Source organism: Triticum aestivum, chromosome 5B (assembly GCF_018294505.1).
Source record: "Triticum aestivum cultivar Chinese Spring chromosome 5B, IWGSC CS RefSeq v2.1, whole genome shotgun sequence".
Taxonomy (NCBI): domain Eukaryota; kingdom Viridiplantae; phylum Streptophyta; class Magnoliopsida; order Poales; family Poaceae; genus Triticum; species Triticum aestivum.
This window is the reverse complement of record NC_057807.1, coordinates 323,422,201-323,493,239: the sequence shown is the minus strand read 5'-3', so window position 1 is coordinate 323,493,239 and position 71,039 is coordinate 323,422,201. Positions and strand designations below refer to the sequence as shown.

Below are 71,039 nucleotides of genomic sequence, written 5' to 3'. Positions count from 1 at the left end.
TGCTCGGTGGGTCCTCCTCCTCCTCCTCTTCCCGTTCCTCCTCCCGCTCCTCCGGGTCACCGGCGCTCGTCAGCCTCAAGGCCGAGCCCGTGGAAACATCGCTCGACCGGCGCACCCGCGGTGCCGCCCTCATCATCAACAAGGGCGGCCATGCCCCCTCGGCTCCTACCTCCCGCCTCGTCAAGCCGAAGATGGAGCTGGGGATCGCCCCCGTGAAGAGCGAGCATGATGACATGGCTGCACTCGGCGACGAGGCCACCATGACGTGGGCGCGGGAGGACTGGGCCTGGCTAGAGATGGAGCGCCAGTGCCGCGCCCTAGAGGCGACCCCGGGCAGGGGTCCAGCAGGGACGGCTGCGGTGTGAAGAAGGAGAAGAAGGACGACGACGGCAGCGACTACGATGCCTTCAGCAAGTTCTTTGACCTGTAGGCGCGGCAGCAATAGTTTTTTTCCTTCCTTTTAGTAGATTATGTTTTCAATATGCAAAAATTCCGTGAAACACCTAAATATCGCCGAATCTATGTCATGTTTGTTGAATTTTGGCTGAGTATATTTTTAAATATTTATAGAAGAGCGTCTGGGGGTGACCTGGGGCGGCGGCTGGGAACCCGATCGCCCGCACGCTGAAATTATCTTTGATTCGCCCAAGCTGCACTTTTTTCTAGCCCCTGAGGGGCAAACGGCTGGAGATGCTCTTATGAACAAAATTTCCTGCCACTGTCGCCTGTTATATAAGTTCCAAAGGGAACAAAATCTTCCCAAGTGGAGTATATTTTTTTAAGGATGCCGATAACTTCCACACGTCTGGTGTGTGTGTGGGGGGGTTGTGCCGCACGCCTCGTGCGGCCTGGAGAAGAACCCGCCCGCACGACCGTGCCCGGGCGCGCGCACCCACAACTCGCACGTCCGGTATGTGGAAACACAGCCCACACGTCCGGGCCAGATGCTCGCGCTGCCCGCACGACCCAGCCGTCCCGGCCTCCTTTCGATCCCAAGTCCAAACTACCGCCACCTTCTCCCACCTCTTGATCCCGTACCTCCATCGCCGCGCTTCTCTGGTTGCCATGGCAACCAGAGCAGATCCGTAGGGACTTCCCACTGCTAACAACGCCCCCCACCCCCCCACCCCCTCCCCTCCCAACTCCAACCAAGCCTTCCAGAGATGACCAGCTAAAAAGCAGGTGAGTCTCTGATCTACCACTGCTTCTCACCCTTCTTCTGCCAGAATTTAGAAGTCCAAATTGCAAATTTACCAATGAGGATGGCGACTAGATCTCCTCGAAAAACATACACTAGATCTATCGGGGCAAAAAACACTACATGTTTTTTGTGTGTGTTCGTGTTTGCCAGGTAGCAAACATCAGATCTGCCATGTAGTACGCCAGAGTTAAGCTTAGGCTCTAGATTCGTTTGGTGTAGGTAGTGTTGGAAATATGCCCTAGAGGCAATAATAAAATGGTTATTATTGTATTTCCTTGTTCATGATAATTGTCTATTATTCATGCTATAATTGTATTGACCGGAAACCGCAATACATGTGTGAATACATAGACCACAACATGGCCCTAGTGAGCCTCTAGTTGACTAGCTCGTTGATCAATAGATGGTTATGGTTTCCTAACCATGGACATTGGATGTCATTGATAACGGGATCACATCATTAGGAGAATGATGTGATGGACAAGACCCAATCCTAGGCATAGCAAAAGATCGTGTAGTTCGTATGCTAAAGCTTTTCTAAATGTCAAGTATCTTTTCCTTAGACCATGAGATTGTGCAACTCCCGGATACCGTAGGAATGCTTTGGGTGTACCAATAGTCACAACGTAACTGGGTGTCTATAAAGGTGCACTACGGGTATCTCCGAAAGTGTCTGTTGGGTTGGCACGAATCGAGACTGGGATTTGTCACTCCGTGTGACGGAGAGGTATCTCTGGGCCCACTCGGTAGGACATCATCATAATGTGCACAATGTGATCAAGGAGTTTATCACGGGATGATGTGTTATGGAACGAGTAAAGAGACTTGCCGGTAACGAGATTGAACAAGGTATCGGGATACCGACAATCGAATCTCAGGCAAGCACTATACCGGTAGACAAAGGGAATTGTATACGGGATTGATTGAATCCTTGACATCGTGGTTCATCCGATGAGATCATCATGGAACATGTGGGAGCCAACATGGGTATCCAGATCCCGCTGTTGGTTATTGGCCGGAGAGTTGTCTCGGTCATGTCTGCATGGTTCCCGAACCCATAGTGTCTACACACTTAAGGTTCGATGACGCTAGGGTTATAGGGAATAGATATACGTGGTTACCGAATGTTGTTTGGAGTCCCGGATGAGATCCAGGACGTCACGAGGAGTTCCGGAATGGTCCGGAGGTAAAGATTTATATATGGGAAGTCCTGTTTTGGTCGCCGAAAAAGTTTCGGGTGCTATCGGTAATGTACCGGGACCACCGGGAGGGTCCCGGGGGTCCACCAGGTGGGGCCACCGGCCCCAGAGGGCTGCATGGGCCAAGTGTGGGAGGGGACCAGCCCCAGGTGGGCTGGTGCGCCCCCCTACCAGGGCCCAAGGCGCCTAGGGTTGAAAACCCTAGGGGAGGGGGCGCCTCCACCTTGCTTGGGGGGCAAGTCTCCCCCTCCTGGCCGCCGCCCCTCCCCTCTAGATGGGATCTGGAGGGGGCCGGCCCCCTCTCCCCTTCCCCTATATATAGTGGGTTTTTTGGGGCTGTCCATACACATGAGAACCTCTCCCTCTTGGCGCAGCCCTACCCCTCTCCCTCCTCGTCTCTTGCGGAGCTTGGCGAAGCCCTGCTGGAGTGCCACGCTCCTCCATCACCACCACGCCATTGTGCTGCTGCTGGACGGAGTCTTCCCCAACCTCTCCCTCTCTCCTTGCTGGATCAAGGCACGGGAGACGTCACCAGGCTGCACATGTGTTGAACGCGGAGGTGCCGTCCATTCGACACTAGGATCTTCGGTGATTTGGATCACGACGAGTACGACTCCCTCAACCCCGTTCTCTTGAATGCTTCCGCTCGCGATCTACAAGAGTATGTAGATGCACTCCCCTTCCCCTAGTTTCTAGATTACTCCATAGATTGATCTTGGTGATGCATAGAAAATTTTGAATTTCTGCTACGTTCCCCAACAGTGGCATCATGTGCTAGGTCTATTGCGTAGATTCTATGCACGAGTAGAACACAAGTTGTTGTGGGCGTTGATCTTGTTCAATATGCTTACCATTACTAGTCCTATCTTGTTTCGACGGTATTGTGGGATGAAGCGGCCCGGACCGACCCTTACACGTACACTTACGTGAGACAGGTTCCACCGACTGACATGCACTTGTTGCATAAGGTGGCTAGCGGGTGCCAGTCTCTCCCACTTTAGTCGGATCAGATTTGATGAAAAGGGTCCTTATGAAGGGTAAATAGCAATTGGCATATCACGTTGTGACTTTTGCGTAGGTAAGAAACGTTCTTGCTAGAAACCTATAGCAGCCACGTAAAAACTTGCAACAACAATTAGAGGATGTCTAACTTGTTTTTGCAGCATATGCCGTGTGATGTGATATGGCCAAGAAGGATGTGATGAATGAAATATATGTGATGTATGAGATTGATCATATTCTTGTAATAGGAATCACGACTTGCATGTCAATGAGTATGACAACCGGCAGGAGCCATAGGAGTTGTCTTTATTTATTGTATGACATGCATGTCACTGAATAACGCCATGTAATTACTTTACTTCATTGCTAAACTGTTAGCCATAGTAGTAGACGTAATAGTTCGCGAGACAACTTCATGGATACACGATGATGGAGATCATGATGATGGAGATCATGGTGTCATGCCGGTGATGATGATGATCATGGAGCCCCGAAGATGGAGATCAGAAGGAGCAAAATGATATTGGCCATATCATGTCATTTTTTGATTACATGTCATGTTTATCATGTTTATGCATCTTATTTGCTTAGAACGACGGTAGTAAATAAGATGATCCCTCATAATAATTTCAAGAAAGTGTTCCCCCTAACTGTGCACCTTGCAAAAGTTCGTTGTTTCGAAGCACCACGTGATGATCGGGTGTGATAGATTCTAACGTTCAAATACAACGGGTGTAAGCCAGATTTACACACGCGAAACACTTAGGTTGACTTGACGAGCCTAGCATGTACAGACATGGCCTCGAAACACAAGAGACCGAAAGGTCGAACATGAGTCGTATAGTGGATACGATCAACATGGAGATGTTCACCAATGATTACTAATCCGTCTCACGTGATGATCGGACAGGGACTAGTTGACTCGGATCATGTATCACTTAGATTACTAGAGGGATGTCTATCTGAGTGGGAGTTCATTAGATGAACTTAATTATCATGAACATAGTCAAAAGGACTTTGCAAATTATGTCGTAGCTTACGCTTTAGTTCTACTGTTTAGATATGTTCCTAGAGAAAATATAGTTGAAAGTTGATAGTAGCAATTATGCGGACTCGGTCCGTAAACTGAGTTGTCCTCATTGCTGTGTAGAAGGCTTATGTCCTTAATGCACCGCTCGGTGTGCTGAACCTCGAACGTTGTTTGTGGATGTTGCGAACATCTGACATACACGTTTTCATGACTACGTGATAGTTCAGTGGGTAATGTTAAATGGTTTAGAATTGAGGCACCGAAGACATTTTTGAAATGTCGCAGAACATATGAGATGTTCCAAGAGCTGAAATTGGGATTTCAGGCTCATGCCCACGTCAAGAGGTATAAGACCTCCGACGAGCTTCTTGGCCTACAAACTAAGGGAAAAAAGCTCAATCGTTGAACTTGTACTCAGATTGTCTGGGTACAACAATCACTTGAATCGAGTGGGAGTTAATCTTCCAGATGAGATAGTGATGTTTCTCCAAAGACATTACCACCAAGCTACTAGAGCTTCGTGATGAACTATAACATATCACGGATAGATATGATGATCCTTGAAATATTCACGATGTTTGACACCGCGAAAGTAGAAATCAAGAAGGAGCATCAATTGTTGATGGTTAGTGAAACCACTAGTTTCAAGAAGGGCAAGAAGGAATACTTCATGAAACAGCAAATCAATTGCTGCTCCAGTGAAGAAACCCAGGGTTGAACCCAAGCCCGAGACTAAGTGCTTCTGTAATGAGGGAACAGACACTAAAGCAGAACTACCCTAGATACTTGGTAGATGAGAAGGCTGGCAAGGTTGACAGAAGTATATTGGATATACATTGAATTAAATGTGTACTTTACTAGTACTCGTAGTAACACTAGGGTATTAAGATACCGGTTTGGTTGCTAAGTGTTAGTAACTCGAAATAAAAGGCTACGGAATAAACGGAGACTAGATAAAGGTGAGATGACGATATGTGTTGGAATTGTTTCCAAGCTTGATGTGATCAAGCATCGCATACTCCCTCTACCATCGAGATTGGTGTTAAACCTAAATAATTGTTATTTGGTGTTTGCGTTGAGCATAGACATGATTGGATTATGTCTATCGCAATACAGTTATTCATTTAAGGAGAATAATGGTTACTCTGTTTATTTGAATAATACCTTCAATGGTCTTGCACCTAAAATGAATGGTTTATTGAATCTCGATCGTAGTGATACACATGTTCATGCCAAAAGATATAAGATAGTAATGATAGTACCACCTACTTGTGGCACTGCCATGTAAGTCATGTTGGTATAAAACGCATGAAGAAGCTCCATGTTGATGGATCTTTGGACTCACTCATTTTTGAAAAGTTTGAGACATGCGAACCATGTCTATTGGTATGTACGCATGAAGAAACTTCATGCAGATGGATCGTTTGGACTCACTTGATTTTGAATCGCTTGAGACATGCAAATCATACCACATGGGCAAGATGACTGAAAAGCCTCGTTTTCAATAAGATGGAACAAGAAAGCAACTTGTTGGAAGTAACACATTTTGATGTGTGCAGTCCAATGAGTGCTGAGGCACGCCGTGGATATCATTATGTTTTTACTTCATAGATGATTTGAGTAGATGTTGTATATTTACTTGATGAAACACAAGTCTAAATTATTGAAAGGTTCAAGTAATTTCAGAGTGAAGTTGAAGATCTTCGTGACAAGAGGATAAAATGTCTATGATATGATCATAGAGATGAATATCTGAGTTGTGAGTTTGGTACACAATTGAGACATTGTGGAAATCGTTTCACAACTAACACCGCCTGGAACACCATAGTGTGATGGTGTGTCCGAACATCATAGCTGCACCCTATTGGATATGGTGCATACCATGATGTCTCTTATCAAATTACCACTATCGTTCATGGGTTAGGCATTAGAGACAACCGCATTCACTTTAAATAGGGCACCACGTAATTCCGTTGAGATGACACCACATGAACTATGGTTTAGAGAAACCTAAGCTGTCGTTTCTTGAAAGTTTGGGGCTGCGATGCTTATGTGAAAAAGTTTCATCGTGATAAGCTCGAACCCAAAACGGATAAATGCATCTTCAAAGGATACCCAAAATGGTTGGGTATACCTCCTATCTCAGATCCGGAAGCAAAAGTAATTGTTTCTAGAAACAGGTCCTTTCTCGAGGAAAGGTTTCTCTCGAAAGAATTGAGTGGGAGGATGGTGGAGACTTGATGAGGTTATTGAACCATCACTTCATCTAGTGTGTAGCAGGGCACAGGAAGTTGTTCCTATGGCACCTACACCAATTGAAGTGGAAGTTGATGATAGTGATCATGAAACTTCGGATCAAGTCACTACCGAACCTCGTAGGGTGACAAGGATGCGTACTACTTCAGAATGGTACATTAATCATGTCTTGAAGGCCATGTTGCTAGACAACAATGAACCTACGAGCTATGGAGAAGCGATGGTGGGCCCAGATTCCGACAAATGGCTAGAGGCCATAAAATCCGAGAGAGGATCCATGTATGAAAACAAAGTGTGGACTTTGGAAGAACTACTTGATGGTCGTAAGGCTGTTGGGTACAGATGGATTTTAAAAGGAAGACGGACAATGATGGTAAGTATCACCATTAAGAAAGCTCGACTTGTCATTAAGATGTTTTCCGACAAGTTCAAGGAGTTGACTACGATGAGACTTTCTCACTCGTAGTGATGATAAGAGTCTGTTGGAATTATATTAGCAATTACTGCATGATTTATGAAATCTTGCATATAGGATGTCAAAAACCATTGTTTCCTCGATGTTATTCTTGAGGAAAGGTTGTATGTGATACAACCAGAAGGTTTTGTCAATCCTGAAAGATGCTAACAAGTGTGCAAAGCTCCATCAATCCTTCTAAGGACTGGAGTAAGAATCTCAGAGTTGGAATATATGCTTTGATGAGATGATCAAAGATTTTGGGTTTATACAAAGTTTATGAGAAACTTGTATTTCCAAAGAAGTGAGTGGGAGCACTATAGCATTTCTGATGAGTATATGTTGTTGACATATTGTTGATCAAAAATGATGTAGAATTTCTGGAAAGCATATAGGGTTATTTGAAAAGTGTTTTTCAATGGAAAACCTGGATTAAGCTACTTGAACATTGAGCATCAAGATCTATAAGGATAGACCAAAACGTTTAATAGTACTTTCAAATGAATACATACCGTGTCAAGATTTTGAAGGAGTTCAAAATAGATCGGCAAAGAAGGAGTTCTTGGCTGTGTTGTAAGGTGTGAATATTGAGTAAGACTCAAGACATGACCACGACAGAAGAGAGAGAAAGGACGAAGGTCGTCCCCTATGCTTCAGACGTAGGCTCTATAGTATGCTATGCTGTGTACCGCACCTGAAGTGTGCCTTGCCATGAGTCAGTCAAGGGGTACAAGAGTGATCCAGGAATGGATCACAGGACAACGGGCAAACTTATCCTTAGTAACTAGTGGACTAAGGAATTTTCTCGATTATGGAGGTGGTAAAAGAGTTCGTCGTAAAGGGTTACGCCGATGCAAACTTTGACACTAATCCGGATTATTCTGGGTAGTAAACCGGATTCGTATAGTAGAATAGTTATCTGGAATAGCTCCAAATAGAGCATGGTAGCTACATCTAGGAGATGGCATAGAGATTTGTAAAACACACACGGATCTGAAAGGTTCAGACCCGCTAAATAATAACCTCTCTCACAAGCGAGATTTGATCAAACCACATGGGTGTTGAATTCATTACAATCACATAGTGATGTGAACTAGATTATTGACTCTAGTGCAAGTGGGAGACTGTTGGAAATATGCCCTAGAGGCAATAATAAAATGGTTATTATTGTATTTCCTTGTTCATGATAATTGTCTATTATTCATGCTATAATTGTATTGACCGGAAACCGCAATACATGTGTGAATACATAGAGCACAACATGTCCCTAGTGAGCCTCTAGTTGACTAACTCGTTGATCAATAGATGGTTATGGTTTCCTGACCATGGACATTGGATGTCATTGATAACGGGATCACATCATTAGGAGAATGATGTGATGGACAAGACCCAATCCTAAGCATAGCAAAAGATCGTGTAGTTCGTATGCTAAATCTTTTCTAAATGTCAAGTATCTTTTCCTTAGACCATGAGATTGTGTAACTCCTGGATACCGTAGGAATGCTTTGGGTGTACCAAACGTCACAACGTAATTGGGTGGCTATAAAGGTGCACTATGGGTATCTCCGAAAGTGTCTGTTGGGTTGGCACGAATCGAGACTGGGATTTGTCACTCCGTGTGACAGAGAGGTATCTCTGGGCCCACTCGGTAGGACATCATCATAATGTGCACAATGTGATCAAGGAGTTGATCACGGGATGATGTGTTATGGAACGAGTAAAGAGACTTGCCGGTAACGAGATTGAACAAGGTATCGAGAAACCAACGATCGAATCTCGGGCAAGCACTATACCGGTAGACAAAGGGAATTGTATACGGGATTTATTGAATCCTTGACATTATGGTCCATCCGATGGGATCATCATGGAACATGTGGGAGACAACATGGGTATCCAGATCCCGCTATTGGTTATTGGCCGGAGAGTTGTCTCGGTCATGTTTGCATGGTTCCCGAACCCGTAGGGTCTACACACTTAAGGTTCGATGACGCTAGGGTTATAGGGAATAGATATACGTGGTTACCGAATGTTGTTCGGAGTCCCGGATGAGATCCCGGACGTCACGAGGAGTTCCGGAATGGTCCGGAGGTAAAGATTTATATATGGGAAGTCCTGTTTTGGTCACCGGAAAAGTTTCGGGTGCTATGGTAACATACCAGGACCACCGGGAGGGTCCCGGGGGTCCACCAGGTGGGGCCACCGGCCCCAGAGGGCTGCATGGGCCAAGTGTGGGAGGGGACCAGCCCCAAGTGGGCTGGTGCACCCCCCCCCCCCAGCGCCCAAGGCGCCTAGGGCTGAAAACCCTAGGGGAGGGGGCGCCTCCACCTTGCTTGGGGGGCAAGTCTCCCCCTCCTAGCCGCCGCCCCTCCCCTCTAGATGGGATCTGGAGTGGGCCGGCCCCCTCTCCCCTTCCCCTATATATAGTGGGGTTTGGGGGGCTGTCCATACACATGAGAACCTCTCCCTCTTGGCGCAGCCCTACCCCTCTCCCTTCTCATCTCTTGCGGTGCTTGGTGAAGCCCTGCTGGAGTGCCACGCTCCTCCATCACCACCACGTCGTTGTGCTGCTGCTAGACGGAGTCTTCCCCAACCTCTCCCTCTCTCCTTGCTGGATCAAGGCACGGGAGACGTCACTGGGCTGCACGTGTGTTGAACGTAGAGGTGTCGTCCGTTCGGCACTAGGATCTTCAGTGATTTGGATCACGACGAGTACGACTCCCTCAACCCCGTTCTCTTGAACGCTTCCGCTCGCGATCTACAAGGGTATGTAGATGCACTCCCCTTCCCCTCGTTGCTAGATTACTCCATAGATTGATCTTGGTGATGCGTAGAATTTTTTTAATTTCTGCTACGTTCCCCAATAGGTAGTTGGTAATGAAGGATGCATAGGAATCCCTAAAAAAGGGAGAGAAAAGGAGAAATTTGGCATAAGGGGGGTAGGAAAAAATAGTTGCCACTCGTGTCTAACATTAGTTGCCGCCTATCGTTGCCGCTAGCTGCCACCATGTTACAATGTTGCTTGCCATCCTGTTGAAGTAGCTGTCGCCATCAGTTCAAAATAATAGCTGGCACCCAGATTTCAGAGAAGATAGTGGATGTGCATGTCCTATTTTCCATGATGTGTTGGTTGCCTACGCAGAAAAATGTGATAAGATTGTCGTGTTATCTTCTACATGCAAACAACAGAAAATGCATTTTTTGCGGACTATTGATGCGTTCTTGTTCATGCAGTGATTGAGAGCACATTGGCAGAATCAAAACGCGGGAAAAGAATGAATCACAAAGATGGCACTGATTCTTCGGTTTCTCAAAGGCCAGAAACGCCCCCTTGGGATGCAACAGAGTACAGTCAACTCATTTCTGCAGGGCCATTGTTGCCACTACTGGAGCAATACGCAGGCATTGGTATGATCCATGATACCAAGAAAAGAACATTTTGCCATGTTCGCGACGATGAAAATGACGTTCTACTTATGTCCTACAATCTCATTTTTCGCAGGTTCTTACGACCAAAACACATTTAGGGGGCCGCCATGGCAAGATCAGTCACAAGGCACTAACACTGACAAATGTACGGGCAACCAACTTCAACTAGCTAACGTGGCAAATCAAGGTAACGCATACGAAAAAGAAACATACTGGTAGTGCACATGAAAATTAAACTTGTAAATGATGGCAAGAAGACTCACGAGTTATATCAGCAAAAATGTAGGACATTCATGCAGCACGTGGCATCAGGCGGCGACCATGTACCTGCCACCGACGTCATACGCATGTGAGTCCATAAAAAAGTGAAGTTGCGGACGGGGAATAACATAAGGAACATAGATGGCAACTTCAGTTGCCATCCCAGGACAACTGCAGTTGCCGTGTATGTACAACTGCGGTTGCCATGTATGTACAACTGCGGTTGCCATCCATTGACACCTGCAGTTGCCAACTATTGACAGCTGTAGTTGCCATGTAAGATCAATCGTGATTGAAATGTATAAACACCCGTGGATGGCAATTGTGAACAAATCTGTGTGGCATGATTGGTCAACTACACATGCCATGTTGAAGAAACTACATTTTCCATGCAGTGACCAACTACTACCATGATTACAGGTTGTTATGATGGGACTACATTGGCAAATGTCTCATGGAAAGCTTCGCAGTTGCGGGACGGCGCTATTCCAGATAGATCACATCAAATTGGAATGACAGACCACACAAGATGGGCGCATGCGGCACAGCAAGGTAAGAAAATTTGAACCTAAAAAAACAGCGTATGCATTTGGTTTGTGTGGGGATGGCATGTGAGGAAAAGAAGATTAGTAACGGTGGTGGTGGACAAAACAAACAGAAAATGCTAACAGGTCGTCGTGTGCAAATGAGTCATGTATTGTATTCGGGATTTGCCAGTTGATAAGAGAGTGTGGGCAACACTAACGATTGATCACATTTGCCTAGTGAGCTCAAGCCTAGAATGCAAAGTTTCGATGCTAGAGTATGCTGGTTGCCATGTATTAGCAGCAGTAATTGACATGTATGTAGGACTATAGCTGCCATGGATTTAGAATCCAAGATCTGGTACTTAAAGAAGCTGGTTGCCATGCATTGGCAATAGCAGTTGCCATGTTTGTTGGACTGTAGCTGCCATGACTGCAGAACTACAGTTGCCATGCATGTCCATATGCAGACTCATGGCTAGATGTGCGAATGATGTCAGACCAAATCACATGCAGTTGATGTACTCCCTTACGATAAACATGTCATTCAAGCAAAATCTTACGCTCATACCTATTTTTTTATTACAGGGCCTTCGACTACAATCAACAGCAGCGCGGGGACATCTACTCCCGGGAGCTCTAAGCGCACGGAAGACGCGTTCCACCAGCCAGAAACCAATCATGCCACAAACAATGCCGAGTCAGTGTCGGAAATGGCAATCATTCCAGCAATGCCGACAAGCACACCTTTGAACGCAAGCACTGTCAACACTCAAGTAGATGAAACTGCCGCTGATACTAAAGTGAATGACGAAACTGATGATGAAGCACAAGGGGATGAAGATGATGGGAAATCAGAAATCATGGTACCTCAGCCACCGTACGTTGGGCAGAGATTTGATTCGATCGCAGAAGCAAAGGAATTCTACCAGACATATGCAAAGTTCCATGGGTTTGCGGTCAACACCGAATACCATAGGAAAATTAGAAAAACTAACGAGTACAACAGATGTGAGATGAGGTGCTACAAGGCACGAAAGAACAAGAAGGGTAAAGGTGTTGCGCCTATCGTTCCGGAGCGAAAGAGAGGAATCATTCTCAAGACGGAATGCCCTGTCCGGTGTAAGCTGAACATAGATGGAGCACGGTGGGTGGTCATGGAATATTTTGACTAGCACAACCACGAACTCATAAAGAAGTTTGACCTAGTGAAATTTCTGACCGCCCATAGAGGATTCACCCCCCTCGAGAAGAAATTCATAAAGCTGCTACATGATTGCAATGTCGGTCCATCAAGAATGGTGCAGATACTATCCCTCATCCACAGCAAAAATGGGACTCTAAGTAGCATGCCCTACATACCAGCTGACATCACAAACCTAAAGGCAAAATACCGTAGAGAGAGCAAGTTGGCTGACATAGAAGCCACGATGGCCTACTTTGATGAGAAAGCAAAGGAAGATCCAGATTTCTTCTACAGGATAAGGTTGGATGATGAGGACCATGTCAGGAACATGTATTGGGTGGATGGTGCTGCAAGAAGAGCCTACAAACATTTCCGAGATTGCATTTCATTCGACGCAACATATCTCACTAATATGTACAAGATGCCATGCGCTCCATTCATAGGAATAAATAACCACAATCAGTCATTGCAGTTCGGATGCGGGCTCGTTCGGAACGAAGACATTGATGGGTACACTTGGCTGTTCAAGACCTTATTGGAGTGCATGGATGGACTTTCTCCGATGAACATAATAATAGACCAGGATTTTAGCATGCGTGCAGGCATAGATGAGGTCTTTCCGTTGGCGGTGCATAGGCACTGCAGGTGGCACATTACAAAGAAGGCTAAGGAAACGCTAGGACCGTTCTTTGCAGACCGTCCAGAGCGGCACAAGGCATTCGAGTTGTGCGAGGACCACAGCTTGACGGTGGAGGAGTTTGAAAGGAGCTGGATGGCCATGATTGAAACATATCAAGTCCAAGACAACGAGACGCTTGCTAACCTGTGGGAGAAGCGAATGTACTGGGTGCCAGCCTACTTCATGCAGTGCTTCTTCCTGTTTCTACAGACTACGCAGTGCAGCGAGGGGTTCAACAATGTTTTGAAGCGGTACGTGAGCCCTGGCAACTCATTGTTGCAGTTTTCCAAGCAGTACACAGCTTTCCAACAAAAAATACTGGGATCTGAGCTACAGCAAGAAGCGAACACCGCGCTAAAGCAGCCAAAATTGCTAATGTATTTACCGATGGAGAGGTAGATGAGCAAGATATGCACCAACAAGATCTTTAACAAGTAAGTCAGTTGTGTTACAAATCTTATTTGCACAATCATGAAGGTAGTAGGTGCCATCTAGAATGCAATGCAGTTGAATAGCTTATTTGAAAATGATGGTTTATTGAAAAGTAGTCATTTGGTACAGAGTAACCATGATATGCAGTTGCCATGTTTGCTCAACTGCAGTTGCCATGTTTAATGAACTATAGTTGCCATGTTTAGTGAGATGCAGTTGCCATGTGTAGTGAGATGCAGTTGCCATGTTTAGTGCACTTTACTGTGCCATGATCAAACGAAATGTACTTCTATTGGCCACGACAACATAAGGTGCTACAAAATACATCACACGAGAGTTTAACAACGACACACAAAAACTTGCAGATTCCAGGAAGAAATAAAGCGTGCCAGCATGTTCACGGCTTTCCAGGTGGACGAACATACGTTCAAGGTGTGCTCTATTTTGGGCATCTCGGATTCAGAACCTGAAGACACGGACAAAGGGAGGAACTACTTTGTGAAAGCCTCGATAAGCCAAGGCGAATACTACTGCCAATGCTGCAAGTTCGAATGGGACGACATTGTGTGCTGTCACATACTAAAAGTAATGGACATGAACGTTGTGACATGGATGCCCCGCCATTTCATAAGGCGGCGATGGACTTGGGACGCTGACGACACATTGGCGCGGCAGACATTAAACACAGTTTTGGCTGTGCATGACGAGAGACCGGAGTCAACCATGGAAGTCGGGCGGCATGTTGTGTTGACAAAGAACTATGCTGAACTAATTGATGAAGCGTGCAAGAGTGATGAGACTGCGAGGGTTGCATAAAAACACAGGAAGGCACTAAAAAGAGACCTTGATGAGATCAAGAAGAGGAAAGTTGAGGAAGCCTTACACAGGTTCCCCCGCGCATCAAGTGTGCCTTCGTCCACGGGGCCATCATCTGAAAACTTGGAGGTAGGATCTGGAATAGCAAGCACACAAACCTAGGTCAGAAACCCGCCCCGTTCCATCACAAAGGGGCGTCCAAAAGAGATAAGATACAAATCAGGATTGGAGATTCAAGCAAAAGACAAGAAAACAAAGAAAGGGCCGGGTAATCCGTAAGCAACATTGGGACACTGTGACGTGGTCCTTGGTGACAATTTTTTGTTGTAATCTAGGTGTTCTAAATGTTTTAAAAATGGCAGAATGACTCTTGAGGGGCATCCGAATTTGAAGGAAAATGCCATGAATGGATAACTGTAGTTGCCATGTTATGTATACTGAATCTGCCATGTCATGTACATTGAATCTGCCATGTCATGTACATTGAATCTGCCATGCTAGTTTACACTAAATATACCATGTTATTTTATACTGGATCAGCCATGTTATGTATACTGGATCTGCCATGTTAATTGTACTGGATCTTCCATATTAATTATACTGAATCTGCCATGTTAGTTCTACTGAAATATGCCATGTTATTTGAAATGACTCTCCATCACGTAGATTTTCGTGTTCAGTCAACACATTTTAGTCACACATAGTGTACTGAGTGCAAAACTATGGGAAACAAGTTGAAAAGGGTCACGTGCAGCAACCACAAAACAGTTTACGGCTACATGATCAAACTACCATGCTAGCTGGTACGGTTAGCGATGAAAAAAAAGAAGCAAAACAGACAACTGAAAACGACGATAACTTTCACTAACCATGTCTGATGAACTACGTCTACCATGTTTTAAAACCATCATAGACGCATTCGAAACACCAAAACTGGTGCTACCAATGATGAAAGCATAATAAATAGTGATAAAACATAAACGTATGTGCTGTCACGCCTAAAATAGGTTCACATTCACACATCTATTACAGAAAAAAATCAAACTGTCACTCACACACCACCACTACATACTAGGCTACACGGGGGGTTGCAGTCATAACATAGCACACAGACATAGTTTTTGAAAAAGAACAAAGGTAATACCTTACATTCCTCGGCAACAGAATGTAAGGTAGGCGTTCGGTGTGGAGCACCACATGATCACTTGTACTTCTTGGCGACTTTCTTGACAGCTTCCTCTACGAAGTCACGTGCTCTGGACCGCTTGTTGAAATCTTCATTTGTCAACCAGTTCCATGTGTAAATTTTCCGGAGCTCAACGACCATTGCAGCTGTGACAACAGGAACCACTCTACCTTCCCACTTTGCAAGGTATTCCAACATGTGAAAGCCGCAGTCCGTCCTGTACAAGAAAAGAATCATGTGAACTCACAAAATGACAGAGATAACAATGATAAACTTCATTTCAGATGTAACGAAGAGAGTTAGCATTGGTGTAGAGGACACATGAAAAGGGAGATGGAAATTACTTGTTCCCTTGCTTCGTAGTCGCCACGTACTCAATTGGAAAATGTCTGATCTGGACCTCTAAGTGTTTGTAGTGACGGTTCCATGTCTCTTTGAGGCTGTTGATGAAGTATTCAGCATGCGTATAAGGTCCGCATCAGCTGCCGAGCGCATTGAATCAAGCACCTCAAAATGTTGGTTGTTCAGGTCAAGGCAGATCACGTAGTGTTGACCACACTTGTCGTGTGGGTCGTGTGGTGCAAGCTCCTGGAACATGGGAAACAAGACCTACAAGTAAAATGAATGAAATAAGAAGCATAGTCCACATGAAGAACATAAAATGGTGTGACTGGGAAAATGGCATGCAAGGATATCACCGGGTGCAGTAAGAGGCACATGTGTGACATAAAAGCAGCAAGGGGCAAAAAATAGAATCACAATAGAATGTTTAGTTATACTGGGTAGTTAAAAGAAGTTGCCATCCATGTATGAACAAAGTTGCTATGTATTTTACTTTGAAGTTGCCACATTGTTTGTACGTGGATGCAAATCAAAAGTCAGTTTATGCATGGCAGCTGTTGCCACATGAAACAATTGTCACATAAACAGGGTGTAGCTGTTGGCAAAAGAGCATATCATGGGAGGAAAAAATGTGCAAAAAAGGAAGGAGTACTCACACATTTCTTCATTGTGAGCTTGAATTCACCGTGCGCAGCAAAATGCTTACTCAGGATTTTGTGGTGGAAGTCACCATCCCATATTTTGCAGGTCACGCTGTAATGCATGATTGTTTTGTCGGGAGACATATCCGTATGCCTGTTGATGAAGTCAATCCCACATGCAACTACATTCGTCGACATTTTACCGAATGGCCTCACGGACTCGGCAAGATCACCCAAGTCAACGTATGTCGCATCGCATTGTATGACATTGGTTCTGTCCAAACATGAGCTGTATGAAAATGATATAACATGAAAGAATCATGTCTGCTAAGTAAAAAGAAAAAAGAAATAAAACGTAAATAGATCATCGTCCATCTATAAAGTAGAAAAAGGATGAATGGTAAAAAGAGCAAAGCAAAATGAGAGGTTATGTGGTGTGGTCATTACGCTTTCAGCTCCTTCATGTGCTTGTTGTTGGACCTCGCATTTCCAAATCGCTTGACAATATCATACAAATGGTTCTGCTCCTTTGTGGCCTTGACTTCGGGCTCATAGTCATCCACAGGGGGTGCGTGAACTACCCTCTGCTGCCTTACAGAACCAGGGGTGGCACTTCTAATGGTATCCTCAGATACCGTCTCAGCAGGCATGTTGGAACTTGATTGCCCCTGACCTCGTGAGGACCTCCTCTGCAATGCTGCCTCCTCAATCCTGTGGTAAGCTTCATCAAGTGAAGGCGAAATCTCCTCAGGGGTGGCTGCAAGGATCAAAAAAGTGGGTTAGGATACGTTGGAAAACAAAACAAATGTAGTGTGAAAAATTGCCATGTGTAGGTGCTACAAGTAGGGAGTTTGCCATGTGTAGGCAAATCCAGTTGCCATGTGTATTGCACTATAGTTGCCATGTGAAAGCAAGTGCAGTTGCCATGTTATGTCAACTCCAGTTGCCGTGTGGTTGCCGAATGAAAAATTCAACGTGGAAAACAAAATTTGCAGGTGGCATGTTGCAGTAAATCCAGTTGCCATGTGTAGTGTGTTGTGGTTGCCATGTGGAAACAAGTGCAGTTGCCATGTGGAACACAAGTGCAGTTGCCATGTTTGTATCAACTTCAGTTGACATGTGGTTGCCGAATGGAAAAAAGCAGCATGGCAACAAAAAATGTAGGTGTCGTGGTGCAGCAAAATCAAGTTGCCATGGCATCACATAACAGTTGCCATCACAAGTGAGAACCCCAAAAAAATTGCCTGGGACAAAAGTAAGACTACACAGATGTATACAAGAAAATGGTAAGCGCAGAAGAAATGTACCTTGGACAATCGGCTCTGCAAACTTGATAGCCTTCCTGCCCTCGACCATTGATTGCGCCATCATTGCGGTCATGCCTGCCGAGAAAGCAAAAGCAACTGGCATAGGATCTTGCACCACTGGTTGATTTGGACTGATGCCAAGGCTAAAGCTCGGTGGGGTGAAGGCCATTGGGTGCCTCTCCTGCCTACTGGCCGCACCGCAAATAATTTCCGGGGCAGAATCCAAGGGTGAAAGATCGACAAACATTTTTGTATCGCCCGCTGCAGAATCATCAAGCTTATTCGTAGGCGGGGCGGGCTGTCAGAGGTAACGATCGTAGATTTGTTAACAATCCTCTTGTTGGGGCTGTAGGGGACACCAATGTTGACTGGGAGCTTAGAAGTGCGCAGATTTAAGCTGGGGTTCTCCACGGCGGGTAAAGACGCAGACTGCTCCGGACGTTCACCTCCATCAGTCATGCCCGGCTTCCGGACGTTCACCTCCATCAGTCATGCCCGGCTTGACACCTGGCTCAGTTGTACTCCGGTCTACCGGTTTCTCCGTAACATTGCTTGTGGCAGGTGGTGGGAATAGTGTGGACGCAGGAACATAACCAGAGTCATCTACGCTGCTCCTAGGTACAGCCGGTGCGTTGGGTATGTCTGTTGATTGCTTGCGGGGGCTACGACGCCTAGGCGGAAGACCAGCTCGTGAAACGGTTGCCTTAGCAACCTCTGCACCAACAGGAACTGGAGCTGTTGTGCCAAGACTCTCACATGTGGATGGCATATCATTGTGAACTATCGCCTCAGCAACTTCTGTCGTGGACACAGGAGTGCCACCGCACACGCGCTTGGAATCCGTGTCAGATGAGCGGGAATCTTCCTTGCTTAGGTTGGTCTCGGGGGTGTCCACTTCAACACTTGCTGATCGGGTGGCATGGCTCACAACATCATCTTTCATTGCCAGCAGGGTGGGCAATATTTCAGCAGTCCTAGATGATACGGAGTCGTCACTCCCAGATGTACAGATGCCTGTTGTTGTAGCCTGCACATCTGCAACTGGCGGAGATGGTCGTCCGCTTGCGTCAGAGCTAGTGGGAACAGTTGACGGTGCATCAGCAGTTTTGTTGACTGGCGCCTCATGAACATCTGAGTTGCCACCTGTCGACAGCTTTGAATGAAGGCGTTCGAGTGGGTCCCTGGTGATATGAGTGGTCGCACGTGTAGTAGTCTTCTTCACCCTGCGAAGAAAAAGCACATGGAAAGTATTAAGAAAATGAACAAAAAAGATTTGTAATTGAAACCATCTCAAAAAAAAGAATGAAATGTGTGAAGTGCCAAGGTTGTCATTTAAAAGCTAGTTATGGGTGAGCACACAAGCCAATGAAGAAGCTGGGTAGTTGCCATGTAGGTGGAATAAGAGTTTCCATACGGCAAGGGTAGCAGTTGCCATGCAGAACAAGCCAATGGAAAGATGGTGGTTGCCATGTAGGTGCATTAAGAGCCGCCATTTGGTCTAGATAGCAGTTGCCATGCAAAAACAAGCAGGAGTTGCCATGCAGTTGAAAAAAGAGAGAGATGATTGGAAAAACTAGCAGTTGCCATGTGGGACTGATGGCATTAACCCATGTGGCAAAGCTGAACAACTTCATTGAAAAGCGAAAACATAGAACTGTGGCAATGAAAAAGAACAGGGATAACCTACTTCTTGATTGGCTTCCTCAAGTCTGGCAACACGACAAGATCCCCGATGTTAGACGTCGTCGTACGAGGAGATGACCTGGTGCAATGGGTGTCACCAGCAATGGGGGCACCCTTTTTCAATCGAGCAGAAGCACGGGTTGGCATTCGTGCTTGTTTCTTCATAACTGCTCGTCCACTAGCTGACGCCTCACTACACATATAAGAAAAGTGGCAACAAAAGATGCCAAGGGTCAAACACGAAAATCATTGCTACGCTTGCCAAAAGCAAATTCAAAAAAGTGGTCAGTCTGTTCAACAAGACAGGCAAAACAAAACACTGAAAAATATAAGTCGAACCTCCTCCTAGCAGCTATAGGATCGGTCCTAGACCTCTTGCCAGCAGAGCCCTGCCCAACATGCTCTGGGGCCCTCCCCCTCTTGGATGGCGACACCCCCTTTCCTCTCGCAGCTGTATGTTCTTTGACTTTCTCCGGTGAGGGGGCATTTGCTGCAGCCTTGCCCTTCTTGCTGCCTTCACGAATTTCAACATGTTCATCATCGTCGGTGTCGCACTGCACGTCCTCCATGTCATTGTCGTCGTCCTTGTTGAGAGCAGCGTCTCCATCTAGTTCATCTTGTGTGTCAGGGAGCTCCTGGGAACTGTTGTAGTCGTACCGACCACGGCAACCAGTTGGCCGATGTGTCCGTTCTGCAACAAATGTTGTGAACTGCCTCACGACCGCATCTCTGTAAGAGCCATTGAGGGACGTCCAACCTTCAACCAACTTCCCAGCAAGCCGGTCATTCCGGATGCAAACTGCCCAATTAGATGCTCGATAGGCGCCCTCGCCTGTGCACAAAACAAGAAGCAGCAGTAAGCAACCAAGTTGGAGGCACGCGCACAAGATCAAAATAAACCCAAAGTAAACCATAGATATATATCATTGATTACCTCAGTAGGACAAGATGGAGCTGAGTGCACGTCCATCCACTTTCCAAAGTTTTGAGGCCCACCAAACACGCTATAGTCTACAGCATGCTTGGCCATTAGCTGGAAATAACCAAAAAAACAGCTAGGATGTGAGGGAGAGAATAATGAACACAAACTAACAGTTCATGCTTGGCCGTGGTTGTGCGGGCAACCATGGCTAACAAGGTAGTCATCTCTTGTTAGTCACAGACAGTTGCCATGTAAGCATTTTTTTCATATGTTGTACAACAATAAAATTGAAAAGAATGCCGTGGAAAAAAAGAAACCAGAACTAACCTGCAGTTTCCCATATTTCATATCAGTTACCCTGTTTGCAGCAAGCACCGCCTTGACAGCATCATAAGTCCATGCAGAAACAACAAACTTGTGTGCAGGCAGCGGGCCTCCTATCCCAGTGAAATTCACGGTGGACAGATCAAGACAGTCGACGTACATAAGCTGATGTACAAGAATTTAAATAGGAAAAAATATCAGTTGTCATCATGGTATCTTGGAAAAACAAGCTAATGTATGTTCTTTCAATCATAAAGTTGAATGGCGTAAAAAGGAAAAGAAGAAGTTGCCATCTGTCTGTATTATTTGCCATCATGGTATGATGACAGTTGCCATCTTGTTATGATGTTAGTTGCCACAATGACACCATCATGGTTGCCATGAATAAATAACGATGTTAAAGAATGTTCACAAAAAAGTACTGGTAAAAGAAATACCATTAAATGTAGTCGACAACCCTTCTGGTACATCAATTCATCTTCTTCACATCTTTCAGGAAGTCTGCAATGAACTTACACCAATTCATCTTCTTCACATCTTTCAGTTTCGCCTGCACGGCACAAATTTCAGGAAAAGAAGTTGTCGCATCAGAAAATCAAATGAAAAAACATCAAACAAAACTGGCAGTGACTAGCTTACACATGACATCGGAGCCGAAAAAAGATTGAAAGAAAATGATGGAGAAGAGATAGATCATTCACCAGGATGGGGAAGCATTTGTTGCTTGGGCGAAGAGAAGTGGTCGGTGCAAAAACAGCTGAGATGAGGTACACGAGTAGCTTCATCTTAAAAACCTCGCCATGGGTTGTCATGGCCTGCAGCGAATCTGCCAGGAAAGTCGTATTCGGCATGGATTCCAACCCAGGAAACAAACGGGGAAACAACGTCCCCTCGATCTTATTATTGACCTCATACGGGACTTTGATCTCTCCACGGGGCACACCCAGAGTGCAGAACACGGATTCCTCATCCAACGGCAGTATTCCACGTCCCGGAATCACAAATTCCCTCGAGGCGGGGTCGTAAATCTCACCAAGCCAGTCGCATACAAGGTTCACAAGATTCTTGCACCGAACATCCATCAGAACCCGCATACCCATCTCAGCAGCAGATCCCTTCTGATAGTCGGTAAATCCCTCGGTCAATGAAGTCAGGTGTTCCTGCGAAGCCCTATTGCGAGTACGTTTCTTCTTCTACAAAAACAGACAAATGATCATTTGTTGCCATGTTTTCACTCATCATGAAAATGTAGTTCCTAACGGACGATTGCTAGCTCGATGTGGTGTCCGAAAACGTATGAAGGGGTGGGGGACGGGGTGGACAGTTACCTCATCGTCGTCTTTTCGACGTCCAGTTGCCTGATTCTGCTGAGGTACATCCACGAAATCATCATTGTCATTTTGATGATTGCCGCGAGCCATTCTGCTGAGGTAAGAACAAACCAAATGGTCAAGGTGGGAATGAAGTGTATGTAGTAAGCAGTTGCCACATAACAAAAAATGTGCTTGCCACATGGGATCAATTGAAATGGCAAATAGTAAAGGCAAAAAATATCATATGAGCACACATGCACCCTTATGATTGTTGAAGACATAAATGTGGCAATTAACCACATTGACTTTCATCTAAAAAATGTATAGATCGTACTGAACTTTAAACAAAAATGTTGAAGTTGCCATGTTAGCACAAGATACTACGAAAGAAAAGCACAACTCTTCCACTGCACAATCCATAAAATGTGGCAACTCACACCCTGTCCTCATTAAAAAAACAAGTTGCCATGTATTGAAAGGCAGAATAGGCTAGATTCAAATTGACATGTTAAAAAGGAACACAAATTCAAAAAAAGCATTGAAAACATCTCGTAATTGCAATGCACACACTGACCTCATACTAAAAAATGGGTTACCACTTAGCAAAGCCAAATGTGTTCAGATATCACAAATCAGTGTGTCAAAACACAAATTTGGGTCTGTGGTACAGTTAATTTGTCACAAAAATATCCTGCCTACAATATGGCAACAACCATACTATGTTCACTGAAATACTTGCCACATGGAAAACATATATGTGGCAACTGACACAGTTGATGTGGAAGTTAGTTGCCAACTAGTGCACATAGTTGGTTGGTGAAACTGCCATGACTACCTATTTACTACACTTCACCATGCCATATTATTTTGTTAGTTGTTGCAAGTCAGCGTGGCAAAACACACACAACTTAGGTCTGTAATGCAGTTAATTTTCCATATTGTCCTGCCTACAACATGGCAACAGCCATACAATGTTGACAGAAAATACTCGCGCACATGAAAAAGCATATATATGGCAACTGTCACAACTGATGTGGGAATTAGTTGCCATCCAGTGCACACAGTTGCTGAAACTGCCATGACTACAAATTTACTACACCTTACCATGCCATATTATTTTGTCAGTTGCCGCATGTCATCGTGGCAAACACACACAATTTAGGTCTGTAGAGTAGTTAATTTGCCACATGATCCTGCCTACAACATGGCAATAGACATACTGTGTTCACAGAAGATACTTGCCACATGAAAAAGCATATATGTGGCAAGTGCCGCAACTGATGTGGAAGTTAGTTGTCATTCACTGCACACAGTTGCTGAAATTGCCATGTCTACATATTTACTATATTTTACCATGCCTGCAGCGTGGCAACAACAATAGCATGTGCACAAAATTAGTTGCCACATGAAAAACGTATTTGTGGCAACTATCACACTCGATCAGGAAATTATTTGCCATACGGTACAAATAGTTACTGAAACTACCGCGTTCGCATTCATACTGCGTTTTGAAAACAACTACCTATATCTAGGGTTCAATGGCAACTACCATAACTTGAAATTCATCAACAAAATTCTCACTACACTAATCGCAAAATAGCATTCCGAAGCAACGGGCAACTATCAGACTGGAAAACGACGGCCTAATTCCAAAGCACAACCAGCATTTGGCTCCGGACAGAACGAACCACACCAGCGTGGCCGCTCCCGCGGCGGCGACGAAACTGCTCAATGCCACCGAAAACGGCAAGCGCAAGTCTCCGCCGCCGGCGGGAACGCCGGCGCATGGCGAGCCCGACTGAATCTCGACGAATCTTGAGCGAAGCTTCAACCATGGAGGGGAAAGGAGAAATGCAGGCAGGATTTCGATTGAGGGAGGGAGCATTACCTTCAACCTGCAGGCACTCTGGCGAGGACGCTCCGGTCCGGCGAGCCCCACCGACGGCCGCGAATGCCGTCGACTCTTCCGCCTCTGCCGTCGCCTTCTCCTCTCGCTTTCTCTTCCAATCGACTGAACTGCGGGGTGGGTTGTGCGGGTAAATGAGGGGAAGAGTAAATGGAACCGTGATGGAGGGGGAGGGCGAAGTGCGCGACATGTTTGACGGCAACAACGAATGGGCGTCGCGTGCGGGCGCAGTTCCACCGCACGCCCCCGAGTGGCAACAGCTGACCGCGGGGAGGCAACCGGCGTGTGGGCAAACTATGTCACACATCACACACACGCCTTGTCCTACGTGGCAAACAAAATCAACCCAAACGTGCCAAGATTCGTGCAGATACTGTTGGACGGCGATGGATGCGTGTGACTGAGATGCCTAACGCCCACACGTGTGGGCGTTAACATTTCCGTTTTTTAATGGAAAAACAAAAAGATTCGTGAATTTCTCGAAAGGCAAAAAGTTCGTGAACACTATATTTTGCTTCGACAACGTGATAGCGGCGGCCTGCGCGCGGGGGGTTAAAGCAGGGTTTTTGGCGTCTAGCCTCTCCCCGTTGTCGCCTCCTCCCTCCCCACTCCGAGCCCCCCCCCTCTTCTCCCCGCCGTCCGCGCCGCCTCGCCCCGCCGCGAGATGCGGAGCCTCGCCGTCGCGAGCCCCGTCCCGCCAGCCGCCGCCCATCGACGGAGGCTCCGGCCGTCCGCCTCCGGCAGGTTCGGGACCTCTCATCATTTCCCTGGCCGCTAGCGTCGATAGGATCCTCTGTTGGCACAACAAGCTCCGACGGCGCGGTCGCCGATTCGACCACGTCGAGTGCTGGCGGCGATCTTATACGCCGATAATGTATTAACGGTGGGCGCGATTTTCCTGGGTTTCATTTGGGGGGATGTTGTTTAGATGCCTACTAAACGGGGCTTCTTACGTGTTTGGTAATTTGACGATGCTCTAATGCGGCGCAGACATCAGGAATCTGTGCTATCTACGGTGTGGATAGACTTGCTTGATTTTCTTGGACAGAGATGGACATCATATAAGCTTGTCAAAGATATTACTAACTCTGTTTTCGGCAAGTGCATGGCTTCCTTTAACCCCTGCAGTCAAAACTGTTTTAACACTGACCACCAAAGTACGAAAAATTATTATAACTTATATTGGTTGGATGAAAATAGCATTGTTAGTCTTGTCAGAAGTAATATTTTCATATTTCGCAAAAAAGGAGTAATATTTTCATAATACATACTATTTGAAATAATAATTTGTTTACTAACATACACATATAAAAAGTAACAGTCAAAGGAAACTGTTGATAATGGCGCACATGTTTATAATTTGATCTAACTCCAAATGTCGGGAGTAACGATCTACTATGGCAACATGCTCTGAAAGGTGTATAAATAGTCAAGTCAATTTGAGATGTGATTTGTGCGCATCATACTAGTATGAACACAACAACCTGTGTATTCCCATTCTCTTATGCATGGTGTAAGTAATGATAGTTGCTAGGAGTTAGCCTTGACCTGGTAGGATGTTTGTATCTTTGAAGCAAGGACTGGAAGTATTGAAATGGACAGTTCATTTGGCTGGAGTTTTCAACCAGAATCTGAAGTAACGAACATCGATCTATGGATCAAGAAATGGGCATGTCATATCATTTTCGTCTTGAGTTCTTGATGAGTCACAGTTTGAAACTTGTGCTCCATATACAAGTCTACTTCAATTATAAAATAAATAGGTTACTAATGATACATTCCATCAATAACATGATTGTGAACTTTCAGTGGAGATAAGTTAGTTAATGCCATTTTTTTTGCCAAGTTGTATCTTCTTAGATTGGACATTCTGCACCACTGTCACTATTTGTTTTATTTGGAAGTTTTTACTGCCGCTCTTTCAGTCCATATCATCTTACACTAACGTTATGCTGCTTGATAAATCTTCAGGGAAGTAGTTTCACAATGTTTGAAGTGTGAGATAAATCAGGACCGACCTAAGGGAGCTCTAAGGTAGTGTTTTGTGCAATAAGTGTTGTTGTGACTTAATTAATTTCCTTTCAACTAGAAATGATCTGGCTTATTTATCCAGTATCCAAATTCTGAACGGTCAACGACGATGCTGTCATTTGACCATTTCAATTGCTCCACCTGGCATTTCAAGCCCCAGTTGCATGCTCAATCTTCTATTTCTGATCTTCTCAATGTCGTCGACTACATTGTTCCTAAAAAATATTCTCAACCTTTCCGGAGTAATTAACTTCGGAACTCTTGTGCTTTGCCCCCATCTGCATCAAGTTTTACCATATAGATATTGTACTTCTTCACTAGTTCTACTTTGATGTCAGTTATGCCTCGCCAAATTTCAGCTAATATCCCATATTTGTTTCACTATCTTGTTCAGGATAGGTCACTCCCAAGGAAATTTGCCAAGACATGGTTCGAAGAATCTGCTCACACCAGCTGCTGGTAATTTGCCTGGACTTGGGGCCGGCTACGTTGAGACTATTTCCACCAACACTATTTCTTGAACACTATAATTTGGTCTGCATTTTGATATATCCAGACCTTGTCAAAGGCTTGGCTATGGGCTGGGCCACGTTTGGGCTGCCTCAAATGCTTGGTCTGAGCCCAACCTGACTCGAGAACAAATCCAAACAAGTAGTGTTTTCTACTTTACCCTACTTTTATTCAATAAAAATATTAGTTTATACCAAAAAAAGGGCAGCCCGGTGCATGTAGCTCCCGCTTGCGCAGGGTCGGGGAAGGGTCCGACCACTTTGGGTCTATAGTACGCAGCCTTTCCCTACATTTTCTAATAAAAAAGAAGCAGTTATATTTTTAAATAGAATATGAATTTAGTTGCTTGCTGGTCCATAGGCTCAGTTCATGCCCTCGTTTTCAAACCCAGCCTGGCCACAGGCCCATGAACAGGTTTGGTACTGTCCATCTCAATAACACCATTACAAGGGAAAGCTTCAATCTTGTAGCATCAACTTATTTTGGGATATCCAGGGGCAGAGCCAGATTAATATATCCAGGAGGGCCAATTTATAACATTGGGTCCAAATAGGAGGCTCTCATTAGCATCTCCTAGTTCTTGGGGACATCTACTTTTGTCCATTGTTAAAAAAAGCACGCCTAGGCATGCGCTTAAGCATACCTAGGCGCTAGGCGACAGCAGAATGCTTAGTGCTTAATCGTGCTAGGCGTGCGCTTATGCGAGATATGCACTATGAAGTGGCATCTCCATAAGAGTGGCTAAGTTTTGACGTTGTCGAGGTGACAGCAGAACTCCTAGTGCTTAATCGTGCGCTTATTGCGAGATATGCACTATGAAGTGGCATCTCCATAAGAGTGGCTAAGTTTTGATGTTGTCTCGCCAAGCCTATCACAACCCTCCTCCTTTACCTGGACTTGGGGCCGGCTACGTTGAGACAATATAGGCAACATAGGCGCTATGAAGAGGCAAAATTAGGGAGTTACGCTTAGCGCTTTTTGACCTTGCTTTTGCGGTTCTTCTATGTCTGCTTTTCATCTTAGGTTTCAATTTCATATGCTCTGGTTGGTGTTATATTTTAGGTGTACATACAGTTTAAACCTTTCTATCAACCAGACATGTACGTTGTAACCATCTAAGATTTGCTGTTTACTGCAGCAGCCATTTCAGTTGAACAAGTTGAAGTCAGCACCTATCTTCCAAAAGGTGATATGTGGTCTGTGCACAAGTTTGGTGGCACTTGCATGGGAACACCTCAGAGAATTCAGAATGTTGCTGATGTAGTTCTTGGTGACTCTTCCGAGAGGAAGCTGATAATTGTCTCTGCAATGTCCAAAGTTACTGACATGATGTACAGTCTCGTGCATAAGGCTCAGTCAAGGGATGATTCTTACACAGAAGAATTGGATAAAGTTTTTGAGAAGCATATGGCTGCAGCGAAAGATCTTCTTGATGGAGAAAACCTTGCAAGATTTTTGTCTCAGTTGCATTCGGACATCAGTAACCTGAGAGCAATGCTCCGTGCTATTTATATAGGTTTGAGATATTAATTCCTCATAATTCATGGTATTTTGTTTTAAAGTGGCTAGTCTTGATTGATTGTTAGGTCCCTCAAAAAAATATTTTTTTATAGCACCCCTCGAAATATGCTCTTTCTCTGATTGTTGGATTCTTTCTTTTATTGCTATTGCTGTTATGGGGGAGATCGTTGATGTCTGCCAGATCCTGAGTTTTTCATGCCTTAATTTTACATTGGAAGCACCATTGTCTTGTTTGAATTTATTTCATGTAAAAGTTAAAAAGAATTGTATTTGTTTGAGTGGTCACAATTTGTCCACCGCTTCCCCTACTCCCCACTACCCTTTTTTTTTTGAATCCACTACCCCTTTCCATACATGTGCTTCTGGTCACTTGATGTATGACGGAAACTAGTTGGGGAACAGCCTTTACATGTGGTTTACTGTCAGCTAGGGTACACATGGGTACACATGTGCTGATTAGCATGTTCACTTCTAATTTTCATCTAATTTTCTTTTATTTCGACATAGAATCTTGCTTTACATCATTTTTCACATCATCGGTTACAACTTCTCTTGGAGCACATTCTTGACCAATGACTAGTATTTTGTTATTTCCATCTTTCATCTTACTAATGTACTAATGGTTGACTTACCTGCTGCCATTTAGTAAATAGGCAATAATGTGAGAGTCGTAATCCTTTTAGATGTGTAACATCTTGGTTCTATTTGTGTATACTTGCAGCTGGACATGCAACAGAATCTTTCTCTGAATTCGTTGTTGGGCATGGGGAGTTGTGGTCATCTCAGATGCTATCGTATGCTGTACAGAAGGTACACATGAAAAATGCTTATAAAGTTCTGATATTATACAACTTATTAATGTATAAATGCCGCAGCAAATTTATGCACTTCAACACATGCTGCTTGCCTGCTTCAACATCCTATAATTGGAAAATTTCTCAGTTTTTTCTATGCTATTTGAAGTTGCATTTTGTTATGTGACTCGCTAACTAAACGACAATTACACAATAACATTCATACTACATTAATAGTCCCACACTGTCACAAGCTGAATTAATAATACACCTAGGAAAACAGAAGGTAAGCATCAGCGGTGAGAGCATAGGATCTTCAAGTTTTGAAGGGCTGTTCTGCAAGATCTTTTTAATTAAGTAGCACAATGCCCGTCCGTTGCTACGAAGCCATAAAAAAAGAGGAGTAACAACTAGCTTAGGAGATCGTCAAAAGATGATCGTGTCCTGCGGCTATTACATGGTTCATGATTAAAAAGAGATAAAAAGAAACGTTGCAGTCGTTGAAGAATCTTAAGCTGACCATAGTAGGTCCTTTGCATGATAACATTTGAATTTTGAAACATAGGAGAATGGGCATGAGTAAGTTGAATGTACAAGTGGATTAGGTAGGAGGACAATGTCTATCACTGCGTTGGAATTGTGATTTGCTCACTCTCTTCTACTATGATAATATGATATAGAACTGGAAGAATTGGTTGGGAAGAGAAACAAAATGCTGCTTGCCTGCTTCAACATCCTATAATTGGAAAATTTCTCAGTTTTTTCTATGCTAAAGTTGCATTTTGTTATGTGACTCGCTAACTAAACGACAATTACACAATAACATTCGTACTACATTAATAGTCCCACACTGTCACAAGCTGAATTAATAATACACCTAGGAAAACAGAAGGTAAGCATCAGCGGTGAGAGCATAGGATCTTCAAGTTTTGAAGGGCTGTTCTGCAAGATCTTTTTAATTAAGTAGCACAATGCCCGTCCGTTGCTACGAAGCCATAAAAAAAGAGGAGTAACAACTAGCTTAGGAGATCGTCAAAAGATGATCGTGTCCTGTGGCTATTACATGGTTCATGATTAAAAAGAGATAAAAAGAAACGTTGCAGTCGTTGAAGAATCTTAAGCTGACCATAGTAGGTCCTTTGCAAGATCTATTGCATGATAACATATGAATTTTGAAACATAGGAGAATGGGCATGAGTAAGTTGAATGTACAAGTGGATTAGGTAGGAGGACAATGTCTATCACTGCGTTGGAATTGTGATTTGCTCACTCTCTTCTACTATGATAATATGATATAGAACTGGAAGAATTGGTTGGGAAGAGAAACTAGAATCAAGACCCTGATTTTGAATTGGAGTGCATACTTACATTTAAAATTTGTGTTTCTACAACTGTTATTCTCACATTAGGGTAGCAGTGTATTTGTTTATCTGGGATAGGTGTGACCCAAGTAAAAGTAAGGACAGACCCAGTGCATAGAAGCTCCCACACAAGGTGGGGTCTGGGGAGGGATTATAGGAACCTAGTCTTACCCCTGCAAAGTGCAATGCAGAGAGGCTGGTTCGAACCCAGGACCTCTTGGCACAAGTGGGGAGGACTTCACCACTGCGCCAGGCCTGCCCTCACCCAAGTAAAAGTAACATTTGTTTATTTTTGTCTCTTGGAAGGTTGCTAGTCCCACATGTGGGTAGAAGTGCATTTGTTTATTTGCGTGGTCCCACATGTGAACTCACCACCAACTCCAACTTTTGTAAGTAGGAAAGATTTGTAGGGTTTTTTGTGACTTGTGACTTTATGAGCTTTCAACGCTATGTGATGTTGTAGTTCAGCCCTTATCCTAAAGTTCCTTACAGGATGTGCATCCACCACCATATCCTGCTGTTGTTTGGTACTGAGATGATGCAAAAACATTGTGGCTAAACTCAATTACAGGAGCAGTGGCTCATGATACTTCTTTCTCCTAGTGACAAAGTTTATGTATTACTTTCCCTTCATCTTCTTTCATAATCTAGATGTTTTGACCTAGTGTTAACCGTTCTGAACAAACTGACCTTTACTCTCTGATCTAACTTATGCAGTCTGGAGCATCTTGTAGTTGGATGGATACAAGAGAAGTTCTAGTTGTAAAACCTAGTGGTCCTGACATGGTAGATCCTGATTATGTGGAATCTGAGAAGCGACTCGAGAAATGGTTTTCACGCCAACCTGCTGAGATAATAGTTGCTACTGGCTTTATCGCGAGTACAGCTGAAAACATCCCTACTACTCTGAAAAGAGATGGAAGCGATTTCTCAGCAGCAATAATTGGTTCTCTTGTTAGGGCATGCCAGGTCACAATCTGGACCGATGTTGATGGGGTATTTAGTGCCGATCCTAGAAAAGGTTTGTAAAACATGGGTATTGTGCTTTTGAACTAAATATTTTCTGTTGGATTCATTCAACTTGCTGTGTTGAACATTGACACACACATAATATTTTGGGGGAGTATCTAGTGCATGGAAATCTTCTTTTCTCTTGCACAAAGGAATTAAGAATGTATCTGATTGACAATCATCTGATTAATGCAGTCAGTGAGGCTGTGATCTTAAGCACATTATCATATCAGGAGGCCTGGGAAATGGTAATTTCTCTATTCTTGAACACGTGCGCACATTACTATTTTTCAGCTTTTACTTATGTTGAGCATGGCAACATAAGCAGTTGGTGGGAAGCTGCATGATATGCAGCAGGGGCTCTTACAAAATAAATAAATAAATAATGTTTGCCACTTTTAAAGTCTTTTGGTTGAGCTGGAGTTGCTTGTTGGGCATGAGAACCTAGCAATAGTGGGATCGCTGTGCACTAAATTCATTCATTTCTTGCAACTCCAAATTTCATTGCTAACTTGGATCTGTTCTTTGCAGTCATACTTTGGGGCAAATGTGTTGCATCCCCGTACCATTATACCTGTGATGAAAGACAATATTCCCATTGTCATTAGGAACATGTTCAATCTCTCTGCCCCTGGAACTGTGATTTGCAAGCAGCCTGCTAACGAAGATGCTGATTTGGATGCTTGTGTCAAATCATTTGCTACTATAGATAAATTGGCCCTTGTTAACGTTGAAGGGTAAGTTGGTATTTTTGTTCTTGAACCTGTAAGTTGTAATTTGAATAATCTGGTTATGATTTTTAATCTCTGTGATACAGTACGATCATGATCTTCATTAGCTTCAAAAGACGGTGCCTGTGTCTTGTGTTTGTGTTGAGTCCCAGTTTATCGTAGATTTTTCAATTCTAATTAGTGTTTGGTGCTGACCTAGCAAGCTGAACTCATGACATAATAGAGCTATCAACATGCAAGCAGATGTCATGACTTCGTATTATAATGGTTTCTTCTATTTTATTAATGATCTCCATATCTTTCTTTTAGAACTGGAATGGCTGGTGTTCCAGGTACATCGAGTGCCATATTTAGTGCTGTAAAAGAGGTCGGAGCTAATGTTATCATGATATCTCAGGTAGTTTATGTCTTTCAATCTTTTGTATCTCCATAATCCATATGATTCATTTAGGTTCTTCCTCACTTTTAAGATATGTGCAGGCTAGCAGTGAACACTCGATATGTTTTGCTGTTCCAGAAAAGGAAGTTGCAGCAGTCTCTGCAGCCTTGCATGTTAGGTTTCGTGAGGCATTAGCAGCAGGAAGGCTCTCTAAGGTGATTCTTGTCTTTGAAAAACATGACCTTTGTATAAATCCAACCAAAGTTTCTCTAATATAGATGTATCAAACTTAAATAGTCTACTTTTCAACACTAAATTTGGCTATTCACTTTTCAACCCTGAACTATTAAGTTTTGAATTGAACCACTCGAACTATTGAAGTAGTCCGCTTTTCACCCTCAGGTTGTTTCACAATTGGTTTGGGTGCAATGGACACCACATGTCCTCACATCATCACTTGCTTGCCACTTCACATAACAAAAACAAACAATCTTAAACAGACTGGAAAAGCAGGTATACAGAAATTTAGGGCGTGTACAATGGCGCTATCTTAGGAGTGCCACACAGGATAAATGCTGAGGTGGATGAGAGAGAAACCGGCTTGTCTTCTCTTAATTAAGGGCATGCACAATGGTGCTATCTTAGGAGTGCCACGTAGGATAAATGATGAGGTGGAGGAGAGAGAACTCATAAGAAAAGGCTTGTCTTCTCTTATTTAAGAGAAGACAAGAGATGATCTCTTAGCACAATATGTCTCACCATGTTTTTAGGAATGGCTAGTTATTGAAGATAAGGCTAAGAGATGACCCATTGTAGACTTTTTTTTGTCATCTCTAAATTACATGCAAGACTTAAGATAAAACTATCTTATCAACCATTGTACATGCCCTAAGAGATGATCTCTTAGCATGATTTCTCTCACCACATATTTAGGTATATGTAGTTACTAAAGATAAGACTAAGATATAACCCATTGTACATGCCTTATCTAAATTATGTGGCGAGGTTAAGATAAGCCTGCCTTATCAATCACTGTACATGCCCTTACTAGAAATGGAAGAACAATTGGTAGACATCGATAAAAAAAACCTGGTGACATGGAAGTGAGGTGGCAAGTGGCATCCACGTCAGCTAAAACTACTTGCCAAACCACTTGAGGGTGAAAAGTGGACTATTCCAATAGTTCAAGGTGGAAAAATAAACTTCTGCAAGAGTTTGAGGTTGGAAATGGACTTTTTTCTTATATGGACAAACATGGCTAGATGAATAGACATGTGGAAGCAAATCAAGAAAATCAAACTTGGCATAGCATCACCGTCTCATCAACATGTTAATAATTTTGAAAGTATTTGTCCTGTCAACTTTTTGTGAATATTTGTTGCATTGTCTTCATCAAAACAAACATAATACTACCTCTGTACCAAAATATAAGACGTTTTTGTAGGCTCTTATATTTTGATAAGGAGGGAGTAATTTGGAAATTATCATGTTGTAGTCTTTGTCAATGTTTTGCTAAAGAAACTATTGTTGTCATGCAAACGTGTAGCAAAGTATTTGTTGTGTTAATCCAGACAAGTTCATGTGTTGCACACAATTCTTTTCAGGTTGAAGTCATTCATGATTGCAGCATTCTTGCTGCTGTTGGCCTGAGAATGGCAAGTACTCCTGGAGTCAGTGCAATCCTTTTTGATGCTCTAGCAAAGGTGCTTACAGTTTTGGGTTGGTAAAATTGGGATTTCCATTTATACTGGATTCATTTACCCTCTAACAATTGGCGCAGGCAAACATTAATGTACGAGCAATAGCTCAAGGTTGCAGTGAGTACAATATTACTGTTGTATTGAAGCAAGAAGATTGTGTCAGGGCTCTAAGAGCTGCTCACTCAAGGTTCTTCCTCTCAAAAACCACACTTGCTATTGGGGTCATTGGACCTGGTTTGATTGGGGCAACACTGCTCAACCAGCTTAGGGACCAGGTATCTTGAGTCTGATACTCACATTATGTACCGAACAATATTCATTTGTTTTAATTTATCATGGAGTTGTGACATCTCATGCCAACGATTATAAAATGTATATCCACAAAGAGGGAGAGATTTGACATCTCATGCCTAGGATTTAAAACAATGCTGTCAGTGTGATTTGTTCAAAAATCCTGATAAATGCTTGGTTTGAAATAATAAAGTGGTCATTTGTGTCATGTTGTGGTATTTTGTAGTTCTAGCACTTACGATGTCAGCCGTACCGATGAGTATACATAAAGAAGACAATAAATAACCGTCGGTCATTAATGACGAGCGGTAGTTCATCGCTGACGTTTCATCTAGTTGCCCGACCAGATTGGAAGGGTAACACTAAGATCTTCCTATCTAACATGGGCAACTATGCATGAGAATAACATAATATAATCGTTTCATTTTATGTTCTACATGACCGGAACTTTAGTGTAAGCCATCTTTGCTACAAAGTCTACATGGAAAATGAAGTGTTGGGCTTGACCTGACAACGGAACAATTTGAAGATAGAGTTCACTGTTCAGTACACTTTTATTCCGTGCTGATTGAACTTCTATGCAGGTAGCAGTCCTGAAGGAAAATATGAATATTGATGTGCGTGTCATCGGAATAACTGGCGCAAGCACGATGCTTTTGAGTGAAACGTATATAACTGACCCCCCCCCCCCCCCCCCCCCCTAAACTAATTGTTCCTTTGTTTTGCGATCGTGCTGCTTTTCTGCAAAGATTTACCTTCATTTTTGTTGATAAATCTTCTTCCATGATTGACTAAAAGTGGGTGCTTTCCGATGAATCTCTGCTTGTCTTTTTTTGGGCATTTCCCATGACTGTCAATGGCACCATGTAACTAGAATTCCTGGTTACCCATTACACTTTTGTTTGCTCCCTCATTAATGACCTAATATTGTAGTTTGGGAGTTATTTAATGTTGCATTACAATTAGTTAGGCAGGATCCTGAGAGATTTTGAATTAGATACAAACCAGTACTGATATCTTTTTTCTGTCTCACCGAAAGTGTTTCATTAACCAAATTAATAATTTGGCCATCATTTCGTATTTTAGTTTAATATTGCTGAAGTATATATGTGCATTGCCTAGCCCTTTCCATCAGTTTGGACTTCTGGTTGCGTTGGGTAGTGCATGAAGCTTGACAAATATTATATTAATATGTTACATTCCTCTTCATTTACATGTCTCACAGTTTTTTTTTGGGGGGTTTCTTTGTGTAGGGGAGTAGACCTAACCAGGTGGAAGGAAGAAATGCAAAAGGAAGCAAAACCAGCTGATCTTGCTAATTTTGTTCGCCATTTGTCTGAGGACCATGTGTTTCCAAACAAAGTATTGGTGGACTGCACAGCAGATACAAATGTGGCATCTCACTACTATGATTGGTTGAAGAAGGGTATCCATGTCATCACACCGAATAAAAAAGCAAATTCTGGTCCACTTGATCGGGTAAATGTTTGGCTGGCTAAACATATTTCCATGCCTTTTGTTTTTGAAATAATATTTAAGCTCTTTAATGTTCATGGACTGTACATCAATTGACTTCACATTACGAGCTTTAAATGGACCGAGTCTACTTTGCTGCATATGTTCTAAATATGAAATGAAAAAAGAGGCACACATAATGATGCTTTTTACAAAAACTTTACCAATTTAAATGACCAGCCAGTTATTTAAATGCCCAGTCGTCAAATATTAGTCAGTGAGCGGAAACATGGCTGCTCAATAATTTTAAATTCTGTATTTGAGATCTTGCTGCTCTCAGAATGAAGATCCTGAACACACATTAATGTTCATCCCCTGTGTACTACTCTAACATGCACCTCTGCATGCCAGATTGTGATTGTCTGCTGGATTGTATAGACTAAAGAAAATGTTTTTGTGTGTGCAGTATCTGAAACTAAGGACTCTACAGCGTGCATCATATACTCATTACTTTTATGAAGCAACTGTTGGTGCGGGCCTGCCAATAATTAGCACCCTGCGAGGTCTTCTGGAGACAGGTGACAAGATATTGCGTATTGAAGGCATTTTCAGGTGTGTTTATGCTTCAGGAACACAAACCAAGTTTTACTTTCACAAACTATATTTTTAAGCTAGTCACGAGATATGACAGTGGAATTACTTGCAGAAGTAGATGCTCTTCTTGTTCGTGAATAGAGGTTTTTGTTTCAAAAGCTTTTGCACACCTTTTCATTAAGAGGAGAAATAGGTTTTGGTTACAAGAGATTGCAGCAGGGCGAACAAGAATCCACTGCCACAGTGTTTTTTTATGTTCAATAAATATAGTACTAAGATGCTGGCTGACACAATGTTCACTGTTTCAATTGCAGTGGAACTCTGAGTTATATTTTCAACAATTTTGAAGGAACAAGGAGCTTTAGTGATGTTGTTGCTGAAGCAAAAGAAGCTGGATACACTGAGCCAGACCCAAGAGATGATCTATCTGGAACAGATGTTGCCAGAAAGGTAGATCTTGATTTCTTTTGAAGATACTGTCACAAATTCCATGCTATTTTTTGCTATATTGCTCTACCCAGATATATCAATTTGGTTGATTCATTTCTGATTCCCATCTTCATATCAACAATAAGCTTTGCAACATCTATTTTGATTTGGACTAAGCCTTCCCTATTAGCCAAGTCAAATACTCTTGGGTGACATTGGGTACCAGATATGCCCTTGGAGCCTTTATCCAAGGTTCCACATTCTTCCTTGGCCCATTTCTCTGGCAGGATTCCTCTCAAGTATATATTTAGTCTCGTGCATATAAACAGGTGTTCCCATATGCAGTTTCCCTTCACTTGCCCTTGGTTAACATTTCAATCTCTCTCAAGCTTACTATTCCATCTGCTTCTCGAATGCAATGTTGATCTCGCATTTCATATCCAATCACTTGACGAGGTTTCTAGCTTTTCCTTGTTTAGGTAGACAATGCCATATCTGCAAACCAAAATGTAGTTCTGACAGACGTTATATTCTTTGATGACTTGGGTAAAATGAAAGAAAAAAAATACTGGGTTAATAATTTCGGCTTTGTTGTTCCAGTTTTTATTTTACGGACTTATGTTTTCCATTAACATTTTTTGTTAAGTGTTTCATCATAATTTGTGGCCTTTGGGTTGAGCAGGTCATTATCCTTGCAAGGGAGTCTGGTTTGAGACTTGAGCTTTCGGATATCCCGGTAGGGAGCCTTGTGCCAGAGGCGCTAAAGGTAAGGACCGGTTATATCTTATTCATAATAGCCAATACCATGTTACACATTTACAGCTTTACACATGCTAACTGGGTTCGCCTGCAGTCATGCTCGTCGCCAAATGAATTCATGCAAAAGCTACCATCGTTTGACCAGGATTGGGCCAGACAGCGCCATGAGGCTGAGGCTGCAGGCGAAGTGAGTAAACCTCTCTCACTTTCTTAAATTGCCCCCATGTTAGTTTCAATTCATAGCATGTGACTATAACCAGAATTGTTCAAATTCCCAAATCTAAATTGCCCACTCCAGTACATCTACTCTGGATGTTTGCAAACTTGTTTGAGTAGAGGTGATTGAATTTTATAACCTGAAGGTACTGCGGTACGTGGGAGTGGTGGACGTGCTGAACGGAAAGGGAAGGGTAGAACTGCAGCGGTACAAGAGGGACCACCCATTCGCCCAGCTATCTGGTTCCGACAACATCATCGCCTTCACCACTTCGAGGTACAAGGAGCAGCCGCTGATCGTGCGAGGGCCGGGCGCAGGCGCGGAGGTGACCGCCGGAGGCGTCTTCTGCGACATCCTGCGGCTGGCGTCCTACCTCGGCGCCCCCTCATAGACATCTGTGCCTGTATTGGTAGATTTTCCGGGGTAGATGGACGGCAACTTGTACTCTTTTTCCACAATATTGGACTTGGTAGTATTTTGTTCTGAATACTTGCGAGGAAAGCAAATAAGGTGTTTTGTTTTGTTTGCCAGTGTGCTGTTCCTTGTTAGGGGGTGTAGGGATCAGGTGTTTTGTTTTGTTTTGTTTTGTTTGCCACCCATGCCAGAACTGTTACTAAATTATCAATGCAACAATAAAGAAGGGAATGTCTCTTTCTACAACTGCCGCCCTGCCGGCCTTGGTGCTTTGCTATTGTTGGCTTGGTATATATTTCAACTTACTGTAAGCAAGTGCTAGCTCTGAGAACATAGAATCAAATATCTGTAACTGCGAGAGGGGGGAGGTGAATTAACTTGCTTGCCCTCATTTCCTACTTGTAAGGATTTGTTTGAATGTGGAATCCATGTGGACTCCTGATTTTTCTCTTCCTAGTAAACTGTAGAGAGTGTCATCAACTCTCAGAGAGCAGATGTGGATTCCAGAAAAGATATCAGTGTTCGGAATCAAACATACCACCGCTGTATTTTTCTTCGTCAAGGTTCTATGGATTTAACACCTCCCTGCTTTTTTTTAAGATATACTTCCTCCGTTCCTAAATATAAGTCTTTATAGAGATTTTACTATTGACTAGAGTGAATCTACACTCTAAAATGCATCTACATACATCCATATATGGTTCCATAGTGAAATTTTTACAAAGACTTATATTTAGAAACGGAGGGAGTACTATATAGAGAGAATTCCTTATCTAACACTACCTTAAATTTTTTTGCCTTATTTGACACTGCAAAACTTTTTCTTCCTTATATAACACCAATGCTAAAATTTGTTCCCTTTATAACATTTCCATCCATTTTGACCTCTAACGGTGTGAAATGACACCTGAGAAGACGTTTTTACCCCTGATGAACTTGTGATCAAAATTCTTCCCACAGTAAAAAGCAACAGTTTTTTCACAATTTAGTTCAAAATTTGGGCAGAACCTCCCCTGTAATTTGATGCACATCCAGATCACACAATTCACATATACATATATTTCAACAAATAGTATTCAGATTTGCACATAAACATACAGGCCCCCATCCAAGTACACATATATCGCTTCCAACATATACATGATCACATATGAGTCCAATCCCACACATACATCATAATCTACATCATATGAGCAACACAAAAGGATTGTCATCATGTCCAGGTTCGCGTACATAGTCCAAGTCCATGATATGGACTACACAAAAGTGACATAAGGTTCCCATATGAGTCCAAGTCCACACAACATGACTTGAGCAGCAACAGAAGTGACTCTAACTAAAAGAAATTAAATTTAGTTCACAAGCTAAGTCTTCTTCTACTCCTTGTGCTCATTGCGGGGCTGGCTGGGTTAGCTTTTTTGCTTCTTGTGCTCATTGCGGGGCTGTCGAATGGTGGCACCATAGGACAACTTTCATCCTTTTTAGCAAGCTCCATCTTCTTCCCCTTCCCTGATCTGCACTTGTACATGTATGGCAACAGTAGTCTTAGAGCAAATAACAATATGAACTATGCATAGTATTTGACATTAAAATTCAGAATTAGCAAAGATCACCTTTTACACCCTTTTGCATTTTTCTTGTTTGTAGTCTTCAAAGTTTGGCTATGTTTTCCTTTCTTCTTGGTTGTAATTTCTAAGCTTTGGCTATGGATTAGATGAATGCACACTCAGTTTTCATTTGGCACAAATTAAATTCAGATTTGCTAACCTTGGTGGAAAATACATAGCGGTTGCCGGTGCTTCATCACCTCTTGGCACAATGGATGACTCGGCTGATTTGGTAGTCTTCCTCCTCTTCTTTGGTGGTTCTCTACATGAGCAATAAGAAAGTAATTCACATGCATAGTTGATTACAAAACAGTAATGCAAGAGAGTAGTTAACATGCATAAGAAAGTAGAATGCATAGTTGATTACCTCAACTCCATCAAAGCAGCAATGTCATATTTGTTCCCCTTCTTGCACTTGTGCCAATGGTGCCCGTATTCCTTACAAATAGGGCATAAGTGCTGGCCACTTTTCCTCTTTTTCTCACTACAACCCTTATGCCTCTCTGTTTGGGGCCGACCAGCTACGGCTTTTAACAAGGGTGGATGCATGAAGAATCCATGGTTAGATTTAGGCCACTGGGTCTTGTCACACATAGAAGGGATTAGTTGGCCATAAGCTGCTCTAAACTTGTCAATGGAGTAATACGAGTCCACATAATTCTGTATATGTGCATTGACAAGTGATGTGATGAATGCTAGAGCATGTTTGCAAGGAAGGCCAGAAACTTGCCATTGTCTACAAGAGCATGTGTTGTCATGCAAGTTGACGACAAACCTAAACCCGCCGCCTCCCAATTGAGTAACTTCAGCAACTTCTTCCGAGCTTTCTACCACCTCCAAGTTCAACTCTCTACTCTTTGCATTCAACTTCTTAATTATGTGGGGCAAAATTAAGCCAACTAACTTCTTTGCTACTTTTCTCCGGCGATTCCACATGATCATAATCATCTGCCTAAGCTTGTCCATTAAGTCATCCAAGTTCAAAGACTTGTGGTGCTTAATCCAATTATTGAAGCACTCTGCCAGGTTGTTGGTTACATAGTCCACCTTACAAATGGTTGAGAACTGACTCCTAGTCCACAACCTAGTGTGCCATTTCCTAAGATATGCAGTTGCTGCTGGCTTTGCTGTTTCCATTGCAACCCAATTTTTCTCAAATATATATGTATTCCATGAGTAAGCAGCATTCCAAAGATGGTCATCAAATACCTTTCCGTGATACTTTTTCTTGAAGTTTGACACCAAGTGAAACATGCATTCCCTATGTTCTACTTCTGGGAAAACTTCCTTTACCCCTGTCATCACCGCCTGCCCGGCATCAGTGCTTATGGCTAAACCCCTTGGTGATCCTATGGCTTGCCTAAGCAATTGCATGAACCAAATCCAGTTCTCATTTGTTTCGAAATCAAAAATTCCAAAACAAAGTGGATACATCCAATTATGGCCATCTATAGCGGTAGCACTAGCCAGCTGCCCCTTGAACCTGCCTGTTAAGAATGTGCTATCTACTGCCAAATATGGCCTGCACCCACCAAGGAATCCGTCTATGCAAGGTTTCAAAGCAAAGAAGAACCCATATATACTCTCTTGTAGTGGAGGTCAACCTTGTGGTGTTCTTTAATCTTCTTCTACAATGCTTTCGCTCCGAGAGTTGCATCTTCAATCAGCCAATCCTTCACCTTATCACATACCCAATGCTTGGTTCCATTCTTCGTCTTCTTTTTCCTTCTTGTACTAGAGCAATCATGACCACATGGGTTTTTCTTCACCTTCAAAAGAGAAAACAGATGTAATTAGCTAAAAATACTTAACAATTATGCAAGAAATGTTCACAAATGGGTAAAGTTAAACAATTACCATCACGGTACACTTATCTTCTGTTGTAGAAGCATGTATCCTCCAGGGACAATTATCTGCATCCCGTCTTGAACAATAGCCCCTAAACCGATGACGGGTACTATACTCGGTGTTATACTCAAATTCACGTTTGATTGCATGCTGAGAAAGTGCCAACTTGAACTCTTTCATGCTGGGATATGTAAAGCCTTTTGTCATTGGAGGGTCTAATTTGTCATACTCTACATGTGGAGTATGCTCTGCCTCATGCAACTCCTCATCCTCCTCTACTTCAACCTCCTCTACTTCATCATCCTCTACTTCACTCTCAGCCTCACTATCATCCTCACAAATATAGTCTTTGTCCTTCTCTTTATTAGGACAAAGAACCACATTTAAGGGAATAGGTTCATCCACTTCATACATATTCTCCTCATCAACACCAACATGCTCATTCTCAGGTCTTGGGTTGCGAAGGTAAGTATCATCCTCTTGTTCTACATTTTTATTAGGTTGGCTATGCGCATCACTATGCCACTCGGTGATAGGCTCATACGGTTCAGACGGATCACAATATGCAATGATCATACGCACCACCTTTGTCTCCGAGTGTTTCTCAAACATAAGCATTAAATCTTGGTCACATTTTACTTCTGGACAGATTTTTAGAGCATCATCATAGTACTGCACATGTGCAACTTCCAAATAACACGGAGAGTACTGCTCTACAATTGATTCAATGAAATCCTTATAGTTTGTCAAGTCACAATCAATGATCTTCTCGAAACAGAAACATCAGATGTCTTTTCGAGCTTTTTTTTTGTTGCCAAACAATTCAATTTTTATCAAATAACTTGAATTTGGATCCATCCTGTGAATTCAAGAGACAATTAAGTGAAGAAACTATGCATGAGTATTGCTAGATAGTTCTGATCATTGCTAGTGGTACAAACATCATACAAATCCATTAAGTGCCATGAACTTACCCATCTGGACACGCCCATGTAGCGGAGGCCAACCGAGCTGCACCCTGGCCTGACCCTGCAGCTGCTGCTGATGCCGATTCAGCAGCGTATTGGCCTGAGCCTACAGCTGCTGTCGAGCCCGAACCAGCCATACCTTGGCCTGAGCCTCCAGCCACGTCGGCGGTTGAGCCCTCAGCCCATGCCCCGCCCTGGCCCGTGATTGCTGCAGCCGAGACACCGCCTCCTGCCGAAGACGTGCGCTGACCCGGCCCCTCCGCAACCGTAGCCGCGCGCTGGCCCGACCCCTCCGGACCACCGCCGTCGCCAAGGCTCGCCATCGCCGGATCCGCGGGGGCGCCAAGGTCGGACCCCTCCGCCGCCGCGCACTGGCTTTCCTCCGCAGCGCCTTCCCCATCCTCAGCACCACCACCATCCATGACGCCGAATCTCCGCCGCCGCTAGCAGGTTCACCGCCGTCGCCGCCGCCCGCAATCGCTAGGGTTTGAGAAAGGGGAAGCGGGGAAGGGGATGTGGATCGCGAGAGAGATGCCCGGTTCGGTTCGGTCCTGTTGTGTTTTCTTTTTTTTTCATGCTTATGGGCAGGGGCATTTTTGTCCAGCTAAAGAAAACTGACATCACTTCATGCCTGTTTTAACGGTGTTAGCTAACAGAACTGACGGGAGTGTTAGATAGGGGAAAATTTTTTATACATGATGTTAGATAAGGAAGAAGAAAATTTCCAGTGTTAAATAAGGAACCAATATTTAAAATAGTGTTATATAAGGAATTTTCTCTACTATATACCTCGAGCCTACTCATCTCGGCCTTTCCTCGTGCCTTCGGGGGAAAAGCTATTTTGTAAACCAAACAACACAGATTAGACTGACCTTAAAAGTATACAAGGGCCACATGAGCCGACAGCTTCAGAAAATGAAGGCCTGGTAAGGGATGGAGCAAGCTAGTATTTTTCTTTCCGTCGAGGAAGGGTGGAAAAAAGCTAGTGAGCACGCCCCAACCTGAGCTATTTGTTAGAGCAACTCTAGCGGACCCCGTAAAAACACGACCGCATAAGGCGTTTATAGTTCGACGAAGAACTGTTTTGCGGGTCAAAATCGTGCGAGTAGAACCCGTATATGAAACTGCATAATTTGAAAAAAACTTTCACGGGAGAAATTGCAACCACACTAGTTCATCACATATTACATGATCATTCATAGTTCATCGGTCCTGTTTGGTTCGGCTGTTGATTTCTAAAAGCAGCTACGAAAAATCTACTGTGGAAAAACAACTGTGAAAAATCTGATGTGAAAAAGATGTAGGTCATTTGACAAACCAGCTGATACAGCTTTTTCAGATTTTGGCCCACAGCGGAATCATATTTTGGAAAGCACGTCCTAGGCTGCTTCCGCTTTTGGTTTAGATTTTGGCAGCGGATTTCTGGAATCGAATTCTGCTGGGTTCGCCCTTTGGTTCAGATTCTGCTGCGTAGCAGCGGAATCCATCGATAAAAGCTGAACCAAACAGGGCCATCATCGCATACTACATTATCATACATACTACATTCTACTACTACTAGAGGGAGGGGGGGGGGGCATCTCACGGCAGCGAGGCCGAGGTCGATATACCAAAATTGACGAGCTCGCGGCCGAGGACGACGCGGTGGAGGAGCTCAGTCTTTTTTTTGATAGAAAGACTGTAAGGGAACCCCCGACAGTATAATTGGTGCAACAAACCCAAATTGCAAGTATCATGCCTTGAACCTGGATGGGTGGGAAGGCATCAACCCCTTCCCACCACTAGGCTATGCCTTAGTTTGCGAGGAGGAGGAGCTCAGTCTTCGTCGGAGCTGACGAGATCGATGAACTTCGACCTCTGTTCCTCGCGGATGCGCCGCCACTCGTCGTCCTTCTCCTTCGCGGCAAGGTTGGCCGCGGCCGCCAGCTTGAGGATGAGGTCGTCGAGCTCGTCGTCGTGGCGCCGACGCTCCGCCTCCTCGTGCAAGCTCCGCTCGGCAATGGCGGCCGCCACCGCATCGAAATCGGACACGAAATCTTCGGGCCCGACGACCCCTTGGCGCTCGATCTCCTCCGGCTCCTTCGACCACTCCCTCTTCACGGGGAGAAGCCTCGTGCCGGAAGAGGAAGAGCTCGCGGCGTGGGAAGATCTCGCGGTGGAGGACGAGCCCGCGGCCGAGGAGGGCGTACGCCCGTGCCGACGGTCGTATTCCTCCATCTCGCAGCGAGGAAGCTCGGCGGTGGCTTGAGGCCCTTGTTCGTTCACTTCCTCGCCCCGCGCTTCCTCGCGCCGTCCGAGTGGACACGCCGCTTGCGCTCGGGGTCGCTGCCCCTGCCGGAGCTGCTCCCGGAGCTCCACATGCGGCCCCACATGGCGGCTGGAGGAGGAAGGGGCTCACCGGCGGCGAGATATGTGAGGAGGGGAGTGGGGAATTACGACGGGACGCGGAGGCGGGGGGATAGGGTTTCGACCTGTAAATGCACCGTGAACCCGTAGATATACTGCTTGGGGGGGGGGGGGCGGTTGCAGGCCGCGGTAAAAAAAATTACGGGCCGAGCGAGTATACGGGCTCTGTTCTGGCCAGAAAATTGGGCCAGACCCGTATACTCGCCGGAATTTTGCGGGTTCGCGACTTTTACGGGGTCTGCTAGAGTTGCTCTTATGGGCTAGGACCATATAAACTAGAGGACGCCCTACACATTATTGCGGGAATCGATTGTAATATATCTTTAATGATTTGATTGTATGAAACATGAATAGTTAAATTAGTAATATATGAACAAAAATTAAAAATACATGTTGTATATTGTATTTAATTATTGTGTAGTTGAAAATATTTATTGAATATAAATGGCTAATACAATAAAAACTTTTCTATGCATGTTTAGTGGACTTTTAATGAGGTGACATGCGTGATGAAATGGAATGTGCGCTTGAGATCAATTAATAATGGAGAAAAAACTCTCATGCATATTGTGGCGGGCCTTTGATGAGATGACATGTGTGTATATTAAGATAATAGAGGTAGTGGGATAGGAGAGGTAGTTGAAGGAAATATGCCCTAGAGGCAATAATAAAGTTATTATTTATTTCCTTATTTCATGATAAATGTTTATTATTCATGCTAGAATTGTATTAACTGGAAACATAATACATGTGTGAATACATAGACAAACATAATGTCACTAGTATGCCTCTACTTGACTAGCTCGTTAATCAAAGATGGTTAAGTTTCCTAACCATAGACATGAGTTGTTATTTGATTAACGGGATCACATCATTAAGAGAATGATGTGATTGACTTGACCCATTCCGTTAGCTTAGCACTTGATCGTTTAGTATGTTGCTATTGCTTTCTTCATGACTTATACATGTTCCTATGACTATGAGATTATGCAACTCCCGTTTACCGGAGGAACACTTTGTGTGCTACCAAACGTCACAACATAACTGGGTGATTATAAAGGAGCTCTACAGGTGTCTCCGAAGGTACATGTTGGGTTGGCGTATTTCGAGATTAGGATTTGTCACTCCGATTGTCGGAGAGGTATCTCTGGGCCCACTCGGTAATGCACATCACTATAAGCCTTGCAAGCATTGCAACTAATGAGTTAGTTGCGGGATGATGTATTACGAAACGAGTAAATAGACTTGCCGGTAACGAGATTGAACTAGGTATTGGATACCGATGATCAAATCTCGGGCAAGTAACATACCGATGACAAAGGGAACAACGTATGTTGTTATGCGGTTTGACCGATAAAGATCTTCGTAGAATATGTAGGAGCCAATATGAGCATCCATGTTCCGCTATTGGTTATTGACCGGAAACGTGTCTCGGTCATGTCTACATAGTTCTCGAACCCGTAGGGTCCGCACGCTTAAGGTTTCGATGACAATTATATTATGAGTTTATGAGTTTTGATGTACCGAAGGAGTTCGGAGTCCCGGATGAGGTCGGGGACATGACGAGGAGTCTCGAAATGGTCGAGACATAAAGATCGATATATTGGATGACTATATTCGGACTTCGGAAAGGTTCCGAGTGATTCGGGTATTTTTCGGAGTACCGGAGAGTTACGGTAATTCGTATTGGGCCTTAATGGTCCATACGGGAAAGGAGAGAAAGGCCCCAAAGGGTGGCCGCACCCCTCCCCATGGACTAGTCCGAATTGGATTAGGGAGGGGGGGGGGGGCGCCCCCTTCCTTCCTTCTCCTTCTCCCTTCCCTTTCTCCTACTCCAACAAGGAAGGGGGGGGGGGAGTCCTACTCCTGGTGGGAGTAGGACTCCTCATGGGGCGCGCCAAGGGTGGCCGGCCCCCTCCCCCTCCTCCACTCCTTTATATACAGGGTGGGAGGCACCCCCTAGAGACAAAACAATTGATCGTTTGATTTTTTTAGCCGTGTGCGGTGCCCCCCTCCACGATAGTCCACCTCGATAATACTGTAGCGGTGCTTAGGCAAAGCCGTGCGTCGGTAGAACATCATCATCGTCACCACGTCGTCGTGCTAACGAAACTCTCCCTCAACACTCCGCTGGATCGGAGTTCGAGGGACGTCATCGGGCTGAACGTGTGCTGAACTCGGAGGTGCCATACGTTCGGTATTTGATCGGTCAGATCGTAAAGACGTACGACTACATCAACCGCGTTGTGCTAATGCTTCCACTTATGGTCTACAAGGGTATGTAGACAACACTCTCCCCTCTCGTTGCTATGCATCACCATGATCTTGCGTGTGCCTAGGATTTTTTTTGAAATTACTATGTTCCCCAACAGTGGCATCCGAGCCTAGATTTTATGCGTTGATGTTATATGGACGAGTAGAACACAAGTGAGTGTGGGCGATACAAGTCATACTGCTTACCAGCATGTCATACTTTGGTTCGGCGGTATTGTTGGATGAAGCGGCCCGGACCGACATTACGCGTACACTTACGCGAAACTGGTTCTACCGACATGCTTTGCACACAGGTGGCTGGCGGGTGTCTGTTTCTCCAACTTTAGTTGAACCGAGTATGACTACGCCCGGTCCTTGTGAAGGTTAAAATATCACCAACTTGACAAACTATCGTTGTGGTTTTGATGCGTAGGTAAGAACGGTTCTTGCTCAGCACGTAGCAGGCATGTAAAATTTGCAACAACAAAGCAGAGGACGTCTAACTTGTTTTTGCAGGGCATGTTGTGATGTGATATGGTCAAGACATGATGCTAAATTTTATTGTATGAGATGATCATGTTTTGTAACCAAGTTATCGGCAACTGGCAGGAGCCATATGGTTGTCGCTTTATTGTATGCAATGCAATCGTCCTGTAATGCTTTACTTTATCACTAAGCGGTAACGATAGTCGTAGAAGCATAAGATTGGCGAGACGACAACGATGTTACGATGGAGATCAAGGTGTCGTGTCGGTGACGATGGTGATCATAACGGTGCTTCGGAGATGGAGATTACAAGCACAAGATGATGATGGCCATATCATATCACTTATATTGATTGCATGTGATGTTTATCTTTTATGCATCTTATCTTGCTTTGATTGACGGTAGCATTATAAGATGATCTCTCACTAAATTTCAAGATAAAAGTGTTCTCCCTGAGTATGCACCGTTGCCAAAGTTCGTCGTGCCCAGACACCACGTGATGATCGGGTGTGATAAGCTCTACGTCCATCTACAATGGGTGCAAGCCAATTTTTTCACACGCAGAATATTCAGGTTAAACTTGACGAGCCTAGCATATGCAGATATGGCCTCGGAACACTGAGACCAAAAGGTCGAGCATGAATCATATAGTAGATATGATCAACATAGTGATGTTTACCATTGAAACTACTCCATCTCACGTGATGATCGAACATGGTTTAATTGATTTGGATCACATGATCACTTAGATGACTAGAGAGATGTCTGTCTAAGTGGGAGTTCTTAAGTAATATGATTAATTGAACTTTAACTTAACATGAACTTAGTCCTGGTAGTATTTTGCAAATTATGTTGTAGATCAATAGCTCACGTTGTTGCTTCCCTATGTTTTTGCTTCCCTATGTTTTTATATGTGTTCCTAGAGAAAACTAAGTTGAAAAATATTAGTAGCAATGATGCGGACTTGGTCCGTAATCTGAGGTTTATCCTCATTGCTGCATAGAAGAATAATGTCCTTGATGCACCGCTAGGTGACAGACCTATTGCACGAGCAGATGCAGACATTATGAATGTTTGGCTAGCTCAATATGATGACTACTTGATAGTTTTGTGCACCATGCTTTATGGCTTAGAATCAGGACTACACAAACGTTTTTGAAACGTCATGGAACATATAAGATGTTTCAAGAGATGAAATTGGTATTTCAGACTCATGCCCGTGTCAAGAGGTATAAGACCTCTGACAAATACTTCGCCTAAAAGGTGGAGGAGAATTGCTCAACTAGTGAGCAAGTACTTAGATTGTCTGAGTACTACAATCGCTTGAATCAAGTGGGAGTTAATCTTCCAGATACGATAGTGATTGACAGAGTTCTCTAGTCACCATCACCAAGTTACTGGAACTTCGTGATGAACTATAATGCAAGGGATGATGAAAACAATTCCCGAGCTCTTCGTGATGCTGAAATCGACGAAGGTAGAAATCAAGAAAAGAGCATCAAGTGTTGATGATTGACAAGACCACTAGTTTCAAGAAAAGGGCAAAGGGAAAGAAAGGGAACTTCAAGTAGAATGACAAGCAAGTTGTCACTCCCGCGAAGAAGCCCAAAGCTGGACCAAAGCCTGAAACTGAGTGCTTATACTGCAAAGGAAATGGTCACTGGAAGCGAAAATGCCCTGAATATTTGATGGATAAGAAGGATGGCAAAGTGAACAAGGGTATATTTGATATACAGGTTATTGATGTGTACCTTACTAGTGTTTATAGTAGCCCCTGAGTATTTGATACTTGTTCAGTTGCTAATATTAGTAACTCGAAACAGGAGTTACAGAATAAACAGAGACTAGTTGAGGGTGTAGTGACAATGTGTGTTGGAAATGGTTCCAAGATTGATATGATCATCATCGCACACTCCCTATACTTTCGGGATTAGTGTTAAACCTAAATAAATGTTATTTGGCGTTTGCATTGAGCATGAATATGATTTGATCATGTTTATTGCAAAACGGTTATTCATTTAAAGTCAGAGAATAATTGTTGTTCTGTTTACATGAATAAAACCTTCGATGGTCATACACCCAATGAAAATAGTTTATTGGATCTCGATCATAGTGATACACATATTAATAATATTAATGCCAAAAAGATGCAAAGTTTATAATGATAGTGCGACTTATTTGTGGCACTGCCGTTTGGGTCATATCGGTGTAAAGCGCATGAAGAAACTCCATAAAGATGGATGTTTGGAATCACTTGGTTATGAATCATTTGATGCTTGCGAACCGTGCCTTTTGGGCAAGATGACTAAAACTCCGTTCTCCGGAACAATGGAACGAGCTAGTGACTTATTGGAAATAATACATACTGATGTATGCGGTCCAATGAGTATTGATGCTCGTGGAGGGTATCATTATTTTTAGACCTTCACAAGATGATTTGAGCAGATATGAGTATATCTACTTAATGAAGCACAAGTCTGAAACATTGGAAAAGTTCAAAGAATTTCAGAGTGAAGTGGAGAATCATCGTAACAAGAAAATAAAGTTTCTGCGATTTGATCGCGGAGAAAAATATTTGAGTTACGAGTTTGGTCTTCAATTAAAACAATGTGGAATAGTTTCACAAACTCATGCCACCTGGAACACCACAACGTTATGGTGTGTCCGAACGTCGTAACCACACTTTATTGGATATTGTGCGACCTATGATGTCTCTTATCGGTTTACCACTATCGTTTTGGGATTATGCATTAGAGACAGTTGCATTCACTTTAAATAGGGCACCATCAAAATCCGTTGAGACGACGGCTTATGAACTATGGTTTGGCAGGAAACCAAAGTTGTTGTTTCTTAAAGTTTGGGGCTGCGATGCTTATGTGAAAAAGTTTCAACCTGATAAGCTCGAACCCAAATCGGAGAAGTGCGTCTTCATAGAATACCCAAAGGTAACTATTGGGTACACCTTCTATCACAGATCCGAAGGCAAGTTATTCGTTGCTAAGATGGATCCTTTCTAGAGAAGGAGTTTCTCTCGAAAGAAGTGAGTGGGAGAAAAGTAGAACTTGATAAGGTAATAGTACCTTCTCCTGAATTGGAAAATAGTTTATCACTGAAATCAGTTCCAGTGATTTCTACACCAAGTAGTGAGGAAGCTAATGATGATGATCATGAAACTTCAGATCAAGTTACTACATAACCTCGTAGGTCTTTCAGAAGTACGGTCCGCACCAAAGTGGTACGGTAATCCTGTTCTGGAAGTCATGTTACTAGACCATGATAAATCTACGAACTATGAGGAAGCGATGATGAGCCCAGATTCCGCGAAATGGCTTGAGGCCATAAAATCTGAGATATGATCCATGTATGAGAACAAAGTATGGACTTTGGTTGACTTGCCCGATGATCGGCAAGCCATAGAAAATAAATGGATCTTCAAGAGGAAGACAGACACTGATAGTAGTGTTACTATCTACAAAGCTCGACTTGTCGCAAAAAGTTTTTCGACAAGTTCAAGGTGTTGAATACAATGAGATTTTCTCACTCGTATCGATGCTTAAAGTCTGTCCGAACCATGTTAGCAATTGCCACATTTTATGAAATCTGGCAAATGAATGTCAAAACTACATTCCTTAATGGACTTATTAAAGAAGAGTTGTATATGATGCAACCAGAAGGTTTTGTCAATCCTAAAGGTGCTAACAAATTGTGCAAGCTCCAGCGATCCATCTATGGACTGGTGCAAGCATCTCGGAGTTGGAATATACGCTTTGATAAGTTGATCAAAGCATATGGTTTTATACGGACTTGCAGTGAAGCCTATATTTACAATAAAGTGAGTGGGAGCACTACAGCCTTTCTGATAAGTATGTGTGAATGACATATTGTTGATCAGAAATAATATAGAATTTTCTGGAAAGCATAAAGGAGTATTTGAATAAGAGTTTTTCAAAGCAAGACCTCAGCTAAGCTACTTACATATTGAGCATCAAGATCTATTGAGATAGATCAAGACGCTTTAAGATTTTCAATTAGTACATACCTTGACAAGATTTTGAAGTAGCTCAAAATGGAACAGTCAAAGAAAGAGTTCTTTCCTGTGATGCAAAGGTATGAAGTTGAGTAAGACTCAAAACCCGACCATGGCAGAAAATAGAAAGAGAATGAAAAGTCATACCCTATGCCTTAGTCATAGGTTCTGTAAAGTATGCTATACTGTGTACCAGACCTATTGTATACCTTGCCTTGGTTTGGCAAGGGAGTATAATAGTGATCTAGGAGTAGATCACTGGACATTGGTCAAAATTATCCTTAGTGGAATAAGGATATGTTTATCGATTATGGAGATGACAAGAGGTTCGTCGTAAAGGGTTACGTCGATGCAAGTTTTTGACAATGATCCAGATGACTGTAAGTCTCAATCTGAATACATATTAAAAATGAGAGCAATTAGCTAGAGTAGCTCCGTGCAGAGCATTGTAGACATAGAATATTTGCAAAATACATACGACTCTGAATGTGACAGACCCGTTGACTAAACTTCTCTCACGAGCAAAACATGATCATACCTTAGTACTCTTTGGGTGTTAATCACATAGCGATGTGAATTAGATTATTGACTCTAGTAAACCCTTTGGGTGTTGATCACATGACGATGTGAATTATGGGTATTAATGACATACAGATGTGAATATTGGTGTTAAATCACATGGTGATGTGAACTAGATTATTGACTCTAGTGCAAGTGGGAGACTGAAGAAAATATGCCCTAGAGGCAATAATAAAGTTATTATTTATTTCCTTATTTCATGATAAATGTTTATTATTCATACTAGAATTGTATTAACCGGAAACATAATACATGTGTGAATACATAGACAAACATAATGTCACTAGTATGCCTCTACTTGACTAGCTCATTAATCAAAGATAGTTAAGTTTCCTAACCATAGACATGAGTTGTTATTTGATTAACGGGATCACATCATTAGGAGAATGATGTGATTGACTTGACCCATTTCGTTAGCTTAGCACTTGATCGTTTAGTATGTTGCTATTGCTTTCTTCATGACTTATACATGTTCCTATGACTATGAGATTATGCAACTCCCGTTAACCGAGGAACACTTTGTGTGCTACCAAACGTCACAATGTAACTGGATGATTATAAAGGAGCTCTACAGGTGTCTCCGAAGGTACATGTTGGATTGGCGTATTTCGAGATTAGGATTTGTCACTCCGATTGTCGGAGAGGTATCTCTGGGCCCACTCGGTAATGCACATCACTATAAGCCTTGCAAGCATTGCAACTAATGAGTTAGTTGCGGGATGATGTATTACGAAACGAGTAAAGAGATTTGTCGGTAACGAGATTGAACTAGGTATTGGATACCGACGATCAAATCTCGGGCAAGTAACATACCGATGACAAAGGGAACAACGTATGTTGTTACGTGGTTTGACCGATAAAGATATTCGTTGAATATGTAGGAGCCAATATGAGCATCCAGGTTCCTCTATTGTTTATTGACCGGAAACGTGTCTCGGTCATGTCTACATAGTTGTCGAACCCGTAGGGTCCGCACGCTTAAGGTTTTGATGACAATTATATTATGAGTTTATGAGTTTTGATGTACCGAAGGAGTTCGGAGTCCCGGATGAGATCTGGGACATGACGAGGAGTCTCGAAATGGTCGAGACGTAAAGATCGATATATTGGACGACTATTTTCGGACTTCAGAAAGGTTCCAAGTGATTCGGGTATTTTTCGGAGTACCGGAGAGTTACGGGAATTCGTATTGGGCCTTAATGGGCCATACGGAAAAGGAGAGAAAGGCCCCAAAGGGTGGCCACACCCCTCCCCATGGACTTGTCCGAATTGGACTAGGGAGGGGGGGGGGGGGGCGCCCCCTTCCTTCCTTCTCCTTCTCCCTTCCCTTTCTCCTACTCCAACAAGGAAGGGGGGGGGAGTCCTATTCCTGGTGGGAGTAGGACTCCTCATGGGGCGCGCCAAGGGTGGCCGGCCCGCTCCCCCTCCTCCACTCCTTTATATACAGGGAGGGAGGCACCCCCTAGAGACACAACAATTGATCGTTTGATCTTTTAGCCGTGTGCGGTGCCCCCCTCCACCATAGTCCAACTCGATAATACTGTAGCAGTGCTTAGGCGAAGCCCTGTGTTGGTAGAGCATCATCATCGTCACCACGCCGTCGTGCTGACGAAACTCTCCCTAAACACTCGGCTGGATCGGAGTTTGAGGGACGTCATCGGGCTGAACGTGTGCTGAACTCGAAGGTGCCGTACGTTCGGTACTCGATCGGTCGGATCGTGAAGACGTACGACTACATCAACCGCGTTGTGCTAACGCTTCCGCTTACGGTCTACAAGGGTATATAGACAACACTCTCCCCTCTCGTTGCTATGCATCACCATGATCTTGCGTGTGCGTAGGATTTTCTTTTGAAATTACTACGTTCCCCAACAGTAGTGGGATAGGATCAGAATTTTAGAATATTTCTTAGTCGTTTTGTCCGTAGGCCCAAGAACGAAGCTCGATAGCCTTGGGCCTAGGTCTTCCCATGCTCTAAAATATTTATTGCTATATGCAATTCACGGAATTGATATCATTTAGCGAAATGAAACACAAACATAGTTATCCATCTTTCGCCTCAAGAATTCTATGGGACATGATGCCCTAAGAGCTAGACATCAACACAAACCTAGCACCACACAAGGACAGTCCACAAGGCATCAGACGTAGGCTCAGTTCTTTCAGCATATTCTCCTAGAATCTTGAGAACCGAATCCCTGAAAGATTCTTCGAAAATTTTGGGTTTAAGATTCTGAGAGAATCTAAGAAGGGGTCCGATTCTCAAGATTATGAGAGAACCGGCCAAAAGAACCGATCCGTAATCAACCCCTCAATCTATCAGCTTTTACTACTCACATACAAATACTGACCAAATAGTTTTCTACCATGTGTCTAGTGAACTGTAGCTGTGATGAAGTTTATTTCTCTTAGAACATCCGTGTGATGAAAACTGGCACCAACCAAATTAAATCCATTTCTTATTGGTAGTCCAAACCTAGCTTATTATTGCCAAATGTCACCTTCTCTTTTACTATTGCGACAACAAGGAACTTAAGAAATAGCAAGAGAACAAGCAAACACGTCAAGTATTTTTATGCCTTCCCATAAAACATTCTTAAAATCTCTCAATTCAGGGAAGTCAACAGAAGCAACCAAATCAAGGTGCTTGAATTGTGTGGTGCATTGCCTGCATGTGCACATATCTTCCAGGAAAAGCTTAATTATGTGTATCTTTTATAAGGTACTCCCGTACATGCATGCATATGACTTGATCAATGAGATGGTGTGATATCTACACGTATTGTAGGTTTATACTTTTGAAATCTAGTAAAATTAATTATAGTGAAGTGACATTAAGCATTTGACTATCATGGCGTGTATACAAATTAGTAGTCCTAACTGGTAGTGACAAATACTTGTATCATTCCAGCTCCTTTCAGCAAAAAGGAGAAAAATGTTCTTACGTTACTTTAACAACTTTATCTCTTAGCCTCTAATGCCGGCCATTTGCGTTTTCGTGACACATGGACGGCCAATGCTTTGTTTTCTTTTTCTAAAATTTCAATATCACACGTACGGCCTCCCATGATTTGGACAATATAACAAGTCCTCTACAATTGCACATTGCAAGTGAACACTAGATATTTCTTACATTTAAGGTCTGGTATTTTTTATTTATAAAGGGAATATATCAATGTTGAGAAGATAGCAATTACACATAGAATTTGCATCAATACATATCAAGAGCTACTCACCGAGGATACACACAACCAAGTCATAAAAAAGAAAAAAAAGTGATCAACAAAAACCTGCAGCAAACAACAACGTTTTGCAACAACGACACCTCAAGGAAGAGAATGTTGCATGAGCGAAGCCGCTGTTGGATCCAACCGCCGAGGCTAGATAATGAGTTTTCACCCTAAAAGGGAGGCCGAGCAAACTCCATGCAGTGTCTTCAATAAGGAAATATCGTGTGAACGACGTTGTTGCCAGTTTCAATTACCGAAGGTGAAACCCAGACTTTACACCCTAGAACTCGAGCCCTGCATTCAAAGAGCACCACCTGTCAATCCATCATCACAGAATCACACCGGCGTATAACATTGATGGACCTAGCCACCCAATTAGAACCATCCCCGCGCAACACATGTTGCCGAGCATCGTGTAGGGACCCCGTCATCTCCACCGATCCCATGCCACGGAGAGTCTAGACCCGTTCAACTCAGTTTAGGCTAGTCTCACGGGATACCTAAAACAAGGGCGGAACCCACACATCTTGCAGAAATTGAGTCACAAGATCTACTGTCGCAGATGCCATGTTGGACCATGTCAAGCACTCAAAACCTATGCACGAAGCGGGAGACATCCAATCACTGGAGTGGGCCGCCGGGAACCTCCAATATGGAGACTGAAACCCGCTGACCTTACGGCCCATAGAGACGGTTAGTAGCCTGGGGTCAGACTGAGAGAAAAATAACCGATGCGCCCCCAACCATGAACCATGCCAGCCATCAAGCCGCCTTCATATAGAGGCTGTTGCTGCGTATGTGTGTTTTCAAAGGTGGTGTCAAATGTGGTTGCTTGTTGCTATGTGTGATTCATAACTTCAACGTGTCATTTTGGTGTTACGCTCGTTTTTCTCCCTTTTCTTTTAATAATGTGGTTGTGTGCATCCTCGATATCTTGACTAGTTTTTGACATTATGTTGTTGCAAAGACAAAATGTAATTGGTAACAATTTAATAATAATTCAAAAAGGTCCTCGGCGTCTCTGATCAGCGTCAAGTGCTCAACGCCCATGAATTTTGGTTGATCCTTTTTCGTTTCATTTTGCTTGTTCGTCTTCAGGTCATGCGTCTGCTACCCAGCAATGCGCCGACGCACCCTTGCCCGCCACAGCAAACTGTCGACGTCCGACATTTTGCATTTCATATCGGGGTTTCAAATTCGTAGAGACGGCCTTGCTTATTATGTTATATTTTCACTCATATTTTACAGAAAAACACAAACTTATTGTACGACATGTTTGCTCAAAGGGTAAAATCACTTCAAGGCGAATTCCATGCAAGTGCTAACCTAAAAGGACAAGTAGAAGAAAGCATGCCGGTCCTGGCGTGTTACCATATAGTACTACTTTCTTTTGTTTTGTGGGTCACCATATACTACTTTAAGAAGTGCACGATTTGCTAGCGTATACTACCCCCGTCTGGGTTTACTAGGCCCCCTAGTATTTTGAGCCAAACTTTGACCATTTATATGACTAATAAGATATAAAATATATGCTATAAATAGTTCGTTGTTGGATTTGTATTTGAAAGATCTTTTTAAAGGTATAATTTCTATGGCATATAGTTTACATTTTATTAGTTAAATTTATTGATCAAACTTTAGTCCAAAATGAGGGAGGGCCTAATAAACCTGGACGGAGGTAGTACAATAGATAGCTACTATTGGTAGTCGATTAGGTTGGTGAACAAACTCAGATTTATCACTAAAGCAAGTAAAGGATTCTCTGAAAATACTGGAAGACTGCGTCACAACATCCATTTCCTTATCTTTGAAAGGAACCTTGGACAGACCTCCGAAAAGGAGTTGGGTAAAGAGTTGGTGAGATCTGAGTAGGAAATCTGCGAGGAAAGATGTTTCAACGTGAAAGTTTAACGAGAAAGAGAGGGTATATGCAGTCACAACATCAACATCAAGCACGTACGTCAAAGTTCAACAGGAGAGATGGTAGATAGCCATGACAAATTGACACTTAGGATCGAGCACGTATGTAAGACCCATGACATTGTAATAATGTGTTTTCAGATATTTGTGTTTGAAAGACGTCTACTCCCTCCGTCCTTTGAAAAGTGTACTTCCAACTTTGTTGGAAAGTCAAACCTTTTTATGGTTGACCGTATTTATACAATAATGTATCAACATTTATGCCATCAAATTAGTAGCATTAGATTCATGATAAAATATATTTTCATCATATACCTATTTGGTTTCATAAACATTGATATATTTTTGCACAAACTCGGTCAAACATTGAGATAGTTTGACCCTCCAACAAAGTTGGAAGTACACTCTTTAAAGGACGGAAGAAGTATATGATTGCCAAATGAAGCAGGAATACCAGTAAAATTTTAAGGTAAATTTTGAATCTATGCAAAGCACAAGCTTGCTATCTCGAGTAGAATACATTTAAACGTGATGCTTTCTATTGATTAACTATTACACCAAATCTGTAACAATAAATACTCAAAAAACACAAATTACATAATACTCCCTCCGTTCCTAAATATAAGTCTTTTGAGACATTTTAAATGGACTACAACATACGGATGTATGTAGACATATTTTAGTGTAGATTCAATCATTTTGCTTCATATGTAGTTACTTGTTGGGATCTCTTAAAAAACTTATATTTGGGATCGGAGGAAGTACAAACTAGGAAAAAACAGTACATATCTTGTTTGATCATAACTACCTTTCTTGATATGTGCGCTCCCTCCATTCCAAATTGATTAACGTTTTGGTCCCGTTTTAATAAAGTCAACCCCTTCGCTCTAGCCTCATGCGACCAAGGTGCTAGGGTTTCCTTGCCTCTCGTCGGCGTCGCCGTCGGTCCACCTCATCTTCTATGGTTCTTGGATCATGGAGGCACAGTGAATCCCGACCCTTAACGGCGGGAAGGCTTCGTTTGTAGGTGTTTTTTTAAGTTTTATTAGGATTTGTGCCATGCTCAGGAAGATGAGGTGGTGGCGGCTTCCTAAAGGTGGAATAAGGTCTTCCCCGCCTAGCCCCGTCTCGGCGGAGCTTCTAGCGTTGTTGAGGACGTGTGGAGGTGTGTCTCCGGCGGATCTCGTGAGATCTGATCGGTGTCTTTCTTTGGTGGATCCGCTTGGATCCGGTCTTCGTTCGTCTACGTATGTGTGTCTGCAGGCTAGATCCTTCCTATCTACGCTTCTCTTCATCAGCGACGGTTGCTATTTCGATGCGCTGGTCCTATGAGGCCTTAACACGACGACTTCCTGACTGTGTACTACAACAATGTTTGCCCGGCTCCGATGAGGGAGGGGCGTTGACGGCGGCGCGCCTTTGGCTCGCTCCAGTTCTTTGTAGCCGTCGCTAGGTGGTCTACGGACCCGGATGTAATTTTTACTTGTGGTGTTCTTTATACTACCTTGACAGTTGATGAACAGATCGAAAGTTTTCTCGCAAAAAAAACTTTATTAAATTGGACCAAGTCTACAAACAAATGTGTAAAAATGTAGAACACGACAATATATCATATTATGTGTATTTGCCGTTGTTTTTTTAGAAAAGGAGGAGGACCCCTGGCCTCTGCATCTGGACGATGCATGCAACCACTTTATTAATTATTCACACAAGACCTTACAAAGTCATACAACAGTAAGACTAGAGCCACCGTCTAGGGAACATCTGTCACTACTCCTATCCAGTTGATGTAGGGATATTGATAGTCTGGGCCTAATACCAAACAGACCTCGCAGCCAAACCTAACATCTAAGACCTGAGGTCCCAACCAGGATGCCTGCCGGATATGGGGCACCCACCAGTCCGACGCACTCCTCAACCAGGACGCCTGCCGGGTATGAGGCCGCCACAGCCACCTGCCACCAATCCATTTTCAGTGTTGTACTGCTACATCTACCTTGCCCGGTCTAGCCGTCGTCGATGCCACCACGACACCAGACAACGCCACCATCCTGTGCTCATCCATCATCAAACGCCCACCGGTGAGACCCCACTGCTCCATGCCGCCGAGACCCGTCGTTATTGACGTGCCAGATGCCATGCCACTCCTCCGACGCGAAACACCACCTGTTGCCACTGGTCCCATCACCTTCGCCCGCAGTTCCTCAAATTAAGCACCCAAATGCCCCAGGCGGTGCCTCCAAGAAGGATACGACACACGCAGTGCCGGCGCCACCCAATCTAAGGAGATTTAGGGTTTTCACCCGGGCATGCGGTCGGGGTGGAGGGCAGGGACCTCGACGGCGCCTGCAAGGAGGAGAACGGCTACCCTGGTTGTCGCTACCGTCGGGATGAACGAGTCATCCAGAGTTTCCTTCGGTCTGATGTCACCTCTACCAGCCCCCGCGAACGCACCGAGGCCGACGACCGCGATCGTAAGCCACCAAGTGCAGCGGGAGAGAGCCTGCAACGCAGAGGAGATCCACCGGCGACTCACAGCCCACGCGGTCAAGACGCCGTCCATCCACCCCCTGCGAACGTCGCCAACCGAGGGCGCCGTCGCCATGCCTAACGGGGCCGCCGTCCAGGTCCCTCCACGAAGGCCGGAGTGGCGAGATCCGCCATGAGCGACGAGATTCGGCACCACGCGGCCGATGCCGTCAACCGATCCCGCTGCCGCCGAGAGCCAGCACGGTGTCGAGAGTCCCACACCCATGGACCTGGGCACCGTGCACCGCCGCGAGTCCACTGCCTTCGGAATCTGTCACACCGTCGGGAGGGCCGCACCCCGCAGATCAGGATGCCCACGCTACCGCGTATCCGGGAATGGAAGGAGAGATCCTCCGCCGCCGCCGTCGCACGCACGGGCTTTGCCCGGCGCCGACCAATGACAGTGGCGGTAGGGGAGAAGGGCGCTGGAGGGACTAGGTGGCGGCGGCGGCCGAGCCCTCCCGAGTCGCCCGCGGGGGAGGCGACGTGAGAGATCGAGAGCGTGTATTTGCCGTTGTAGACCTTAGCACATTTTCTGTAGGGTTGAAGTCCCTCTTGCTTGCTTAAAGTCAGAGTTCATTACCCTAAACAAGACAAACACTTTGTCATTTGCCTATACAGAAAATGCAGCAACTGTTTCATCCATATATAGGCATCCATGAAGGAGCGTGAAGTTTGTTTTCTTGTTGGCATGGCCCTGTTGTCCTACTCATGCATCCTTGCTGGATTGCCTGTTTGCCACTAATGACTAAAGCGGCCTTTTCTCCAGTCTACTTAGGTATCATTTTTCAGTTACTCTATATACATTCCCAAAGTTCCTTTTTCTATACGTAAAGCTCGAAGTAGAAAAAGGAAGAGCAATACAAATTCTGACCAATGGTAAATTAAATAAAAATGGAAAAGCAGAAATGTTGCTAGTCAAGTCAAACTTGTCCCTTTTTCTACTGAAAATTCTGAGTTTTGTGTTGTAATTTTAAATGGTGATCCAGTTCACCATAAACTGAGGTCAAATCTCATCAAACTTATCATATACACTTTTTTGATGGATGAACCTTTCGTATGTTGAATAGTGACCAATCCAATAGTTCTTGTATGGTTATACAAAATCCATTTTCGCCTGACTGAAAAAATAATATTGAAGATTACCATTTAGGGTGTCATGATAATACATTGCATGACTAAATCATGGTGGGAACCACAGGCTACAATTTACACGTACATGATAAATTCCGATTCGTATGTACTGTAATGTCAAGAGAGGGCGGGGTAGACCGAATTTGACATGGAGGAGTCTGTTAAGAGAGACCTGAAGGATTGGAGTATCACCAAAGAGCTAGCTATGGACAGGGATGCGTGGAAGCTTGTTATCCATGTGCCCGAACCATGAGTTGGTTGCGAGATCTTATGGGTTTCACCTCTAGCCTACCCCAACTTGTTTGGGACTAAAGGCTTTGATGTTGTTGTTGTTGTTGTATGTACTGTCCTTTAACAATTCTGGTTTGCGTACAATGGGTTTAGTTATAGCAAAGTGGATTTGCTATCAATCACACATTCTGGAGTATGTATCTGTCCCTTCAAAACATGGGTCCCTAAAGGAATTCCTCACAGATCTGGAAAGCTTATTACTCCCTCCGTCCCATCATATAAGAGCGTTTTTGACACCACACTAATGTAAAAAACGTTCTTATATTATGAGACGGAGGGAGTAATTATCATGTTGTTGCATGATGACAACCAAGCAAGATTCGGAATGGATATACATCTCAAATGGTGAAGTTTAAAACAGAACGTTAGGCTGGAAGATGTCGCGGTGAACATTCATAGTGATGGAGTAGCTAAGGGGAAAAGGTCCAAAGCTAGTCATATTTTCCTGCCATCCCTATAGTAGCCTGATAGTGCTTCTAGTTACCAATGCAAGTAATTGGTAGTAGAATAACATTGAGTAGGAAAAAAAAGGTCAGTCCTAGATCCTTGTTTCAAGACACACATATTACAAGGTCATTTTTGATTTGTGCACTTATTCTATTGGAGGAAAGAGGGGCGAAAAGGTGAGTCCTTTGCTTTGTTTGATGCCAAAGAAGCCATCTATTTGCACAGAGCTCAACGACATATTGGTGCTAAATTCATTTACTTTGATGGATGTGTCATCAGAAGCACCAGCATCTGTGGCACCCACACCCAACATATGATATGCCTCTTGTACAAGCCAAACCTGACACAATCCAAAGGGGTCATCTAGTGCCTCGGTTCTTTTCCAAAACCTACTGTATAATTCTCAAAGGAGCCAATGTATATTTGTGTAAAGTTTTGTATAAAATATATGTGTACTATACCATACGTTGACATACTGACATAATATCGATATCTTCGAACTTGGCCCCTGATCTCCCATCTCTTGCGGATTGGTGGAACATGTAAACCATGTCTCCAAAATCGTCACATCGAAACTTTTCTGTAAGGTGCACGCATACGTCTTCTGGCATGTGTGGAATAAGAGGAACCATTGTATCTTTCACGATGCTTCCCTTCCGGTGGTTGATGTCGCTTACCTTGTAAAGGAGGACCTTAATAAGTCCGGTTTGGCAATTCCACAATTGCCACCGGCATGCACTTCTTTAGTTTTAGTTCTCTACTCTATGTAAATAACGTTTGTACTGTTTCTTACTTTTCCCTCAGTAAAATGGTCAGAGCGCACGCTTGCTACATTGGGAAAACCCCATACTGACACAATAAGCTTAAGATCACAAAATTTTGACCGTTGAAGCCAACATTGTTAGTTTTTCTAGATAAATGGAAATGGTATTGTATATTCCTGAAAATGGTATTGTACTTATGGTTTTTTTTTGAGGAATATACATCATACAGCACCCCTATTGCATATTTCCTGAAAATGGTATTGTACTTATGGTTTAAAATGCTTTATCTACTGTGCACCTTGAGTCATAGTAAAATAATTCCTTAAAATATATTTTAAAGATAATTCTAAGTTACATTAATATTTTGGTGCACCCATCCCCACGGAGGAAGAAATTAAACACTAAAAGGAGTGAAAGTTTTGTCCCACGCCTCCTCAAAACAAGGGAAAAGGTAATGATGAATTGCATTGGAGAAGCAAGCTTAGATATCAAATGCAGTAAACAAAGTGTTTAACATGGAAAAGACTCCACACATAACCAAAAACAATTAATAATTTGCTAGTTACCAAGGTCTCAGCCCCTCTACCCAGGGTGCTGTCTATCCTGTGGCAGCAACTCCATTGGTCAGGGTGACCTTCGTGATGTATAATAATGCTATTTGACTAATTGTGTTCAATTAGGAAAATACTTTCTCTGTCCGGGTTTTGTTAGCCCCTTGTGCTGTTTTGGGTCAAATTTTGATCATAAATTTAACCAAAAAAGTGTGAACTATATGCCACAAAAATTATATCACAAAAAAACCTCTTTCGAATACAAAATTCATTGTCATACCTTTTTGTAGCATATAGCTCATATTTTGTTAGTCATATAGATGGTCAAAATTTGACCCACAATATAAGGGCTGCCAATAAACTTAGACAGAGCAGGTAGAAAAGAAGAAGTGATATCCTCCGTAATTTGACCGGCCCATAAGTGTTTAGAACAAATAAGTCGGTAAACATGACTTATTCCGGACTAATCAGACGATTAACAGTGTTGATTAGCACTAAGGCCTCCAATAGTAATCACCTCTTGCACATAGCAAGATCAGCATGTTTGTGTGTTGCGTGGCGCCGTGGCTGAGACGCATGCATTCATGTAGCTTGACTTTGAAGGATGAAGTGATAATATTGCTTAAGAATAATTTGGCCACCAAACATATATACCCAATCCGATTAGGCACGATGGTATAAACAAACGTCTGACCGTACGCAGCCTCAACGAAAAGAAAGGTGTGTGAACGTACGTGCTATGCATCCTTTGACACGATCTCACATAGCCATTTAGCTTTTTTTTTTGAGGAACACATAGCCATTTAGCTAGGCACCTTTTTTGATGCAATACGATCCTACATGAACAAATTGCTCTATATTTAGGGTGAGTGTACGTGCATGTATGTAAGCATCTGTGCTTATACTGTGCTTAAAAAAGAAAAGAAAATCTACGTGTCTACACAATGGAGATGCCCGGAAGATATGAACTGTGAACGAGCAGTTTAAGGGCTGGCCGGCCGGGCCGGCCGGAAGAGCAGAGAGCAAGTCAATTATACTGGAAGAGAGATAATCGTCGCGTTTACGCCTAACTGCTGCGTCCTTTTTGAAAATATATGCATGTTGGCGATAAGAATATGGAGCGATGTCGCGTGACGCGCTGGAATACCGGTGTTTGTCGCCGCTGATCGATCACGTCGACGGCGACGTCTTTTGGATCGTCACACAAAGCGCCTTTTTATCTAGTCTACTAGTAGTACTAGATATCTAGACTAGACCAACATGCAAGGTCATGCAAAAACTCTTGGTTTCCTCTCTAAACATATACTCCCTCCGTTCCTAAATATTTGTCTTTCTAGACATTTCAAATGACTACTACATACGGATGTATGTAGACATATTTTAGAGTGTAGATTCACTCATTTTGCTTCGTATGTAGTCACTTGTTGAAATGCCTAGAAAGACAAGTATTTAGGAACGGAGGGAGTACAAGTCACTCTCGTTTAATTTCCTTGCTAAATGATTCGCAAAAAAAAACCCTTTTGCTAAATAAACATAATATAATCCCTCCACTTTAAAGTATAAGAGGTATTTTTTTTCAAAACTCAAATGTTCCTAGTCTTTATTGATCGATCAATGAGCTGTATTTTCTTCTATGGTATTGTGTTCAACTACTACTCGTCGGAAGTTGCATGTTCTAGTTAGAAGAAGCGAAGCATAAATAAAAGAAGGCATATATTGCATCACACATACATGAATGTATCAAGTACTCAATGTATGTGTGATGGCGTATGCACATTATAAAGTAAAATAAATCTTTGGATTCGACACCCGTGCGTGGAGGGCCAGCTGCTTAATTCAAGCATTAGTATGACCAAGTGGACGACATTTTTAATTTGGCCTTGAAAAGGAGTGAGATGTTCGCCTCATCGTTGCTTACAGGTCGTTCCAACCAAGTTGCACGCTTGCTCGGAGAAAATAAAACATGCTTATCATCTCAATAATGAGAGGAAAAAAAAACAAGGACTTCGAGAAATAGTTTTCAGGTGATGCATGCATCGAAGACTCGATGACTAGTTTAGCAGTTTGTTTGTCAGGTGACGATGGGGCTTGATGTTCATTTTTGCATGTTGAGAAAAATATTTTGTTCTGTTCGTCGAGGGCAATTTTATGTAGGAAAATTTGGTTCGTGCAAGTAAGCAAGTGACCCAGATATTCGAAGGCTGCCACCAGAATTTAATTCTGCAACTAAATAAAAGAATTTCAATTGTGGTGTGCCACTAAGGAATGCGAATAAATTAGGTATATACCCCTGCACGCCATTTCCGTCAGTTGTCGTCAGATCAGGACTCATTTCGGTCTCCTTTGACCCGTTTCCTCCTCTATGAGACCCGTCACTTGTCATGTCAACCATATCGATGTGAACACGCGTTTGTCCGTAGCATCCGTTGTAGGCCTCACGATCGACGGGGCGAGATATCACAGTGGGGGTGCTCGACATTGGCACAAAATTGAACATTCTGGCTATCGGCCCAGGGGGTCACGACCTGGGGCCGCATGGGCCCCACAGGCCTCTCCCCGGTAGGCGCCAGGCACCCCTGGGCCTCTTCCCATGAGAAATTTCTAAATGTATTTTTATTTTATTTTTTTGGTCCCCGAAATAATTTGTTTGATGCCCTTGTTTTGCTCCTTGTTCTACAGCTTTCCAGAAATTCCCCTCTCTTAGTGAATCATGCAAATTAAAGGAAAAAGGGCATTAGGATGATACAATTAAGTGAAATATGTCATTAATAAGAAATAGTGATGCAAAGCAGACGTATCAATAACCAAATAATATTTTGATTGTGAATTATCTTGAACATGAACATGACTAATCAATCTCATAGAAGTTTAACTCAACAAAAAACATATACAAGTGAACAAGTTATTGCTTTTCACCTTTCTGATATTCTAATTGCAATCTTACCATAAACCAACCAGAGGCCGACCAAGTAATAGTAATTACGCAACCTTTCTGTATTATCCAATCAAGACTCATGCAATACTTGAGAGCGAGTCTAGAACTTAGTACTTAATGGAGAAGGAGAATAATGTTGAGGGTTTGTGGGAAGTAAAAAAATGAGGAAAGTCTTGCATCAATGCAACTGATCATTAGGCAATGAAGAGGCCTTATAAGCGATACTAATGCAAGGAGTAGGGATTATCATCCAATAGATGCACTAGATATATGATTGTATGCAACTAGTTGGGAGTTCTTTCCACTTGCTTGCTCGCGAATACCTAGAGCGGCTGAGGAAGCTCATCATTAAAATATACAAGACAAGTTGTGTGTAAAAAACCCAACTAGTATGTAACATAAATTGCATTAAAACTCTGTATATGATATGCAATAGTGTTACTTTGAAGCACTTTATGATACATGCTATACTAGATGCTAGCTGAAGCAAAATTGCATACTAAAGAGGGCATAGTAGTGTTGCTCCTTCTCTCATCTCCTCTATTTTATTTTCTGTTTTATTCTTATTTTTTCCCTCAACTATTTTTTACCTCTCTAGCACCTCCTTGGTGCATCATTTATTTGATCTCTCAAGGTAGAAGCAAACTCTATAACGATGAGCATGTAACAACCTCGATCTCGTAGGATCCCAATCTCTATGTTTATTGTGCGATCATTGGATCATGGCTAGCACATACAGTAACAAGAGATAATATCAAATAAACATAAATTACTAGAAAACAATGTATCCAGAGTTACATACATATACTACTTCAACAACCAAGGCTGACACAAATTGCAACGGAAGCATTCTTCATCGATTGCTCCATGAACGACACCAGGCTCATTGAGTGAAACATGTGGTCCTATCGCATTTTAACTATTGACATGTGCACATGACATGTGCAGATGAGTACGTCCAATATACTCACAAGCTGCAAAGGAAATAATAACTGAGTATTCATGTGATGTAAGTCAAAAGAGTTGCTAAGGGGTTTTGTTTGCGAAAAGCCAATTTTCACTTATACAATTTTTTAAGTTCAAAGGATACAAAGGGTTAGAGTGAAACGCTTGGGTAACCACACCAAGGATCAGTCTCCAACCGAAGTAGAATACTTAGAGTTGAAGTGAAACACATCCATGTGCTAAATATCCAACCTAAACCCTTGAAGCAGATTTAAGAAAAGAAATGGGAGATTCTTCTTCAGTTCAAGTCATTAGTTGCTCAAATTACTCGTATCTGTGGGCATGGCTAATTGATTAGGTTTGAATTCACAATATATGTACACATTCCCCACATGACACAACCAACCCCATGTTGTTGTTGAATCCATTTCTACAAGATTGGGGGGAGATTGTGATGAAGCCTTTCCATAGCAGCCCCCTCTACTTAGTTCATGTTCGCCAGATGCTTAGGCAATTAAGGCCTCTCTCTAATGGCAACACCAAACTAAAGGGTTTCCTGATAAGTACCAAGCTAAGCTAGATATGGTAATAGCATGTGGTTATATTGGAAAGTTCTTCGTACTAAAACTTGGAAGATGCCGGTATCCTGGACGGCGGTCCCCTCCAAAAACCTGTATGCAAGACACCAGTCAGGCGCAATCACTTAAGTGTGCAAATCCCTCGTCGGGCACAATCAATAATTGTGCAATATCCTAGTCGGGTGCTAGATGCTCCCATCAATCCATTCTGCTAAGAGAGTAGAGTAAATCTTTATTTTTTTTACAAACATTACACAAAACATTACTCAAGGAGGTAGCAAGTACAAGAGTTTCAAAACAAGTTTTATTTTAATCCACCCCCGTCTACAAGCATGGATAAGCATAAGCATAAAGTATAATAGGAATGAATCCTAAGGCTTTAACTACCGTGATAATACTTTCCAAAACTTTAGCAAGTACCCTACACATGCATACTACTAAATTTAAAGTATATCATGTATAAGGCAAAAATATAGGACAGATGATGGTCAATTTGCAACTTTCATGTGTTTCTTGTGGAAGATAATATTCTATTCCCTATTGACTATTCTTCTCGTTCGATATATCTAACGATAACAGAAATATTCCAACAAACATAAAATACAAGTAAAAAATACAAATTATTGACTAGTAATATTCCTAGGATAACATTAGGGTATTTCTATGGTCCAAAGGCTTTGCTTATAACCCTTTTCTCATATTGGGCTTGATTATACGATCAAAGGGTTTGAAAATATGTTCAAACACCATTACGTTTGAACATACGGAAATGTGACAGATTGATCATGGCTTAAGGTCTTTATCCTTGTATAACAATCCAAGTCATCATGTCCAAGTTAATCTTATAATCCAATATCATGGTACGAAAATCTAAAGTCATGGTTCAAATCCAATATATTCTATAATGAGTTTCTATTGAATAACAATATCCAAATAAATGCCATATGAACTTTCCATCTATGGTCCATGGCTTGGTCAAGGGCTTGGCACAAGGGAATCGTATTAGAACTAATTCCTAGAACAAAATTTCCCTAAAGAGATGATTTGGAAAACATAGTTCGTTAAGTTTCAAGAGAATTTATGGTCTATACTTTAACATGCGAATAGCTCGCTACTTGATCATTACAAGTTTTATGGTAAATGATCTGTTGTTCATGATATATAATGATGCTAGAAAAGTGATTAGCATTAGCATTGGTCAAACTTATGCACTATTATAGCATTCACACTTCATAAGTTATTTCTTTTATCATTTACCTACTCGAGGACGAGCAAGATTTAAGCTTGGGATGCTGATATGTCTCCAATGTATCTATAATTTATGAAGTATTCATGCTATATTTACTTGAATTCTATATGGTCTTGGTGCACTTTTATATTATTTTTATGGACTAACATATTAATTTAGTTTCCAATGCCAGTTCCTGATTTTTTTGCATACTCTTTATTTCGCACAAAAACTATACGAAACAAAGTCCAAATGTGATAAAAATTCATGATAATTTTTTGTAGAAGGAAAGAGACCCAGGAAGCTTTGGGGGAGATCCGAAGGTTCCCAGGGTGCCCACAAGATCAAGGGGCGCCCCCTAGGGTGCTCCATGTGAGCTTGTGGGGCTCTAAGGACCCCCCTTGACATGAATCCAACAATGAAAAATCCTATATATATATATATTAATAAATATGCGAAAAGTAATCTAGAACTTTTAATACACCACCGCAAGTTTCCGTTCCGAAGTGATCTCATATGGAGGCCTTTTCCGGCACCCTGCCGGAGGGGGAAGCCATCACGCAGGCAATCTTCATCACCCTTGCTGCCTCCATGGTGATGCGTGAGTTGTTCATCCTCGGGGCTGAGGTTTTGTACCAGTAGCTATGTGTTTGATCTCTCCCTCTCCCGTGTTCTTGATTTGTCATGATCTTGATGTATCATGACTTTGTTAATATAGTTGGATCATATGATGTTCTTCCCCTCTATCTCTTTTGTGGTGAATTGGGTCTTGCTCTTTGAGGTTTCTTTATGTTGATTTTTTGGGAAATGTAGTAGAAAACAACAAGTTTCACACCTATGATCACCCAAGATCAATATGAATATGCATTACAGGTTGGGATCACGATCGTTACCGTCACTAAATTGCAACAACAACAACAACAACAAAGCCTTTAGTCCCAAACAAGTTGGGGTAGGCTAGAGGTGAAACCCATAAGATCTCGCAACCAACTCATGGCTCTAGCACATGGATAGCAAGCTTCCACGCACCCCTGTCCATAGCTAGCTCTTTGTCGATACTCCAATCCTTCAGGTCTCTCTTAACGGACTCCTCCCATGTCAAAATCGGTCGACCCCGCCCTCTCTTGACATTCTCCGCACGCTTTAGCCGTCCGCTATGCACTGGAGCTTCTGGAGGCCTGCGCTGAATATGCCCAAACCATCTCAAACGATGTTGGACAAGCTTCTCCTCAATTGGTGCTACCCCAACTCTATCTCATATATCATCATTCCGGACTCGATCCTTCCTCGTGTGGCCACACATCCATCTCAACATACGCATCTCCGCCACACCTAACTGTTGAACATGTCGCCTTTTAGTCGGCCAACACTCCGCGCCATACAACATTGCGGGTCGAACCGCCGTCCTGTAGAACTTGCCTTTTAGCTTTTGTGGCACTCTCTTGTAACAGAGAATGCCAGAAGCTTGGCACCACTTCATCCATCCGGCTTTGATTCGATGGTTCACATCTTCATCAATACCCCCATCCTCCTGCAACATTGACCCCAAATACCGAAAGGTGTCCTTCCGAGGTACCACCTGGCCATCAAGGCTAACCTCCTCCTCCTCACAGCTAGTAGTACTAAAACCGCACATCATGTACTCGGTTTTAGTTCTACTAAGCCTAAACCCTTTTGATTCCAAGGTTTGTCTCCATAACTCTAACTTCCTATTTACCCCCGTCCGACTATCGTCACTAAATTGCAGCGGAAGAAAAATGTGTTGGTGTAGATTGTACTTGGAGTCCCTCGAACTGTCGATGAATGATCCCTCGAACCGAAGATCGAAAGCATGGCCTCTCTACTTGGTTGCAAGCGTGCAACCATCACGTTTCGGCAGCGCTTCACCGTGCAGAGCTAATCATCGCCGGAGAATTAAAGGGAGGATGTTAGAACCACATTGGGCTTCTATTTATGAGGACAAAAGGATTAGCGAAGCTCTAATTAGTCAACTAGGACCAACTAGAACATGAACTAGAAGAACTAG

At 43.1% G+C, this 71,039-nt stretch overlaps 2 protein-coding genes and 1 long non-coding RNA gene across 4 annotated transcripts; 1 reads left to right on the top strand and 2 right to left on the bottom strand.

Moving 5' to 3' along the window:
* Positions 1 to 21,958: 21,958 nt before the first annotated feature.
* Positions 21,959 to 24,280, bottom strand: LOC123114766 (uncharacterized). The gene is made up of 3 exons (XM_044536184.1): positions 24,073 to 24,280; positions 22,200 to 22,293; positions 21,959 to 22,064 (listed from the first exon to the last, which is right to left on the bottom strand). Exons 1-3 carry the CDS (start codon positions 24,278 to 24,280, stop codon positions 22,022 to 22,024), a joined length of 345 nt encoding a protein of 114 aa, XP_044392119.1. The 3' UTR covers positions 21,959 to 22,021.
* Positions 24,281 to 24,641: 361 nt separating this feature from the next.
* On the top strand, positions 24,642 to 38,533 carry LOC123111639 (bifunctional aspartokinase/homoserine dehydrogenase 2, chloroplastic). Of its 2 annotated transcripts, none has more exons than XM_044532464.1 (19): positions 24,642 to 24,834; positions 26,062 to 26,124; positions 26,516 to 26,580; positions 27,773 to 28,147; positions 28,874 to 28,962; positions 31,025 to 31,328; positions 31,514 to 31,566; positions 31,850 to 32,055; positions 32,359 to 32,446; positions 32,530 to 32,643; positions 34,033 to 34,131; positions 34,209 to 34,403; positions 35,004 to 35,086; positions 35,673 to 35,898; positions 36,341 to 36,486; positions 36,783 to 36,918; positions 37,580 to 37,663; positions 37,751 to 37,843; positions 38,019 to 38,533. In XM_044532464.1, the coding sequence occupies exons 1-19, from the start codon at positions 24,755 to 24,757 to the stop codon at positions 38,262 to 38,264; spliced, it is 2,745 nt and encodes a 914-aa protein (XP_044388399.1). In that variant the 5' UTR covers positions 24,642 to 24,754; the 3' UTR covers positions 38,265 to 38,533. The 2 variants fall into 2 exon arrangements, with proteins under 2 accessions (XP_044388399.1, XP_044388398.1); XM_044532463.1 differs by having other exon boundaries at positions 27,770 to 28,147.
* An 845-nt stretch (positions 38,534 to 39,378) lies between these two features.
* Positions 39,379 to 40,149, bottom strand: LOC123116054 (uncharacterized). Its single transcript, XR_006456912.1, has 3 exons — positions 40,055 to 40,149; positions 39,901 to 39,990; positions 39,379 to 39,801 (listed from the first exon to the last, which is right to left on the bottom strand). It is a non-coding gene; the product is annotated as an uncharacterized lncRNA (long non-coding RNA).
* Positions 40,150 to 71,039: the final 30,890 nt, after the last annotated feature.

What these genes read in the sequence shown, in the direction of transcription:
- LOC123114766 (XM_044536184.1), bottom strand. Translation starts at nt 24,280, where the DNA reads ATGTCGCGCACTTCGCCCTCCCCCTCCATCACGGTTCCATTTACTCTT. An exon ending in AGAGTGCCTGCAGGTTGAAG is followed by an intron (nt 22,294 to 24,072) that starts GTAATGCTCCCT and finishes TTACCTCAGCAG; the next exon opens with AATGGCTCGCGGCAATCATC. An exon ending in GTCGAAAAGACGACGATGAG is followed by an intron (nt 22,065 to 22,199) that starts GTAACTGTCCAC and finishes CTGTTTTTGTAG; the next exon opens with AAGAAGAAACGTACTCGCAA.
- LOC123111639 (XM_044532463.1), top strand. Translation starts at nt 24,755, where the DNA reads ATGCGGAGCCTCGCCGTCGCGAGCCCCGTCCCGCCAGCCGCCGCCCAT. An exon ending in ATGTTATCATGATATCTCAG is followed by an intron (nt 32,447 to 32,529) that starts GTAGTTTATGTC and finishes AGATATGTGCAG; the next exon opens with GCTAGCAGTGAACACTCGAT. An exon ending in TTGTGCCAGAGGCGCTAAAG is followed by an intron (nt 37,664 to 37,750) that starts GTAAGGACCGGT and finishes GTTCGCCTGCAG; the next exon opens with TCATGCTCGTCGCCAAATGA.